We start from the raw sequence: 72,089 nt of genomic DNA, 5'->3' as shown, positions 1-72,089 counted from the left end.
CCTTTTTCCTTATTTAACTACCAAAAGATTTTCGAAAAATAATATACTCCCTGGTACATGTTCAGACTAACATCTAGCTTATATCATAAGTTTAACAGTTGGAAAGAATATCTTTTCTAGTGTATTATAAATATTGACTTGTTAAATAAAACTATTATGTTATTCTCATAAATATATCCAATGTTATCAAAATACCATAGAGGTATTTGATACCCAACCTGTCCATTTAAAAAATATGTGAAGACATTTTCTCCTTGAACTTGTGCCTCTTTTCTACTTACCCTACAGAATATTATAGCAATATACTTAAAAGCATTTTATTGATTACCCTCACATACTTATATTTCTGTATAATAATTTTTAAAAATTTTTTCTTACCATAGAGGGTAATAGCTATCTTTTTTTCTTTTGGAGTAATTATGAGTAATTATTACAATTATGAGTATTACATAATTGATAAAGCTATATGAACATATTACACATTTTTAAAAATTGCTAAAGATGAAAAAGGAAAATGTTATTGAAAACTATAGATCCAGGTACTTTAGCACGGATTCAATTTCTTTCTTTTAATTTTTGCTTTTTATAGAATAAGTATTAAGGAAGGCACGTGATGTAATGAGCATTGGGTGTTATATGCAACTAATGAATCATTGAACACTACATCAAAAACTAATGATGTTGGCTAACTGAATTTAAATAAGAAAAAAAAAGAAATTTTGTCCACCTAAATAAGTATATGGAAATGGAAGTTTTCTTATTACAATGTCACTTAATTTTTTTGAGCATCTTCTGCATTACATATAAAAAATTACAGGGTTCTCTCATCGACATTGTTTTTAATGATCAATCAGCTGATAATTCAAGTAGTCCCTCCATTTTGTTGAAAGTCAGTAATTTAAGCCATCTGTCTTGCAACAGGGTTTCTTTCCCAATTATTAAAGATACTAATTGTCAAAGCTGCAACAATTTGAGAAACAAAATAAATAACAACAGTACAGGATTATAGCCCATCAAGATACAAGAAATACCCATAATTCCATGCTGATATAATACATAATTGAATGAGTGAATGAATGAATGAATGAATGAATAAAGAGGGGGATAGTTATTCCATGAGAATTTCAATTAACAAATGTAGAAAAAATGAGGGAACTAGAACACCAGTGTTAGAACACCACAGTAACAATTGTAGTAGACGAGATCCAACAACAGATGCTAAAAATAGCAGGCAAAAGTTTATAGAGAACCAGGACATTCACATAGTCTCAAAGTATCTCCCCCAAGATATACATTAATTACAAGGGTAAAATCCAAAATTATTTCAAAATAAGATGTTACAAACAAACTAAAAAATTGAAAGTTGCGTATTTTAGAATTTGTTTCATGGGCTACAAACACAAACACATACATGTACACACATACACATATTTTATATGCTATATTTCAGTTTTCTAATCTAAATTTTCTAGAAGTGTCTTTAAAATTCAGGGTACACAGGAAGACACTGAGAATTATTATATATAGGTAAATTAGTAATTTAATTTTATTGCTGAAAATTGTTGCTTATAATTATTCATTTGGCCGGATTAGTGAAGTGTATCAGCTAAGGAGAAAGCTTTTTTTCCTAATTAAATGAAACTGGTTTCCTAAAGTTCTGGGCATCACATTCTAGATAGCATTTTAGAAACATTTTGTCCTACACTTATATGTAAGTACATGTTCTGCTTTTATGAGGGCATTTTTAATCTATGTGTGCAAATTAACAGCACACTGAAGAGAACCTACAGGACCATTAGGACATGAGAGGTTCATGTAAGTTATTTCTTACCAGTGCTCTCTTTGCTTTGCTCTCTTAGGACTCTCATATTCCTGAAGATGGGCTCCATCATAGAAAGAGGAACGATGAATGTTCTGCTTCTCATTTGTGTAGGGAGAGCTTTCATTGTGAAAAGAGAGATGGGAAAGAGAAACCTTGGTAGGACACCTTGACTGTAGGAATGTTCTCAGGCAGATCAATTTTACGAATTATACATATGGAAGTTGAGATGACACTGGAAATTGATTCCCTTAACTCTTTGCTTGCATAGCTCTTGAAATTTTTGTGTTCCTCTAGAAGACATACTACTGATTTATGGTGATTCCAGAGTTTCAAAAATATCTGTCAATTTTTGCTTCAGTCCTTCAATAGCTTCAATGTGAGCATTAGTTTTGATGGTTATAATTGGTATGAATACTGCTAACATTACATAAGTAATATTAATAGCTTATATTACATAGCATTTTTGGGTTTTCAATTTCTCTCATTTATGTTATTTCATGTCATTCTTTCTTGGCCTTAGTTATCCTGAAAGCAGAGTCCAAAGGAGAGGCTTGGGTGCAGGTAATATATTTGGGGAGTAATTCCAGGGAGAAAGATGGGGAAGTGAAACAGGGAAGGATGAAAAAGACAATACAAGGAGACATTCTTGAGTTGCGTATCTCTGTGGGTGGTTGAGAAGCTGAGATATCTAAAAGAGTATATGTCAAAACTATCAGACTAGAGGGAAAACGTGGAAAGCATTTATCCATTAACTCTAGCTCCCATTGGTCAAGGCTGGCCCCAAGGACATCCAAATCCTAGATGTCCTCAAAACCACAGGGTAGGGAGCAAGAGATAGCAGCAGTAGGTCCAAGATGAAGCAATATCAGGTTTGAAGTCTTCAGGGAAATAAACAATGCAGTAGTGGCTGGAGTGGGAGGTAAGGTTAAGATAGTTTGAAGTCACACAAGAGGCATCTTATCCACACCCTTATAGCAACAGTATGAGATAGGGCAGGCATTCTTATTAATCCTATTTTAAAAGACAAGTGTATTAACATCCTATTATGCTACTTTAATAAATGTCTTGGCCGCTCTGTGTCTCAGTTTCCATAGCTGGAAAAAAAGCAGGGAATAAAAACTCTTACCCCTTCCAATATGAAAATAGCTAACAGAACAGCTGCAAAATGCTATGAGCTTCCAGAAGAACACAGCTATGTGAATAAATTATTGTTATCATGCTTTATAGTCTATTTGAAAACAAGATGAGTCTTTTGTCATTTTGAAATATTGAATTCTACATCAGGCAAAATTGAAAAATACATAGGGGCCAATTTTATCTCTCATCCTTCATGCATATCTCCCACTGATTTTAAAGGGAATTTGGCTGTCTTTGTCTATATATAATTATACAAAGTAATCATAAAATTCCATACTTTAGTACTTGTATAATGAGCCTCAAAAGTCAATAATGAACTACAAATATTCATAGAAAATATTCCTTTTTAATTTTAGGATTGATAATTCACTGCTGCTTCTATTTGTGCATCAAGAACAACTATTGGTATGATTACTTCTCAGAATTTATGCCCTCATTCTGGAGCTGACTTCTTTTGACTGTACTGCATTTGTGGTATTCTTTGAAGGAAGCCATATTGAAGCTTCTCCTGGCTCCATGGCCATCTGTGACTCTGTGCTACACCAATACATTTCCACCTCAAAGTATGAGGAGGAGTTAGTATCAAGTGACCCACACGGATATTGGTGGCATAGAACTGCTGGACTAGTAAGCCATTGCTGGCCCATGGTCTGAGCCCTGGGACGTCTAATTTGTTTGAATGATTCTATTTTTTCCTGATGAATTGACTGGGTTTTGGTAGGGCCAGAGCCTTCAGATTATAATCCATGTGATCATGCCAGGCCATCAACAGGCACCTTCTTGAGAACCAAAGTCAAGGCAATCATAAAGACAGAATACTAAGACTGCATAAACTTGTGAGCGCTCATTTCTCCTTTTTCTCCTCCTCATTCTTATTCTTCTTGTTCTTCATTTGTTTGTATTATGTGCTAGGTTCTGTTCTATATTTTATCCTCATTAGTTCTTGCAATAATCCTATGCAGTAGGTGTATCATTGTAACCACTTTACTGATGAGAAAACTGATGATTAGGTAGGCTAAATAAATTGCCCAAAGTTACCCAGCTTGTCAGTGGCTAAGCTGGTATTCAAACCAAGGTCTTCCATATGCCAAGCATTTATTTTTTTCTTGTTAAGTAGTATTCTGCTTCTAATAAAAGAAAAGTTATGCATTCCCTGGACATTGGTTATCAGGGCCAACTTCATGCTAGACTTGAATTTATTATTTTGGTCTTTTTTCTTTGACCTAATACAGATGAAATTACTGATCTGGCTTCCATACCATGCACCCTGGCCATAGTAATCTCTGGCTCTGATCTTATGCTGAAAGTTTGTACCTAACCTGAACAGTCCTTGGTATGAAGGTCTGGGGCCTAGAAAACCCATAGTTTTAGTCTTTCCAGACCTTCATGATGCCTATATTCCAGAATCTTTCTTCACTCATTTGTTTGTTTAAAACATTTTTTACTGAGTTGGACATGGACACTAAATGGTCATTGCCCCAACATCCCTGGATCTTGCAGCCTCATGGGAGAGACATAAATGTGTGAGTGTGCATACACACACACACACACACACACATACACACACACACACACACACACACACGTGAAGTAATTTCAAGTTGCAGTAAGTATGATGAAAAAAACAAATAGGGTGCCATGCCAGAAAAATAGAGTTGGGTCTATTTTAGATAGCCAGGGAAGGTTGCTCTGAGGTGGTTATCTGGAAAGATAGGAAGGACCAAACCATGTGAAGATCCAGAAAAAGACAGCAACAGGCAGAGAGAGGGAAGATGAATGGCAAAGGGCAGGCAGAGGGCAAGCTGAGGGAAAGGGCTTGGGCTGGTTCAATCAATAGGGAGGAGACAAGTGTGCTTTGGGCTTAAGGAGCAGAAGAGAGAGAAAGGTTGATAGGAGATGAGATTGTAGAAATAAGCTAGGGCCAGATCTTGACCAGACTTTGTGGGAAGCCTTGAAAAAGTTTTCCCGTTTAATTCTTAAGGTCATGGGAAGTCATTAGTTTTTAAGTGGAAAAGTGATATGATCTAATTTGTAGTATGTAAGATAATTTTGACTGCTTTGTGGAAAATGGATTAGATGGTAAAAAAGTAGAGGCAGGGATACCAATTAGGAATTTTTTGCAGTTGTTCAGGTGAGAGATGATAACAGCTCAGATTGGGGTGATAGCCACGGAGGTGATGAGGATGGTCAGATCCAGCAGGTATTTTGATGGTAGAATTGACAAGATTTGCTGACAGATTGGAGGCAAGAGGGTGGAGAAAAGAGAGGAAACAAGGATGACTCTTAGGTCTTCATTTGAACAACTGGAGGAGTGGTGAGGCCATTTATCAAGATTTTGGGAGGAACAGATTTTGGGAAAAAATATCAAGAATTCTCTCTTCATCATTCTTTCTTTTTTTTAATGTTTTTTATTATATTATGTTAGTCACCATAGAGTACATCCCTGGTTTCTGATGTAAAGTTCGATGATTATTAGTTGCGTATAACACCCAGTGCACCATGCAATACGTGCCCTCCTTACTACGCATCACCAGCCTATCCCATTCCCCCACCCCCCACCCTCTGAAGCCCTCAGTTTGTTTATCAGAGTCCATAGTCTCTCATGCTTCATTCCCCCTTCTGATTAACCCCCCTTTCTTTATCCATTCTTTCTTGATTTTCAACTTGAGGGGCCCATAAGACCTAAGTGGAGACATTAAACTGGCAATTGGATAAATGAGTCTGGAGTCCTAGGGAGACATCAGGGCTAGATACTTAAATTTATGAGTTAGAATATAAATGGTAAACAGAGCCATGGAGCTGGACGAGATCATTCAGGGAAGAATCTGTTTCTATTGTTTCTTGCCTGTCTCCTGCTCCACCCTGGAATGTAAACTCCATAAGGGCAGATATTTCCACTCACTTGTAGTTCTTTAGTTCCTATAAGAGTTCGTTTATTTAAAAAATATATTGAATATGTAGAATTGAATATTTTAAGTTTCTTATTAAATACCTCTCAATGGATGGCCCTCACAGTGACATGTGGCCCCACCCTAGCCTCCTATCCCTGGTTTCTTTATACTTTCTTATCTGTCTCATATTCACTCATGATAATGAGAGCCATCATATCTCCAAGGTACAGAGAATGTTCTTAGCTGGTCACATAAACCTACCCTGATGCGTTTTTCTCTGTTCTTCTCTTTGAACTTCCTTTGCCTAGACCTTGTGACCCTGACCCCTTGATTTCCACCTCTCCCACTTCTTTGCCTAATATCCTAACATAGAGAGGACACCTAAAACTGGACCCCACATGGAGGTATTTGAATCATGGTCAGGTTGTGAATTGGCAAAGGCTGCCTGTAGCACTACAGGTATAAGAAGGAATATCTGCACTAACTTCAGATTTGATAACATTTCTTGAGGCAAATGCCTCACTGCTTGTGCAGACCAGGCTGCTAAAATTTCTTGTTTAGAGCTTATAACTCTAGCAAACGTTCCCAGGATCCGTATAATTCAATTGCACTGTATAGTTTTCTCCAGATACTTTAAAACAAATCCTCATTGTATATCCAATCTGAGTGCCACCAAACATGTCACACTAAGCTGATGCCTCCAAGCAGGTCTGTACTGGTTCAAGCCAGTACTCAGTTAGAACCTGCCTTCCCTGGGCTATTTGTCTTTATTGGAAATGCATTGGACTGCCTAGAATAGTCGATGGCTGGTGTTCCTGTAGACTAACGATGGAACTTGCTTTAAAAATGGATTGCAGTGGATCAGGCCATACAGCTTGCAAGAAAGTACAAATAGTAATTTTCCAGATTGGTTTGGCCCAGCCCAAATCAACAAGGACTGAGTCACATTAAGAAGTAGTTTCTTCCTTTCTTTCTTTCTTTCTTTCTTTCTTTCTTTCTTTCTTTCTTTCTTTTCTTTCTTTCTTCTTCTTTTTTTTTTTTACTGACATAATCCATTTGTTTTACTATAGCAACCTTAGAAGGCACATCACAGCAGCCTAATACACTGGGAAAAATATCCTTTCTTTTCATAAGAACAGTATTACTAGAGAGAAACATCAAGAATTACTTAATAATCTAATAGGAAATCTGAGATTTAATAAATCATAGTCTAAAAAGATACAGAGAAGTTTTATTATTCAAAATTCATACAACGATTTCCTCAAGTAGAGGAAAAAGTGAACCAATTGTCTAGAGAGGGAACATGTATTACCCAGTTTGTTTTGAAACTCATGATTGCTTCCCTAAGACAGAGAACTTAAGTTGAATGAAAAGTGCTATGGACCTGGAAAAGGATTTTTTTTCTCTCACTGAAGGTAAAATCACCCTGTAAGAAGGTGAGCTGAAACCCTGAAATTTCCATACCCCCCCCTGCCGGCAAAGGAAAACAGCAGAGGTAACTTCACATATATGATCCTGGAACTGGTATCGTCTGAGTTAATCCTTTCCATGTTCCTCGGTTTCTTCCCTTGCTTGACTTAGATTAATGCAGTAACTTCTTACTCAGACTTGTAGACTTTCATCCTTTCCATTTGTGTGTTCTCTAGGTCACAGCATATCAGCTCCTAAATTCTTCTGGCAGGCTTTCAAGACCACCATCATCTGACTCCAACTTGCTGCTCTGTAAATCCCACCTCTCCCAACATATGCACACACACACACACACACACACACACACACACACACCCTCTTCTACTTACATAGTCAGGCTACTCCACTACCACTCCCCTTCTTCCATGCTGGTGCCAACTGCTATGCTCATTTCCACTCCTGTGCTTTTGCTTACGCTGTAGCCTCAATCTGGAGCACTTTCCACTCTTTGCGTAAACTGAAATCTTGCATTTATTTTAAGACCTAGCTTAAAGCCAACCTTTCCTGTGGAATCCAGCCCATTGTGATATTTTCTTTCCTCATGGTTCCCTGGTTCTCTCATATATATTTAATGTATACATTTTATTTTCCATCTTAAACTCTGTCCTCTCCATGATAAAGCTTTCTACTCCTTTGAAACCCTTCAGAATCCTTATGGGGATGGGCAAACCATAGACACTTAATGAATCCTTGCTGAGGAAATCTTAACATTCTTGACTCTCCCATAGGATATAGAAGGAGAGCTGAGAGACATAGCTCTGCTACCCCCCACTCCCCTCAACACCAGTATAATCAGAATGGTTCTCCTTGTATCTATTTAGGGTAATATTATATTTGAAAGAAAGGGTTCTGATGATTTTTTAAAATATGAAAGCCACCAATATGGACCATTCATTCAACACTTAATGAATACTTACAATGTGGCCAGCACTGTGCTAAGCATTCCTATGGGAAGTTAGAAAAGGGTTAGAGTTATTAAGGAATTCTACACACCAAGGATTTGAAAGTGCAGAGACAATGGGGAAGGGCTTTCTGGGAATAGTTACCACAGTAACTATTCCTCTAGTGTGTGACCCACTAAAGGTGCGGGTGTTGGCTCTCCTTTGCTGTTCTCTAAGGGAGGGGCACAAAGAGTAAGGCATCCCTTCCCTAATGCATTTTACCAGCCCCTCTCCCATTGCCCAGTCCCTTGCCAGTCTTGCCACATCAGAATGATGGCGGCCTTAGTTTCTCAGAACTCTAAATCAGACCAGACATATTATGGTTTGGGGTTGATGGTTTTTTTGTTTTAAGTACCAGGCTCCCCTGTGGGCATTGGCATCTGTGCCTGCTTACATAGCAGGCTGCCTATATGAAATCTTCCTCCTGACCCTCCAGGTCTACTGGGAGACTGAGCTGGCATCAGGAAACTGCTTTCCCATAATTCATTTCTGCGATACTGAATGCTAAGCACCTGAAGCAAAGTGTCCTGCTGCTACCACCACCAGGCAAAACTGAATCATGTGCAGACACCAACGCCCCTGGCTGCTGGCTAAGAATAAGATAAGCTCAAAATAGGGGCGCCTGGGTGGCACAGCGGTTAAGCGTCTGCCTTCAGCTCAGGGTGTGATCCCGGCGTTATGGGATTGAGCCACATATCAGGCTCCTCCGCTATGAGCCTGCTTCTTCCTCTCCCACTCCCCCTGCTTGTGTTCCCTCTCTCGCTGGCTGTCTCTATCTCTGTCGAATAAAATAAAATAAAAAATCTTAAAAAAAAAAGATAAGCTCAAAATAACCCGCACTATCCCCAGTGGACCTTGTTGCCTGCCAGCCCTCTCTTTACCATTGCCTATGGTTGGCTGAAGAACCAGGTAGACAACTACTTCCTGAGCTCTAAAATAACATTGACAACAGAAATAAATCCCCTGCCTGGGTTAGAGGCTCATCAAAGCCAAAGGAAGAGATGCTCAATCATTCTGCCACTTACTCGGATGTACTCAGAATTTTGAGTATGGGCTTCGGGGGGTTCTTGGCCTCCCCAGTTCAGATGAGTGATGTGTGCATTTGCATAGTGGAAGTTGGGAACAGGTTGGGAGAAGTAACTAGACTTAGCATTGGGAGAGAACTAGGAAGTCTGTGTTCATGAGCTCAAAATTCCATTCTTGTACCCCCCGTTCTCTATGAGCAGACCTGTATTCAGGCTGTCTGAATGGACAATTATAGCCAAGATATGCCTACTTAATGAAAAGCAAAGGGAGCTAAAGATGGGCGCTCCTCTCTGACATCATACTACACACATCTTCTCCAGAGCTGGGGGCACATTCTTTTTCTTTCTTTTTTTAAATAATTTTTATTTTGTTATATTAGTCACCATACAGTACATCCCCAGTTTTTGATGCAATGTTCTATGATTCATTATTTGCATATAATACCCAGTGCACCATGCAATATGTGCCCTCCTTAATACCCATCACCGGCCTATCCTAATCCCCCACCCCCCCTCCCCTCTGAAGCCCTCAGTTTGTTTCCCAGAGTCCACAGTCTCTCATGGTTCACTCCCACTTCTGTTTACCCCCCCTTCTTTATCCCTTTCTTCTCCTACCGATCTTCCTACTTCTTATGTTCCATAAATGAGTGAAACCATATGATAATGGTCTTTCTCTGCTTGACTTATTTCACTTAGCATAATCTCCTCCAGTCCCATCCATGTTGCTGCAAATGTTGTGTAACCATTCTTTCTGATGGCTGAGTAATATTCCATTGTATATATGGACCACATTTTCTTAATTCAGTCATCTGTTGGAACTTCTCAAACTCAACACATGTGAAACAAATAATCAAATCAGAAAATGGGCAGAAGATATGAACAGATGCTTTTCCAATGAAGACACACAAATGGCTAACAGACACATGAAAAAATGTTCAAAATCATTAGCCATGGGGGCACCTTTTCTAAGAGTGAGCATGAAGCAGGAGGAGAAAGCATTAGTGTTTTAAATTGAGACTCACCTATTGAGCAATCTGATAGCTGAGAGATCCAGGAGCCTCTACTCACCACTCTTATGGTTTTCCTGAACTTTAACCTCAGAAGAGACATTTTCCTCTCACCTAGCACCTAATGGTGGTACCATAGGATGAAGTACGTTCTTGACTCTACCCAGCCAAAAGGCAGAAGGTGCTGATTCTTTAGGGACTAGAAGTCTGATCAAGAGAAAGAAGTGGGTTCATAAGACTGTAGACTTTACTGACCTGAAATGACCTGTAATATCAAAACTGGGGACTCTCAATAGGAAGAGGAAGCAAAGCAGTGGAGCATTAGTGTTTTGGAAAATATGCCAAGGTTATTATGATCCTCACCTTGAACTTTATATCCATGCATTAGTAAGTTATTCTTATTAATTTCCTAATTCACTGAAGAGACAAAAATGCCCCAGATAAGTAACATGACCTACAAAAGGTCATCTAGCTGAAAGTGATGCCAGAACCTGCCTGTATCCTCCAGTGCTGATACACCTACCACTGTCAGCCCACGTAAACTTTCACCATAAGAGTAAGTGATGTTAGGGTGATCCTCATCCAGCATTGAGAACCAGGGCTTGAGGCTTAAGAATAATCTTCCTTCACATGTGTGTTAATCTGCTAGGGTTATCATCACAAAATACCACAAATTAGGTGGCTTAAACAATAAAAAATTATTTTCTTATACTTCTGGAGGCGGAAGTCCAAGATCAAGGTGTCAGCAGAATTGTTTTCTCCTGACACCTCTCTCTTTAGCAGGCAGATTGTCACCATCTTTCCATGTCCTTACATGGCCTTTTCCTCTGTGCACAAACCTCCCTGGTGTCTCTTCTTGTTTTTATAAGGACACTAGTCCTTTTGGGTTAGCTCCCCACCCTATGACCTCATTTATCCTTAATTACCTCTCTAAAGGCCCTTCTCCAAATATAGTCACATTGGGAGTCAAGGCTTCAACAGATGAATTTTAGGGGGACACAATTCAGTTCATAACAATATGAAAACTGTGACAACTGGGCACAAGAATGTTCATCTGTACCTCACCCTGCATCCATGAAACTATATTTCAATCATCCTTCCTAACCACATGCTGCAAAGAACCTTTCTCTGCACCTCAAAAACCATTACTGTTGCTTTTACTAAGTCACATTCCTTCGACTCTTCTCCTCCAGCCCTGCAACACCTTGTGTCCTCAGTTCTTCTGCATGATCCTGGGACTGCCTGTCTTTTTCATATATGGGTTCTCTGCTCCATGGCAACCTTATTAGTTCTTAAGGGCAGGGACCAAATCTTCTGTTTCCTTTGGAGATGTAGAACAGACAGCAAATGTCTGGGCACACAGTGGGCACTTGTACTGAAACCACTTTGTACCCTATTTAGTGACATGACATGAAATGACAGTAAATGTCATTGCGCTCCAGAAATGTTGACTGAGTGACTGCTGAGGGACAGGAACAGGGTCACCTCATCCTCCTTTCTGCCCCCTATTTTAGTCTTTTCAAAACACCATGGAAAAGGTCTTGCTCTCTGCTTCTGTTAGACTGTTCTATTTTCTACCCTTACACTCTAGGCAGTGAGAAACTCAAATAAGAATAAAGGGCATTTATCTCACTCTGAGAAGCTGAGGTTTTTTCTGCCACTGCTCTGGGGCTCTCACTCTCCCTACCAAACAGCTCAATAGAAAGAAAATGAAATTAGAAATTGGGGGCAGGGGAAGGGAAGAAAGGAGGAAGAAAAGGAAGAGATGGAGGTGGAAGGGAAAGCAAGCCAACATTACAGTAGCCACTGCTGCCCTCCCTGCTGAGAACAGGAAGGGAGTTACATTTTGCAAAGCACCTGTAAATATAGCCTTTCTCTGGACAAAGACTCTAATGAGAACCGAAGGAGGAGTGAGCCCTCTTCCATTCTCATGATCATGTTAAAAGCACAACTTTATCATCTGGCTCATCAGCCCAAGAACGAGGGCAGCAAGTGCTTAGTGGTTTATTTTTATCCCTGATATCATCTCCCTGGTCCCAGAGGGAGCCCAGCCTGGCTTATTTAAGACCACACGATGTTGCTGTTAAACTCGTGTGTGCCTGAGGGACCTTTCCGATCTGTTGTACAGGAAGAGAGAACCTAAGCTGAACCCCTTGGCTCTCTTGCCCTTGTTTTCCAGCCAGCAGTTTAATAGTAGCAGTGAACCAGAGAAGCAGCTCAATGACACTCCAAGTGCAGTGAGCATATTGAGCAATTGCACCTGGCCCAGTGAGTTTACTTGTCACCAGCTAACAGTTCTGGAGTATGCACTGGACAGAAGACTGCATTAGGGATAGTGTGCCTTTTCCATAGAGATGACATGATCTATGCCTTCAGGAGTTCCACAGTCCTGGGACGAGATTAACTCAGTAATGTATTAGTTTTTTATTGCTGCCTAACAAATTACCATGAACTTTGTGGCTTAAAATAACACCCATTTATTAGTTTATAGTTCTGTAGGCCAAAAGTATGGCATGCTGTGACTGGAATCTCTATTTAGGGTCTTACAAGCCTGGAAATCAGTTGTCAGCTGAGCTGCATTCACATCTAGAAGCCTAAGACTCTTTTCCAAGCTCATGTGGTTGTGGCACAATTCAGCTCCTTGCAGCTATAGGACTAAGGTCTGGGGACCTCTTCTTGCTGACTATAGCCAAACACACGCTCTGCTTCCAGTGGCCACTTGCATTCTTTCGGACATGGTCCCCTCCATATTTTAATCTGCAATAGCATTTCACATACTTCTCATGCCTTGAATCTGACTTCCCCTTCTCTTTTCTGTCTTCTTTTTAAGCTCATGTCTTTAAGAGATTATGCCCACTGGGATAATCTCCTTCTCTAAAGGTCAGCTGTGCCATATAACATAATATAATTATAGCAGTGATCATCATATTAGGGAATGCAAACTGGTCAGGAAGGGGGGATGCATTTTTTAGAATTCTTCCTACCACCACAATAAAAAGACACTTGTATGTGTGTGTGTACCCACATACACTCTTTATCCCTCCTTCTTCCCCATTCACACGTTTGCAGAGCTGTGAGTCCACAAATCAATACACATCCAAGTGCTAGCAATACTCGGACTTTTCCCCAACCTCTCCTTTTCCTGTCATGATTCTGGAAATAAAACAGAACCTACCGTTCCCATCATTTCAGATACCAGTGTAATCTTTGGGTTTCTACCACAAAAAGTGACTGAATTTACAGTTGTGGTAGAACAGCACTTTGAGAAAGAATTTTCCGTCATGGTTGGCCTGAAGAATGGAAACCATTTTTTGTTGGTTTTACAAAAGTGCTCAATAGTGTATAGCAGGGGCGCCTGGGTGGCGCAGTCGTTAAGCGTCTGCCTTCGGCTCAGGGCGTGATCCCGGCGTTCTGGGATCGAGCCCCACATCAGGCTCCTCCGCTGGGAGCCTGCTTCTTCCTCTCCCACTCCCCCTGCTTGTGTTCCCTCTCTCGCTGGCTGTCTCTCTCTGTCAAATAAATGAAATCTTTAAAAAAAATAGTGTATAGCAGTGAAGGGTAGCCATTTACATTTCATAATGGAACCCTGAATGTCTTTGAGTTGCTGATTTTTAAAATACTTCAATTTATCTGAATATTCATGATTGTTTTATCATTTAGAAACAAAATGGGTTTCTGACTGCTGTCACATCTGATAGCCGAAAATATAAATTGAAAGAGAAGTTAGTGCATGAATGAAGACACAAAAGCAGGATACATTTCAGTTAGTGGTACAGCTGGGAATCAGGTTGGGTAGAGGTTAATGTCGATGCATTGCTGTGATTTACAGAAGAAAAGAGATGTGCATTATTCTTTAGAACCCAATAAGAATGAAAACTAGATATGATTATATTTGAATGGTAGTATGCCAGCCATACAAATAATAAAAGCCCTTGAAACTTAAGATGTATGAAGATTCTAGCTTTTTTCTTTCTAAAAGCAACCAGGAAAAGATGAGTTAAAAAGGATGGTCCCCATGTATACCTCCACCATGTATCTGAGTTTGCTCCATACCTACCATATAGATATATGCCATTTATATTTACATGGATTCCTTTGAGCTTCCCAACTACCTTGTAAACAGAATGGTTATGCAGAAAAGGGGGAAGGAAAACCCCTCCCTCTCTCAATTTGCTCATTGAAAACAACCTTAGTCTGGCAACAGTTTAGAGTAAGAAAAGACAGTTTTGCTGTTAATGAGTTAATGTCCTACACTACCCCTGACTCAGACCTAAAAGTATGGTGTGGAGATGGGCTGGTCCTGGCTGCTAGAGCAGAAGTATGAAAGAGCTTAGAGATTTGTGGGGAAGTGTAGTGTCAGAGAGAGGGAAAGCTTGCATAACAATGAGAAAGGTCATTTTTCCTAGGTTGGATGCCAAAGAATTTGGAGTTTGGTTCTGGATCCTGGAATGCTACTGAGTCAGAATTCTGTATAAATAATGAGAGCACGTCTGACCTAGAAAGGAGAGATGAAGTTTATAAAGTTCAGTCAAAAAGGACTTTGCATTTTGGGGGCGTGAGGGAGCTGAGACAGAAATGTGGCATTATACTGGGGGTATAGAAGTATAAGGAGATTTAATGAACCAACAAAAACTATAAAAACATAATTTATATTTCAATCTATAATAATTGGAGAGAAGCACCATAAAAATTGAGGAAGGGACTGGGACTCTAGGAGCAAGGCTCTCAGAGAAGAAGAAACCCATAGAATGCAAGCGGGGAGAATTAGCTAGCAACAGCTACTACAAGGCTGCTTTTTGGAGGTTACCCTCACCACTCATTTATCATTGGCAGATCTTATATAATTTTTTTTTCAGATAAGGAAGACAACTCAGAGAGGTTAAGAGACGCATCCAAAGTCATATAGTTAATTAGTAGCAGGAGTCAGGGCTAGATCCCTTGTCTCCTGGCCTTTTTGGCAGCTTTCATTTCTAGGCTCCTGACCTTGAGTATATCACTGTATGATGTTATTGAGTATGACAAGGATTGGAGAAACGGAAATTAGAAGATAGGGAAAGACACCTCTTCATGACATTTATCAAAAACAGTAAATAAGGATAATCAGTAACCAAAATCATTGGTGATTTATTGAGATGGTTAAGTAATGGATGCAATCTAAAGATTCTTAAATACGCACACACACACACACACACACACAATGGTAATAATGTGAAGTGATGGATGTGTTAATTAGCTTGATAGTGGTAATAATTTCATAATGTGTATATATATATATTAAATCATCACATTGTACACCTTAAAATGTTGTATTATCTAAACATATGCCATATTTATTTGTCAATCAAATATCAATAAAACTGGAAACAATGATTCATAAAAACATGGATATTTGTTGGTATAGATGTATGAATTTTACAAAGAATTAATCTTGCTGAATTGATGAAGTAAATCTGTTGTACAGAACTGACAATCTTAGTAGAGGCTTTTGCAGGCTGAAGACAGATGTGTTCACTTCTGTTACTTCTTGGTGAACATGATATTGCAATCTAGCTGGAACTGCACATTTTAAATGACCAAGAGTGAATCTAATTTCTAAAAGCAAAAAATGTGGAATCAGAAGATTGTGAAAATATTAGCCATTCTGAGGGCTTGAGCAAGGGTCAGAAGGAAGAAAAACAAAGCACCAAAGGCTTGGCTACTATAGCTTGATCACATAATTATCTAAGTGTTAACCTACTTTCCTAAACTCCCTTGCAGTCAGGTTGGGGCCATGTAGCTAATTCTGACCAATGACTCTAAACAGAAGTTATACGTACCACTTCTAGGTCCAAGGGATTAAGAGCTAGTGTTTCCTCTTCATCTTTCTCTTCTCCTCTTATGATCTTGGAAGCTATATGTTGAGATGTTGATGTCACAAAATGGGTGGAACCTGAATCCTGGAGTCACTGCTTGGAGGAAAATCCCCACCAACTTGCATTAAACCTGGTGAAATAAACTTTTGCTGTGTTGAGATACTAGAATTTTTATTTGTCTTTTGAGGCAGTTGGTGTTTACTAGTCCTAATTCAATCCTGCCCTCATAAGAATATCCAAATCAGTCAGTCTTTTGCATGATTTCCATATTTCTCCCACACATATCACTAAATACAATTTTATTTGTATGAGAAGTATAAAAGCTTTTGGTCATTTCAAATTGTATTAATTCTATAGAAATTTGTTTTATACCACTTTGTTGGAAGGCACCTATTCCATAAAACTATGTAGCTAAAGCTTAGATATTTTCTAGGATTTCCATCAAGAATACTAAGTAATGGTACAAGGAATACATTCAGAAGGCAACCATAAATGTTCTAAAACTAGATTATAGTGATGGTTTCAGAACTCTATAAATGTAATAAGAATAGATGAATTGTATACTTAAAAGAGGTGAATTTTGTGATGTTTAAATTATACTTTAATAAGGCTGTTTAATAAAAGAGGTCAACTAAGTATAGGTATTTGTACAAACCTTTGCACATATTTTCACACCAATTATAATCATTCCAGAATTCACTTCAAAGAGTCCTAAGCACATGCCCATGAAATAAATATGAGCAAAATAATGTAGCCTTATAATCAGAAGAGCTAAGGATAATATTCAGAGGCCCAGGAAGAAGTCAGGCCAATAGCACCTGTGTAGTGAGTTTGGGGTTGGTTTCTCTTGACAGGTCTATAGCAGTTAAAGAGATGATGGGACATAAAACAGGCTAGTAATAGTCTTCAGAACATGGAACACTTGGAAACCCTAACAGAAGAAACATGGCTCACAGATTTCCAAACTTTCACCCACATTATAAGTAACAGACGCTAGAGAGTTGGTTCCTGCTGAGAAAGAGAATGATGACTAGAAGCAATTTTGAACAAGACCATCCCTTAAAAGGAGGGGCAAGTAACCCAAGGTTGCCTTTGGAATTTGTCCCTCTACTTCTCTTCCCAGACTTGTACTCAAGGCCCTCATGTTCCCCATCTTCCCAGGAATGGAGGAAAACAAGATATCACATAAAATTAATGATGAAAAACTATTGGCAGCATATTTCCAATGAAGTTTATAAGAAGCAGCTGGAATGGACAAGACATACACCAAAAGAATAATTCTATATGGCAAAATTTAATATGTAAATGGCAGGCTGGTGTAGAAGATATTATTTTAGTAAAGAAACCTTCCAAACCTTCCTCTTGAACTTATACCACACAAGCAACTGCCTATTTCATAGTAGGGGTGGTGGTGGTGGTAGTAGTAGTAGTAAAACAGCTAATATTTACTGAACATTTACTATGTGTCATGTCCTGTGCTAAGTGCTTAATGTATCATTTAATACTCTCAAACAACCTACAAGGTGGGTATTACTGTCCCCAGTCTATAGATCAGGAAACGAAGACATGGAGTGGTTAACAACTTGAGATTGTACCACTAAGAAGACTTTCAACACTTTCAACAAGTGTTTGTTGAGTTCCTATTATGTGCTAGGCAATGTACTGGATGCTTGGATCACAGCAGTCAACAAGTTAAGAAAAGTTAGCTGCTTTTGTGGAATTTACATTTTATGGGAGGGAGAGGGAAACAATTAACAAACACATGCTATGAGGGAAAATGAAGCAGAATATAGGAAAATAAGGATTCCTTGTTCTTATCCTGAAAAATAACCACTCTCTTATATTTAGTACTTATTATTCCTGTTTTTATCACATATATACACATATTATATATATACATAAACTTGGTGATATGTATATGTGTATATATGTAGACACATATGTATTTATATAATGTATATATATGTTCATATATATGTTTATATATATATGTTTATATATATATATAACATTATACCTTTCAGTTTTTGCTGTATATCAAATCTAGTATCATACAACAACAAGCATGCTTCTCTTGCTCCCCTGATATGTGTACCAGCTGAGGCAACTTTTCTCCATGCATTTTCACTCTGAGGCTGATACTGAAGGGGTAGTCTCAGGGAACATGATGTGTTCTCACAAGATGGAGAGAGAGAGAGAGAGTAAACTCTCTGGTATCTCTTCTTATAAGGGCACTAATCCTATCATGAGGGTTCTACCCTTATTACCTCATCAAAACCTAATTACCTCCCAAAGGTCTATCTCCAAATACCGTCACATTGTCAGCTTCAGCTCCAGCATATGAATTTGGGGGGACAGGATTCAGTCTATAGCAATTCCTCTATTCTGTTCCATCAGTCTATTTGTTGATCCTTGTGTCAATATTATACTTATCAATCATTATAGCTTTGCATGAAGTCTTGATATCTGAATCCAAATATGAAAATCAGCAAGTAAAGTTACACTGAAAAAAACATGGAATATTTATTGGAAGAGCATGGAATTTACAGATTCATTTAGAAAGAACTGACACACTGAGATATCAAATTTTTTTAATTCATGAAATGTATTTATCTCTCCTTTTAGTCTTTTTCTGTGCCCTTCAGTAATGTTTTGTAATTTCCTCTACATCTTTTGTTAGATTTAGTCTTAAGTACATCATATTTTTGGTTGCTGTTGTGGACTGAAATATTTTTCATTGACTTTTTCCTGACTTAAATTAGAATGTTTCTAAAATTCACTATGTGGTATGATTTTTGTTGAAGGCTTGATATCTGTTATCAGGTTAGGATATCCTCTTTTACTCCCAGTTTGCCAATACTTTTTTTATCATTAATGTTTTAGGATGGTACCAGTAAAGATAGGAGAAGTAAACAGATACAGAATGTTGTTTGTAGGTATAGTTGATAGAACTTGCACATGGATTGGAGGTAGGGACCAGGGGAAGAAAAGGAATCAACGATTACTTCCAAATTTTTGGCAGGAGCCATGGTTAGAGAAGGGATAAAGAAAACTAGTAATTTTCTTTTGCATAGGTTAGTTTTGAGCAACCTAATCATGTTTAAATCATTATCATATAGATAAGATCATCTGAAGAGATTCTGCATCTTGAGAGGAGCAATGTGCTCTAGAGTATTTCTACATTAAAAGGTAGAACCTCTAGAGGCAGGAGAGCCAGAAAAGGATGAGACGTGCCACCAAAGGAGATGGGGGCGGGTAACCAAATAAGTATGGTGCCACTTACTTACTAAGATGGGGATAATTATAAAGAGCAGGTTTGGGGAGGAAGATTTGGATCTTGGTTGCAGATATGTAGAATTTGTAAAGCCTATTAGACATCCAAGTAGATATGTGGAGTATGTAGTTGGACTTATGAGCCTGGAATTCATGGGAGAAATTTGGCCTAGAAGATACTAATTTGGGAGCTGTCAATATTTAAGTCAGTGGTTTTCAATCATGGATCCACATTAAAATCATATAGTGACTTATAAAATTTATGCATGTACAGGCCCTACCCTAGACTACTTAAATTAGAACCTCTGAAAGTGGGCCTGGGCAATAGCAGAGATTTAACTCTCCACCTGATTCCAGTTTGCAATCAGATCTGAGAACCACTGATATAGATCATTGCCTTTCAAACTTTAATGCACTTGGGAATCTAGCTAAAATGCAGATTATGATTCAGTGGGTCTGGGGTGGGGCCTGAGATTTTAAATTTCTAATGCACTCCTATGTTTTTGAACTATAGCTCACACTTTGAGTAGCAAGGGTAGGGATATTTAAAGGCATGAGATTAAATGAACTCATCAAGGGAGTGGGTGTAGACAGAGAAAAGGTGCAAGGACAGTTATTGTTTTTCTGTCTCAATGGTTGGGAAATTGGTATAAGCACAGACCTGGCAGATTATCAAATGTAAACAGGATTAAGGTTTTGTGGGACAAATATATGACAGGGGCAAAAGAGTGGAACATTCATTCAAGAGGTGATTACATTGATGAACTATAGACTCTAGATTGGGTAAGTAAGATGGGATCAAAAAGTTGATAGAGTGGAGATATTAAGAGCATGAACTGAAAGGAAAGGAGGTGTTGGTCAGGAATGGGAGGCTTAAAATCAAGATTTTGGTGCTGGTGCATTTCTTGCTGATTTCAAGACTGGGAGAAGCAGAGATTAGGTAAAATAAAATATAACTGGAGGTAAGGAAGCCAAAGAACTTGGAGGCCAAGATGTTGGCACAGAAGTTCACATGAACGTTGAAATTTCCAAAAGGATGGCGGACAAGAAGGAAGCCATGGGCTGAAGTAGTCAATGAATGAAAGGTGAGTAGAAAGCAGCAGATGATATCAACAATGAAAATGGGAAGGGATGGTCTAGCGGCCCCCAGAGATTGTGACTCAGTTAAACTGGGGTGGGACCTAGGCATAAAACTTTTTTCAAAGCTTCTCAGAGGACCCTAATGTGAACCAGAATTGCAAATCACTGTTAGAATAATCAGTCTGAAGTGAAAGGTATGGAGCCACTGAATGGTAAATGCCTACCATAGCTCCTGAGAATGTGAAGGCCAACAGCAAATAGGAGATGCTGTTTTAGAAAGTTTAATAAACAAAGAGAAGTTAAGTAACTTGCCCAAAGGAGACACAGCTTGGAAACGTTTGGGCTGGGATTCAAACCTCGATCTGCCTGACTCCAAAGCCTAGACAGTCTTCACTCTACCATGTTGTCTAGGGGTCAGTATTTTAGCTCAGAAGACACAAAGAGATGTCTTGGAAAGAAGTGCAAAACTGCAAAATTCCCCAAATGAGATTTTTTTTAAGATTTTATTTATTTGACAGAGAGAGAGAGAGATCGAGTGCAAGTAGGGGGAGCAGCAGGCAGAGGGAGAGAGAGAAGCAGACTCCCTTGCTGAGCAGGGAGCCGCATGCGGGGCTTGATCCCAGTCATGACCTGAGCCCAAGGCAGACATTTAACTGACTGAGCCACCCAGGTGCCCCCACCTGATGAGATTCTAATATGTCACAGTGGGAAGAGGCAACATGTGTCTGGAATGATTCCAATATTTACCTATCTATCCCCCTTTTATTCTCTTGAACTTTTTACCAGCTTTGTTTCCTTTCTGTAGTTGTCACCATCTCTCCAGTAAGTAAAGGCACTACATGAAAAGGAGCCAACATTGTGGGCTACCCTTATGGATGACAGCTGTCCTCAATGCCCCCTTTCCCAAGTACTGTTCTCTGGGGCCTCCTTTCTAGAGAGGGAGGAAGGAACAGGATACAGTGCTGCAGTCAAAACCAAGCATTTTGTCTCCCTTTACTTCTGCCTCCTGACACATCAGCAGCTCTGTATAATGAAAATCTAAATCATTTGTGTGCACACATAGCAACTGTTTATTTTGCTGTTAGCTTTGAGGACTCAGTGGGGCTTCAATGCATTCAGAGAAGAGATCAACCCTGGGAGAGCCTAATCTCATAAGTAGACAAAATGAAAATTGAAGCTGAAAATACATATCTCTACATCTGAAAAAGAGGCCAGTAATAAATATCCTAAGCTCAGGAAATGCTTTTAAACCAAGGACATGGAGTAGAGATGACTCCTTGAAAGGGTCCTGCTTCCTGTCTGCTAAGAAAGCTTTACTGGGCCTGGTAAGAGATTGTACATTCTAGAAGTAGCACACCTTTCCCCTCAAACCACCAAGTGGGATGCCTTCCATCTTTTACAAAAATGAATTCACTCTTTTCTTGAAACTCCCTTCCCCCCACCCCCACAAACAGGCTGCCTTGGGACCAAATATCATCCTGAAGTTTCTCCACATTAGTACTTCTACCAAAAGTGAAAGCCAGACTGAAGACAATGTCTTCAGTGTCATTTGAAGGGGCCAGACCCTCCCTCTTACTGCTCCTTGTTTGACAGTTTATAAAGCCTGTGCTTCTCAGCAGCTTCCTCATCCCCTCATCTTCCCAGGGTTCCCCCTTATCCAGCAAAACCCCCATATTTCCACCAATTCTTGCAGAAACCAGAAACCCCTTACCCAGAGGTCAGAGCCTTTCCATCTTCGTTCCTTTCCATCTTGACAAGGGAGGGTATCAGTGCCTGGAAGTCATGAGCAGCTGCAAGTGAATGAAGGCAGGTACTCCCCTGGGAGCAGGGATAATTAGAGACAACATTAAGGAAAGGACATCACCTAAGACACACATGAGTGACTTAACACTTGCTGTATACCAAGGGCCACCCCAGGTGTAGAAACTATAACCCTATAGACATGAAGGCATGTGAATTGGGCAGTTACTGCCAATCTGGCATTCTTTCCTGAAAGAATGTCCTGCTACATGGGCTCTTATGAACTACTCAGTGGATTGTGAGTTTGTCCAAGTGAATAGCCTCCCTCCTGTCACCCCCCCCCCAAGAAGATCTATGTGTTTCCAGGAGTCATAAAGCAACCATGGTTTGCCACTCCATCTGGGTACACAGGTGGAAAGCATGACAGCCAGGCAGGCATGGGACAAACCAGTCTCTAAGGTCCTCACTTGACTCATTTTGGCCCTCCACCTGAGCCATGGGCTCTCCTTCCTGTCTGTTCAACAGCAGCAAGAGGAGGCAGGCTTAGCTTTCAGTGTAAGCCCCTGAAGGCCTGGTTTCCTCACAGGAAAAAAAAAACCCTTTTAAATCCCATCTCCTTTCCCTGGAAAAGGAGAGGAAACATTCCAACTAACTAGTACCTTATACAAGGTGACAGTCATTTTAAATGGTTCTTTGGAATTAACTCCTTCCTGCTCAGTCTCCTCTTTATGCTATAACTACTTTCCAGTGTGTTGGGGTGTCTGGGCCATGTAGGGCAGCAAAGCAAAGGCTTCCTGGAGAGCAACGTGTAAGGGAATGACAGTGTCAAGGGCCAAGTACACTCACTGAGCTGTTATTTTCCATTTACGCCTCACACCCCCCAAGGTTCATTCTCTGTCCTTCTTTGCCATGTTCTGTGCCAAAGCTGACCTCAATGGACTGTAGCAACAGGCTTCCTTACCAGCTGGTAAGAGAGTGAGATATATAGATCTTATGCCCCCATCTCCCTCCCAGCTGTGTTGTATTTAAGCAGAGCCCACATTGTGCTACCTAAAGCCATAGCTCTTACCAGGCAGCCCCCCTCTTGCACGTATAGCTCTTGTTGGGTTCCAATAACACAATTTCTTCCCCTTGCCCTTTCAGGCTTACAGGTGATAACAACTCCCCACTGTTCATGGTATCTGTATGTCTCACCAGCACTGGCAGTTTCCTTTAATCCTACACATACCACCATAAATGGTCCCTGCATTAAGCTCATCTCAGCTAAGTATACCTTACTGAGTGTGAGATCTGTTTCCTGCCAAGACCTTGGCTTAAAGACTTAATACCCCTTCCACAAATTCCATCCCACAGAATTCCAGGAGGTTCCCTATCCTGAGAAGAGAGATCACGTGATCTGTTTTTTCTAAAGAGAGTGGTTTGCCTCTTCTCAAATACTTGACATATTCTCCATTTCTTGCAGTTTCCTAAATTAAAGTTGCGTTATTTTGTCTACATAATAAAAATAAGGCTTGAGCTGGTTCCATTTTTGTTTTACCTGTTCTTATTCGTCTTCTTAGTCATCTTTCTTATAATTGCAATCCCAACTAAACTGTTTTCCTTCCAATGAGGTATGTTCAACTTGCCTTACCTTAAACACTTAATTCAGTTCCATGAGGAAGATAATTCCTGACACGAATTCAATCATCAGTTCCTTACTATGTTATTCCTCTAATATTCCGCATCTTGGTAATAAGAACCACTCATCTCCCAGAGTGGTCATCCCCAAACTTTCACTCACCCTCACCTACACATATCCATTAGACTAAGTGCTGTGGCACTTAACCTAATTCCTAAATAGCTTCTTTCAAATTCATCTATCTGCTCAAGCCTCACAGTTACTACCTTAGCCAGGACTGGACACTTGGGTTACTGAAATATCTCTAGTTTCTCCTTATTCTCTTTCATTCTCCTTACTGTTGTCAAACTCATCTTTGAAAAAACACAAATATGTTCATGTCACTTCCTTTTCAGTGGTGCTTCTTTAGGATAAAATCCAAACTCTTTATCCTGGTGTAGAAAGCCTCATGGATTCTGGGTAGTATCTCCCTTTTCAGCTTCATTTTTTGCCACCTCCCTTTTTACAACTTTATTCATTGCTTTCATGATGATGCCATATTCTTTCATGTCTTCATGCCCCTGCTCCTTTTTCTAGTACACTCTTGCCTTTGTTGACTAATTGCACCTACTCAGCTCTCAGACTTATCTTAGGAACCATCCTTTCTATGAAGTTTTCTCGTGAATCCCTTCACCCCAAGTTGGTTTAGTAGCTTTTCTGTGTGATCCTTTAGCCCCCTTTTCTTCACTTACTAGCACTTAACACACTGGCAATTATTTATCTACATGTCTGTCAATGCCCACCACTCTCTCTTTTAAGGTAACAAAGTGTTTCTTCTTCCATTTATCCACAGCAGTTAGCACAGAATGTGGCATATAGTAGGATACTCAAGAGATGTATGAATGAGTGACTAGACAAATGAATGAGCTCATGAATGAAGTATATGCTTGAATTCACTTACCTACATAAGTTCAATATCAGGAAACTGACCCTTCTTGAAATGGCATGTAACTACATCAAAAGCTAATGATGTATTGTATGGTGACTAACATATAATAATAATTTAAAAAAAGAAATGGCATGTAACTAATGAGGCCAGTTTTTGCCATTTCTCCTCTTCCAGGTAGGACTGTACCCAAACCACTCTGGAGTGAGTAAGAATAGAAACAGATGAGCTGGCCTTTTGAGTCACAGGCTCTCCCTAATCCCTGAAGCTATAGTTATGGAACAATAGAGCTGGACCGAATTAATTGGGGAGGGGGAGACAAATTCTGTCCCTGGGAGACACCAAGTTCTTCTACACCATCCATCACACTTGAACATAGATGGGATGGAGGCCAGCCCTAAAAATACATCAGCCCTAGGTGACACCAAAGCTGTGTTCTTTCATGTCTAATTCACCCCAGATGGAGGGGAAAGTATTTGATGAGCCGTCTTTGAAACAGGCAGAGAGACTTATATCATGCTAGGAATGACTATAGCAGCAAAAGGTCACTGTGAATTTCCTAGTCAATAAAAATGAACTGTAATAGAAATTTTAATAAGGAGCCAGCAGAAACATCCTTGTCATCATCGTTGTGAATTCATATTTATTGAATGTATAACAAACGCCCGTCTCTGCTCAGAACATCAGATGAACACCATTTCTGTATCTATAAGGAACTAGGGAATATTTGCTACTATTTTGATGCCACTCACCCAGCCAGAACACAAAATGAACTCTTATGAATATTCTAAAGCATAATGAGGAAGGGGTCTTAGACTATATGCAGTCACCCTTGATTAGTATTTTTCCCATTGGGAGTCACCCTCCCCACAAGCTTCTGCACAACTGGAAAGGAAGAAAAGCAGGAGAAAATAGGAAGAGTCAAGGTATAGTCCTAAGAAAGTCACAAAAATTTGAGCAGTGGCACTCCATAGATGTTTGGAAATGGCAATAAATACTAGGGGGAGGGCCATATGCATGGAGTGGTAGGAACCAGCCCTGTTCATCTCCTGGTCTTCCCTGCACATGTGTTCTTACACAACCTTTAAGTGATAGACAGGAACTGTAGGACTCCGAAGATCTGCTTGGTTGTGAAGTTACTTTTCAGGTGAGATCTTCTTATTTTGCACAAAGGAACACTTTGGGACTTCAGGGCTAGTGGGTACTCACCAGCTAGGTAAACATGTGAGAGAATCATTGTTCTTGATGAATTTTGTAAATAGCCACTGACCCACTGGCTTAAGGGAAAGGGAAAATGAATGATTGGTGACTTAAAAAGCATGCAAACATGAGGCTACACTAATAGCAGGTGGGTAGCAAGTGGCCTAGTCTTAGTTCCTCCTTTCAAGGCCCTTTTCCCTTCTCTTTCCCACCCTTTCCAATCTTCTGCCAGAACTCAAGGTTTGAGGCAGTGGTCAAGCTCCATGGCGTAAGAATTGGTGTTCCTCATGATGCTTTCCGCCAGCATGATAGGCTTGGGGTTTCTTCCAGCAAAGCAAGAGAGCCAGGTGCAGATCAACATGGCTGCAGCTGCTCCACCTCCAGCACAGTAATAGGCCCAGCCAAGCCGACAGGTACCTGTAGATATAGGGACAGAGACATGAGTCTTGGGTTGTCTTCTCATATATTCTCCTTGGAGTGTTAGGGTTAATGTGAGAATACGAAACAATGAGTGCAACTGGGCTTCCTGTTTCCTCCTTTCCTCTTTTGCTGATGGCTGGTATTTGCTTTAGCAAGAAGTTATAGAATTTTATTCTGTTACAGTAGGAACCTGGGGGTGGTGTGGGTGGTAGCAGTGGTGGTGCCATTAATGAAACTGATGACAAGAACAACTTGATCAAGTGTCAAGAACTATGCTAAACTCCTTAGACATACATCTCATTGATGATTACAGTAACTATATGAGATATGCACTCTTATTAGCCCCATTTTATGTAAGATGAGGTAACTGAGGCACAGGTTAAGTTAATTGTGAAAAATCACACAGCTAGACAGCAATAGAGTCAGGATAGAAACCCTGGCTAATCTTAACTCTAAAGCTCTACCTTTCTTCACCACACAGATGTACTGCAGTGCATGGACTATTTCCAAAGAACCGTATTTTGCATCATCAGGAGATTTGACAGGCACAAAACAAATAAAAATCCCTTGCCTCTTGCTACATGCCTTTATCTTAACCTACCCTTTCAGTATCCAGGGAAGAAATATGCATTGGAATCAAGGCTAAGCTTGTAAGGCAGTAGTTCAAATTTTAAGGGTAATAGGAAAGGTCACCTGCTCAAAAACATCCACTCCACCACCTGCCTTTCTATCAGAGGTAGATTCTGTCCTTTGTAGTATTTATGTTTTCTCGGAGAATTTTCCCTCAGAAAATGTCAATGCCCAAAGAAAGGAGAGCTATTAATTTATAAGGGAGCAGAGTAACAACTAATTGTTCAAATCAAGTGCCTAAGCAAACAAGACCCCAGAAATTGGAGTAGATGCCAGTGATAGAAAATTGTAGAGGGGCCCCAAGAAAAGAGGTAGGCAGTGACCTTCACCTACCTCACAGTCTTGCAGAAAGCTAGTCCTGACTATAGTCAGTCAGTTGGAGATCCCAAGACTGGTCCTCTTGACAATTTACTTTTTAATAACCAGCTGTTTCAGTTCACATGGTGCTCGGTGAACCTTAATTTTCCTTCTTTTAATTGACTATTTGGCATGTCATATAAAGAGTATAAGATGGCCCCAGGTTAGGCTGCTTTGCTCCTCCATTCAGGCCAACCTAATTTATCCCAAATTTCTCACCTCAGAAATAGTGTTTCTACCACCACCAAATTATTATTCATATTGTCTCTCCTGCCAGAAACAGCTTCTTTCCTCTTATTCACCAACTCATATCTTCCTCAGAACACTATCCAGGACTTCCAGGGAGCTTTTCCAGATTAACCCTAGTGGGCTCAAGTCACCTCAACCAAGTAGCCCTCCAGGAGTTTGTTTATACATCCCTTACATGGGTGTACCTGTTGGACAAAATGTTGGGAGGAAAATTTGCATATCAAATATTTTTCATCTGCCCTGTACCCCCTTCCAGACTGTTGGCTCAACAGTGCAGATGTATTTGTTTCTTTCTTGATAATACTTCCCATGGTCTATAAACAGTGGATGCTCACTATGCATGTTTTAGCCTAACAATACTCCAAATACGGGTACACTTGTATTTTTAATCCTCAACATACAAATCTATGTCTTTGATTTTTATTAAAGTTACAAAACCAGCAGTAGTATTATTCTATTTGTTTCTGGAATGTGCTACAATCCTTCCCACCATAAGGCCTATGCATATTCTGTTGCCTAAAATGCTTACTGCATACACACATGTACACAAATACTTCCTACTACTCTCTTTGCCTAGTCAATGTTCAGTCATTCTTCAAAGCTCAGCCCAATCATTAATTCCTTAGCAAAGCCTTCCCTGACCTCCTTAAGTCAAATTCCTTCCTCAAAGGCCCTTATTAGTACTGTGCATATTTCCTTCTGTACTTGAATGAATGAGTGAATCCCTTATCGCCTGCCATGACAAATGTCAAACTTTAGTTCTTCAGCAGAGATAGTACTTTACCAATAGATGGATGCAGTCATATAACTCCTTGCAATCCCATGGCCCCACACAAAATTATACTGAGAGCCAGACTACTGTAGATATGGAAACAATGCAATCCTTAGAGTGAATTTGAACAAGAACCCTTTTAGAGAAAATAATTCAATTATCTACAAAGTGGCCTCAACATGAATAATAATGGTGGGACTCTGAAGAGTAAACTGAAAAATACCATATTGAAGCAAGCAGCCAATAAATCTCTATCCTCCTCCCACCTTGTCACACCTCCTCTTAGACATACACACATACTTCCTCACTCACTAAAAGTAGGAGGCTTTATATAATGCTGTGGTTTTCACAAGGTGAAAACTCTAGAGATGGGCAAACCTTCAACTTTTGCCATCCTTAGGAGGAAGACTGAAGATTTTATTGTACCCAGTTCACAGACAGGAATGTGAGGCTTAGTTGATAGCCCTAGGAACTCTCTCAGAATCAGAGAGGTAGAGGCAGGGATCCAGACCAAGTCTCTTTACTCTCAATCTGGTACTCTGTCCTCTCTACTGGTTTCCTCATCCTCCCAAAAGGCATTTTTTCCCCCTTACAGGACACTTGACCTATAAACCCAAAAGAGGGGGCTCCTAAGTTAATTTGTAATAAATTCACCTGAGCTTCTCCCATAGCCCCTCTAACCAAAATCTGTGCTCACATGGTAGAGTAGACAGAACCACAGTCAGGCAACTTCCTCCTCTCTGGCATGCTCCCAATCTAGTCCAGGGAAAGCATCAGAAGTCTCATTCTGTTTCTTCAGTTGCTTGTCAGGTCATCCCCCCATTAGAGTAGCAGGGATATTTTTATTAGATACATGAACCCTGGGACCAGGGAAAGACTTGTTTCTGTAAATGAAGGGAATAAATGCATAGCATGCCATTACCCCAAAGCTCTAGGCAGGAAGAAAGCTGACGGAGTGGGCAGCTCCAGAGTGAAGAACTGGCTAGAAGGACTTCAATAAACCTTATTGAAGTCATGTCAGAACCAGGTATCACAGGGCTAGGAGCCAGCACCAAAGTGCTCCCATGGCCACACCAATGCAATCAGAGTTTTCGCTCTCAGAGACTCTTATTAGACCACTGAACAGCACCTAAGCTCCCAGCTACTGCCACACAGGGAGCCAAGGAGTAATAGAGGAAAAATATCTTCTATCCAACCCTTTCCCCACAACCCTACCTGTTATTTGCTTAAGGGAATAGAGAGGTTATATCAGTGACACTGCAAAAGGGGAGAAAAAAACAAACCTTTCAAGAACTACATCTTCAAGTTGAGAGCTGCTGTCAGTATTCACCTACTCCACAGAAAGCTTGGACACTGGTCCGATGGCCTACAGACAAATTTGTGTTTTCTATGGAAGGGTGCAATAGGGAGAAGTAATAATGAGATACCACCCTTTACCTCCAATCACCTTTTAGTGAAGTCCCATGGACCATCACCAATCTGTAAATTCTACTCCCTAAAGCACTGTTGATTCTTCTATTCATCTAATAAATATTTATTAAGTACCTACCATGTGCCACACATTTTGAATACACCATCCCATTTGATTCTTACAACAGCCATGATTATTTTCATTAACAGCTGAGAAAACAGAGTCTCAGAAAGATAAGTTACTCTGTCAACTTAGAAGTGTCAGAATTCATATGTGAGTGCCAAGACTGAAAGTCCATGGTCATCTATTTCAACCATACCAGGAGAGTGGAGCCAAGGATACAAGTTACTATGGTCAAAGACTTATGGGAAACTATGTCTTCAACCAATCACTTCAGCTTTCTGGGTCTCTGTTTCCTTTTCTTTAAGTGAAGGGAATTTTGCTGGACAGATTTTTTTTAAAGATTTTATTTATTTACTTGAGAGAGAGCAAGAAAGGGAGAGTGAGAGAGAGACAGAACACAGAGGGAGAGGGAGAAGCAGACTCCACATTGAGCAGGGAGCCCAACACAGGGCTAGATCCCAGGACCCTGAGATCACGACCTGAGCCAAAGGCAGATGCTTAACTGACTGAGCCAACCAGGTGCCCCGTCACTAGACAGATTTTTAAAAGCCCCTTCCAACTCAAAATTTCCATTCTACTATGAACATGATAAATGCTTTAAGAGACATATGATGGAAATACTACAAGAACATCTAGGAAAAGAATTATTTGTATCTGGGAGAATTCATGCTCAGGTAGTGTTTTATAGAGAAAATAGCATTTCAATTTTACTTAGCAGTGGGAAGTGGACATTCTAGGCAGTCGGAGTGGTTGGTGTGAGCAAAGTTATGTAAGTGAGAAAGCTGACCACAGGTTTCAGAAAAAGTACTCCATTCAGAGTTGCTTCAGAAAAGGAGCTGTAGTTGGCAAATAATAAATTGAACATAGACCAGGAGGACCCATGAAATCTGGCATCTTTCCCACAAGCAATGGGGAACAATAGAAATTTTCTGACCAGAGGATGACATGATAGAACAAGGTTTCTCAGCCTTGGCACTGTAGATACTTTGGGCCAAAAAAATCTTTGTTGTATGGTGGGGAGGCGAGGAGGAGTGGGAGGGCTGTCTTGTGCATTGTAGCACCCTGGCCTCTACCTACTACATGTCTGCACCTTATCTCTCCCCGCTGAGTTGTGGTAACTGAAAATACAAAAAGACATTGTCAAGTATCCCTGGGAGTGGGGGTGGAGTGGATTGCTTCCCATTAAGAATGGCTGAGTTAGAGGTATAGTTTGGGAAGATTAACCTAAAATCTCTGTATAAAAGGGACTAGAGGCAGTTGTATACTGTAGGAAGAGACCAGTTAACCAGAGGACAGGGACACTGGTACACACCCAACAATACATAAAATAGCCTCCCACAACAAAAAATGATCTGGCCAAAAATGTTAGTATTTTTGAGGTTAAGCAACCGTCATCTAGGCAAACACCAGATATTTACACTTTGAATTACCTCCAAAATGAATCTTGATAGCTGAACAATTATGCCAACAGAATGGAATCTTTTTCCTTAAGAACAGCTGTGCATGGTTTCCTATTGACCTGGGAAGCTGACTGGAACTGGGGCATGGTCAGCTTTGAGCCTTCTAGTATGCTAGCCCAGGGATGCTGGGGAAGGTCAAGGAGAGAGATCTCACAAGGTATTCAGGAGGAAGCACCGATTCCCTGCAAGTCAGGAGACAGGAGTCTTTGAAGAAATGTTTTAACTCCACAGGACTTCAGCTCTCTCATCCTTAAAATTGAAGAAAGTAGTTAAGAACCTGTCTAGAGACAGAGCAATAAAGACCAGATGAGTTCTTGAGGTTCCTTTCAAAAATAACCAGGTTCACTGCTGCCTCACCTTTCAGACTGACTGCACCAGTTCTGAGCCTCCATGCTAGAATTGTTCTCGTGTCCTCAGAAAACAGTGCAGTGAGCTGACATCACAGCTGGGGATTATGTCTACATACATGCATAGGTATCTGTGAAGAGAAAGATTGGGTAGTAGGATAGAGGGAGAAAAGAGGTCCTAACTGCAAATTAGCTTTACGCAAAAGTTTCTAGAGGAGCCCTAAGAGAAGCCTGTTCCTTTTTGTGCTCTTCTGTATAATTTCTAACACTCTATCTGTGAGTCATTCTGTTCCAGTGTTGAATTTGCTGTGACAAGATCCCTCATAAAAGTTATTAAATCATCACTCAGCAGTGGGCATGACATTTAAATCAAGACACGTTGCTTTTATTCCAAGTTGCAAATCAAATTGGTTTGGAGTTTGACTCTATTTTCTTTGATTCAGCATTAAGTTACATTATTACATCTCTGCTGTTTAGAGAACAAATTGTCACTGGCTGCTACTTAAACTGATCCCCCTCCATAGAGCCCCAGTCCTATGTCCTTAGGGACATGGTGTCTGGCCAACTATAAATGGATCATTATGAACTACTGGGAGGAGTAAGCCACAGGCTGATGCTTTTGGTAGGGTCTAGTATTGGTGGGGGCATCAGGATTGGGAATCAGAGTAGGAAAGAGTCTAACAGAGAGGGTCTCTTTGCAGAGGGCATGCTCAGAATGCCACCTTAGAAGCCAACAACGCTAGAGAACTAATCTAAAGAAAGGAGTCCTGCTTGGATAAAGAGGGAAAAGGCATAAAGAGAGTAAACAAACTTTGGAAGACAGTTTGATAATTTCTTATAAGACTAAAGATACTTATACCATTATGATCCAGCAATCATGCTTTTTAGTATTTCCGCAAAGGAGCTGAAAACTTACATCCACACAAAAACCTGCACAACGATGTTTATAGCAACTTTATTCATAATTGCCAAAACTTGGAATCAACCAAGATATCCTTCAATAGGTGAATGGATAAATTAACTATGGTACAACCAGACAATGGAATTATTAAACACTAAAAAGCAATTTTATTCATAATTGCCAAAACTTGGAATCAACCAAGATATCCTTCAATAGGTGAATGGATAAATTAACTATGGTACAACCAGACAATGGAATTATTAAACACTAAAAAGAAGTGAGCTATCAAGCCACGAAAAACATGGAGGAAACTTAAATATATATTACTAAGTGAAAAGCCAATCTGAAAAGGCTACATATTATAGGATTCCAACTGTATGACATCTGAAAAAGGAAAAAAACTATGGAGATGGTAAAAGGATCAATGGTTGCCATGAGTTGGTAGATTTGGGGAGGGATGAATAAGCAGGGCATGGAGGGTTGATAGAGCAGTGAAAATACTCTGCATAATAGTCTAATGGTGGATACATGTCAATATATATTTGTGCAAATGTATAGAAGGTACCACACCAAGAGTGAACCATAATGTAAACTATGAACTTTAGGTGACTATGGTATGTCAATATAGGTTCATCAATTGCAACAAGTGTACCATACTCTGGTGGAGGATGTTGATAATGGGAGAGGCTATGCAAGTGTGGGGGCAGGGGGCATATGGGAAATCTCTGCACCTTCCCCTCAATTTTGCTATGAATCTTAAATTGCTTTGTTAAAGTCTTCATTTAAAAAGAGTGAGTTAAGTCTGTCTTTTAGGTTTCTCAAGTCTTCCCTTTTAGAAAATCATCTGATGAAAATCTAAGCCCCTCAAAGTTTGGAGGAAGAGACAAGGGAGCAAGGACATAGCAAGTACATAATGACCACTAACACTTCCAACACTGACTAGCGTTAGATGAAATGGAACTTTCAGATATATGAAGTTTTGATTTGACACAAATTTTTGCAAAAGTCTAGTTCTGAGAGCTACTACTCCAGGAAAAGTTCTGCTTGTGACCCAGGATCAGAGGTAAGGAGCCCTGGATTTGTGGTAAGAAAGAGGCTGATGGAGGGGTTAAGAACTGTGAAGTAGCTTGGAGCTGTGGGGTAGAGCAAGAAGGGATAAAGCTGTTTAACAATGTAAACAGCTCTAGAGTGTGGACTGGGGACTTTATTCCTATACAAAGATGACATCCAAATTCTAGGAACTCATGGAGTCAGGATTTTGGGAGGTGGTTCAGGTAGAATGCGAAGAGAGCAATATCGACTTCTGTTTTATCATCTAATATACTCCAATAACCAGAGAACTTGAGAGACATTGCTCTAGCCTTATAGGCAAAATAAAGGAAAAAGTGACCCCAAGGATAGAGGAGGACCTGCAATGGGAACCAGCATATTGCCCTCAACCTCACCTTCCAGAGGAGACAGAACAGATATGCGGAGATGTCTGTCTAGGAGCCACCTGGAGGGCCTTCACAGCCTTCATCATATCAAAGCAGTCTGCCTGCACTGGCCCTGAGAGCAATCACCTCAGCTACAGAGAGATGCCTAAGATTCCTTTGGAATTCTATGGAGGGAAAGGGGGAAGAACTAGAGAGAGATCAAAGAAAAGAAAGAGTCTAAAGGATAGTCAATGGGGTAGGTGGAAGAGGAAGAAAAGAAAGGCAGGGGGAGTTTGTTTAAAAAACATTAGTGTAAGATTAGAACACTAGAGAACCTGGTACATAGGGAATGAGTGGACAGGCTGAGCTCTGCAACAGACCACTTCCTAATAAAGGTGGTGTTTTTCCAGAGCAGACCCAGCTCAGGAAAATTAGCTACTCCTCCGATCAGTGTAGCACCATCTGAGCTTATGAAACCAGGGCTGCAACCCACCTCCCAAACTGCTGTTTGGTGTGTGTGGTGGTGGGGGCGGGGAAGGATAGGGTTGCTATTTGCTTATTCAACATATTTTTGCCATGGGGACTTGCATTTTGTGTTAAACAGGCAGCAAGGGTTTGGAAGAAGCTGGTGGTCCCATCTGTTCAGAGAGATACTGCTAACTATAGGGTCTCCATAGGTAGCAGCATAAAAATATTTTCAATGCAGCTAAGCTAAATGAGGAGAGAACTTTCTCTGCTAGGTTCAGCACAGATGAATAATTATAAAAAATAAAGCAAAGCCAATGAATTCAAGGGAATTGCCAAACACCCTATCCATCCCTCACCCCACTATAGCTCCCAGTAAAAAGATAGCCAACACTCTGAGGACACCTTTCTTCTCACTCTCCAGGCAGGGCATGAGTTTCAACAGAAACCCAGACTGGAGGCCCAGAACCTATTGAATATTCCAGAAGTCTGTTAGGCTCCCTTGCCAGAGTTTGAAAAGGCAAAACAAAAAGTCCTTTGAAAACTTCAATAATTCAGGTAAACATGTTTTTTTAGTAGCCACTATTTCTAGTGTTAGAAAGTCAGGGTAGCACTTAGTGAAAAGTCAAATCTTCATGGTGACAGAGATGCCTTGGTATGGTTGATTTTTTTTCTTACACTTCTGCTGAAAAAACTGAGTCCTTCCATTGAAATCTTCAACGGCACTGTTAAACATTTGCTTCTGACCCATCCTTGTATGTTGCCAACCAGTCTTTCCTATTTATGTTATTTCCTGCATAACTATCCTGAGTTTTAGCTACTCTGATCATCTTTTTCTTCAATGGGGGATAAAGAGGAGGAATTAAGTCTCAGGTCAACTTAAATTGTGCTTCTGGGTCTTTCTCAGGATTGGCCCCCACCTACCCCTGAATAAACTTTCATGTCCCTCCGTATTGTTCTTTCCATAGTCCATCAAACTACACTTGAAGCAGCATTTCAGAAGAGCTTTGGAAATTGTTATAGACTGAATGTTTGCATCCCCCAAAACTCATATGTTAAATCCTAACACCCAATGTGATGGTATTTGGAGGTTGAGACTTTGGGAGGTGATTAGGTGATGAGGACGGAGACTTAATAAATGGGATTAGTGCCCTTATAAAAGAGGCCCCAGTGAGGTCCCTCACCCCTTTTTGCCATGTGAGGACACAGCAAGAAGCTTGCCACATATGAATCAGGAAGAAAGAATTCACCAGACACTAAATCTGCTGGCACCCTGATCTTGGACTTCTTAGCCTCCAGAATTGTGAGAAAAATATTTCTGTTGTTTATAAGCCATCCAGTCTTTGGCATCTCTCACAGCAGTCCAAATGGACTAAAATAGGTACTCTTCCCAAAGTACTAGTCAAAAACCAAGTACTGGACCTGCTTGACTCAACATGAGCTCTATAAGATACTTGGCCTCTAAGAAATTGGCCCCTCTCCTCTAGCATCTGCTCAGTAGATTTCTGATTGCATCCACTTGAACTTTTTCAGCTAATAAAGTCACTGCGGTAAGCTCTTTAAATATGTTGTTCTTGCATAGGTAAGATCAACAAACTAGATTGAGTGAAAGGGAGCCAGAGACAGAAGTGGAACAAGTAAACAGACTGTTAGTGTGATAAGTGCTATGACATAGAGCGATACAATGATATAGATGAGGGGCATCAAGTGCAGTTCAAAGAGGGGCAGGGAGTTTTCAAGAAAAAAGTAGGGAGTTACCTAGCTGAGGAAGGGGAGCAGGGTGTTCCTAACTATGGGAAGAACACATGCAAGGTTGCAAAGGTTTGGAAGAACATGGTATTTCAGGGTGGCTGGGCAGGAGGAGGAGCTTGAGTGTTGATGGAAGTGATGGCCAAGGTCCCTATAGGCCATGCTTAAGGAGTCTTTATCCTGCAGGCAATGGGGAATTATTGTTAAAGAATGGGAATGACATCAGATTTGCATTTTCGAAATATCACTGTAGCCACAGAATGTGAGAGAGATCAAAAGAGTGGTGTGTAGTATCTTCACAAATATGGAGAGAGTCACGGATTGTTTTCTATAATACAGATGCAAATTGATACTAAGAGAAAGAAGATAAGTTCTAGAGTTCTCACGTGCCTTAGCAGTATTTATTCCTTCTAATGATTGATATCATTATGGGTTGGGATTGATATTATTATGGTTGTATTTGATATATATATATATATATATATATATATATATATATATATGTATATAGAGAGACATATATAAAATGTCTCATCAAAGCTTATTGAAGACTATGTTCTTGAATTCTTAAAATTATGTACGGTGTCTCATTCAGGATCTCATATGCTTACTGAGTGACTGTTATATACTTTTCTTTCTGACTGGACTAAGTGACTTTACTGGGGAAAGCCAGGATTACAATGGATTTCAGAGCTGGCAAAGGTGGGCACAACATTGACAAAGTACCAGTTGTACTGCATCTACCACTTGGCTCGTCCTTTCTTCTTCCGTTTCTCCTGTTTGGCCACCTTGGGAGTCTGCCCTCTTACTTTCCCAGCACAGGCCAGGGAACCAGAGACTTTACTTCCAAGCATGCAGCCGGCTACCTTCGGGGTGATCACTGACCCAGGGTAGCCTCATCCTCAAGGGGGTGTGCCTGCCAGGATCCAGACTTGATCTTCTGGAGCGATGTCCTCTAGCAAGACTGAACGGCAGTCACTGCAGCCTCTACCACAAAGATGGAGTCCAGAAAGAGGAAGGAGCAATGGCGCACACGGCCTTACCACCTGCAGCATGCCACATCACTGCTCTACTGTTACATACTTTTGACAGAATCTTCAAATACTTACGAATGTAGAATGCCAGACCGGGAAAGCTGACAAAGCTCAGGACTCAGGAGCACATGCACCCTCATTCCAGCCATTGACTTAGCCCCATACCTGCAAGGCCAGGTTTGAACATCAGCTATTTCTATCCATGCTCCATTGGCCAATAGGTACAGACCCTACATCTCTCCTTGGGCCCGGTATATCTGGGTAACAACCAATGCCACAAATAATACCACCCAATATGTGTATAGCACTTTACAATTTACCAGGCACTTTTTCTATTCATTATTTCATTTAATCCTCTTGTATTTGTTTTATTCATTCGTCAGGTCCCAGCTAGAGGCAGATATGTCATTATAGAGAAAGCCATTGAGCAAACAGATAAGTATTTGATCAAGTTTGCCACATAGCCAGAGAGTAGAGATTGGGCCAAGCCCATGTGTTCTCAGGAAGTCATGTGGTGCACGAACAAGGTCCTGGATGAGGATGACAGAGAATGGTGTTTGCTACCATGAACTGCCATTTACGAACTGAACCTGTGGCCAAGTCATTTAACATTTCTGAGTTTCAGCTCTCCCATGGGCACAATGGAGGTGACACCACAGAGCAGCTGTGAAGGTCAAATGATATGATAACATATAAAGCATTCAGCACAGCACCTAGAGTGATCCATACTTCTGGGCCCCTTCTCCAAACAGCTAAACACTTTTCAACTAGTCCACTTGTTGACACAAATGTCTGGAGAAAGCTTTAACATACATATTTCTAGGCCCTGCTCCAAATCTATAGAATTATATCTCTGGGGAGAGGGCCCAGATGATTGCAATGCACAGTGCAGTGGGGAGCCACCTGTATAATACCATATCATTAGCTCAAACTGGTCCAACTTTTAGAGGAAAAGTCAAACTTGAATTAAGAACCTACGGTTGGGGGGCGCCTGGGTGGCACAGCGGTTAAGCGTCTGCCTTCGGCTCAGGGCATGATCCCGGCGTTATGGGATCGAGCCCCACATCAGGCTCCTCTGCTATGAGCCTGCTTCTTCCTCTCCCACTCCCCCTGCTTGTGTTCCCTCTCTCACTGGCTGTCTCTGTCTCTGTCGAATAAATAAATAAAAATCTTTAAAAAAAAAAAAAAGAACCTACGGTTGGGGGGGAGCACCTCGGTGGCTCAGTCGGTTCAGTGCCCAGCTGTTGGTTTCAGCTCAGGTCTCATCTCAGGGTCCTGAGATCCAACCCACATCACGGAGTCTGCTTAGGACTCTCTGTCCCTCTGCCCCTGCCTTCTATGCGCTCTCTCTTTCTCTTTCTCTCAAATAAAATAAATCTTAAAAAAAAAGAACATACAGTGTGCTTGATGCAATGCTACAGGCTTTCTCTTGAAAGATACATTTGTATGCAATTTCTCCCAATTCACCTGGGAGGGACTTGGTAAAGATGGTTTGAAAAAGTCATGCAACACAGCAGACGGACATATATGTCCACCCCTAATATGTAACTCTAACTTTGCCAGAGAACTGCCCCGAGGACATAAAAGAACTGTTTCCGGTTTTCCCTCTGGTTCCTGCTTTTGAAATCTATTTCAGTTATTAAGTAACCTGGGTCAGTCTAACCTGTAAGAATAACAATAAAAATAATGGCAGTTCTTGTTGACATTTATCGAGTTCAGGCCCTGTACTAAGTTTTAGGTACGTCACTTCATTCCATCCTCACAAGGTCCCGTGAAATGGGCACTACAGTACTAACATCCCTATTTAAAAAACTGGTTTCTGTTTTTAAACAAAAGGCTTAGAATACTGAATCATTCCTGAGTAGCCAGGGAAAGACACTCACTAAAAGTGAGGGGATCAAAGAAGACTGTTATTGAGGTTTATAGAAGGAAATTTTAGTGGAGGAAACGGAAGCAAGGAGAAGAAACATGAATCAGATTCTTTGACCTGAGGACCAGAGGGGGGGACTGAGAAAGCAGCCCAGAACAGAATGCATTCACCTGACTTTACCGCCACCTCGTGGTGGTCTGATGGACCGACACCGAGTTCACAATTCTGCATTCACTGTTTCAGTCAGGGAGCCTGCGAGACTCTCTACAAGGCGCTAAGTGGGGAAGTAAGGCCAAGTGAAACAGAGACCCTGCCCTTTGAGGTCTTTTCCTAAGTCCTCTGGAGTCACCAGACTTGAAGTTACCTTAGGGTTCAACTATTCCAGGAGTAAATACCCTTTTATCATGCAGGCTATTTTCAGGAAAGGCAGAAATGTTTTCGTAAAGCACATTTACGTGCACTTTGTCATTTCATGGGTAAAACAATCCCTAAAGGTAGATAAAATCATCCTCACTGTAGTTGGCAGGAGCTAGGTTTAAAGAACTGAAATGTATATGAGAAATCTAAAAAAGCCAAAGTGGTCCAAAACAGAATAAAATGGTGATTACCAGGGGCTGGTGGGGGGTCGGGAGATAGGACAGATGTTGTTTAAAGGTACAAGCTTGCAACAAGTAGTCAATAAGCCCTAGGGGTCTAATGCATGGTATAGTGAGTATAGACAATAACACTGTATTATAATCGTCAAACTTGGTAAGAGACTAGAACTTAATTATTCCAACCACTACAAAGAAATAATGATGTAATATGATAGAGGTGCTACTTGTCACTACAATGGCAATCGTATTACAATATAGAAATGTATCATTTTAACATGTTGGACACCTTCAATTTACACAATGTTAGAGGTCAAATATATCTCAGTAAAAAGCACAAAAATATAAGGAGCTGAAATGACTTGGCTAAGGTCACACAGTAAGATGGCAACAGTGCCACCTTGCAATTTGTTCATTCCACTCAGCGCAACATTCAGAGAGCGCCAAGCGTGTGCCAGGCACCAGGGATATGCTGTTGAATTATGCTGGTCCCTGACTCACTGTTTCCCTCCTGCCTGTTCCAGCTTAGCCCAGCTTCTCTGGATGGAAACCTTTTTTTGTGAGCCAGGAGGGCAACTGAAAAGCTTTAAGCAACACCTGAGCCATGAGTTTTCCAGAAGGACAGCCTCCCCAGGGCATTCTAGCTCTTGCTGCCCAGTGAGTGGGTTGCTTTCCCCAATCCTCTGGGTCAATCCCTGGCCCTCACTCCCATGGGTGAGTGATATAAAAGGCTCCTCTCCTCTAGGACGGCTGCCTTAAGTAGACTGGTTTATCCTTCTGAGTTTTTTAAAAAAATTTATATATTTACTTGAGAGAGAGTGAGTGAGAGAGATTGCACATGAGCAGGACAGGGAGGTGCAGAGGAAGAGGGAAAAGCAGACTCCCCGCGGAGCAGGGAGCCGATGACGCTGGGCTCGACCCCGGGACTCTGGGATCATGACCTGAGCCGAAGGCAGACACTTAACCAACTGAGCCACACAGGCGCCCTAACCTTCTGGTTTTTTAAGACCACAATAGATAAATATGAAATTTGATCAAAGGCTTCACCACAAAGGTAGGTCACAGCAGGGATCTAGGTGGGTGTCTGCGGCCTTCGGTTGCTCATCAGTCTATTTCAACACTCTGTCTACAAAAACAGGGAAACCAAGGCTCAGGGTAGGGAAGTGACATGCTGAAGCAAATTTCGGAAAATTAAAACACAGCTGTCCTGATCCCCAGGCCAGAACTGTTTCTACCACACTCTGCTGCCCCTCTGTGGACATGAGAATGTATGAAGCCGCCTCATTGTGCCCTCCTGAGCACAAGAAAACAGACCCTCTACAACGAAGGAAACTGATAGGGAGGAAAGGTAACAGGAAATGCCTGGAAACTAAACCCATAAAGTCCAAACCCCGAGTCACCGTAAAAGGCTTTGAACTGGCAAGAATGAGAGGAAATGATGAGAGAGCAAAGGAAATGGGCCTCTGAGAGAGGAAACACAGAGAGCACACACAAGGCCTTTGGGTAGCCTCTGTTGCAGGCCTTTGTCAAGAGGAGTGGGTCTCTCCCTCCCTCCCAGAAGCCAAGCCTGGGGCATCCTCTGTAAGGAGGCTCTTGAGAACTGGGCCGACTACCTACTAACACAAGTTACATTTAGTGCAGCCTATTGTGCTAAATGCTTTGTACGCATGTATTACTTGACTTAATCTTCTCAATAACCTTATGGGGAAAACTATTTTTATCAATCCCCACAGTGAGGTTAAATAGCATGCCCCAAAATGCACAGCCAGTAAGTGGCAGGGCTCAGATTTGAAAGCAGGGCTTTCTACTATTGACCTGTGTTTTTAAGCCATCTTGTGTTAAATAATGTCTTGTTGCTGTAGTGTGTCCTTTTTCTGAAAACTACTGAAAAGTACTGGGAACATTTCCATTTCAACAATTGGTATGATGATGATGATGATGATGATACTGGCCAACAACTGTTGACTGGTAACTGTATACCAAACACTGTACTAGGTGTTTTGCATGTGTGATCTCATTTAACCCTTACGATGACCCCAGGAGGTAGCAATAAGCTCCCACATGCTGAGAAACTGGCCCAAGGTCACAGAGCTAAGGATGCAGCTGTGCTAAAGCCCGCTCTTACCACTAGGCAACCTGCCCTTGGGTTTCTTCCCTGCCTCCCACTGATGCTGATGCCAATTAGAGGCTTGATGAAGGACAACTAGGAGGTGGAGTGAAATGCATTAATTTAATGTTGGGCTGAGGATTCATTTGTGTGGGATCAAGTTGTTGAAATTTCTATTTGATGGCCAGATTTAATTAACAACCATCAAAACACCTTTCTCAGCTTTAATCTTTCATTTATTTAATCAAATTAATGTGTGGGAAAGTTTAACAGGGCTGTTGCTAAGAGCCTTTGTCTGACTTTCCCCTTCTTACCGAATGAATGATTCATTCAACAAACAGGTATGGGACTGCCATTGAGGGGCACCTACAATATGCCTGAGAGTCAGGAAGCTAGTCCCAAATCCCTTGTTGCGGGCCTTGAAAGCCCTGCTTTCAAAGGCCCCTACCCCTACTGGGTCTCACTAACTGTAAATAAGCCACTGATTAACCTGCAAGGTCCCTCGCATTGTAGGTCTCAGTGTAAGCTCCTGATTAGTGTTTGGGGTTTTTTACTGCTTTAAATATTTGATTGTTAATTTCTTATTTATTTTTCATTGAGATATAATTGACATATAACATTATATTCATTTCAGGTATACAACATAATGATTCAATATTTGCATGTATTGTGAAAGAATCATCACAATAAGTCTAGTTAACACCCATCACCATACATAGTTATAATATTTTTCTTATGATAACTTTTAAAATCTACTCTTAGCAACTTTCAAATACACAATACAGTATTATTAACTATAGTCACCATGCTGTACATTATATCCCCAAGACTTACTAATTTTATAATTGGAAATTTGAACCTTTTGAGCCCCTTCACCCATTTCACCCACCCCCACCCCCACCTCTGGCAATAAACAATCAGTACTCTGTATCCGTGACTTTGGTTGGTTGGTTGGTTGGTTGGTTGGTTTGGTTGGCTTTATAGATCATACAGTATTTGTCTTTATCTGACTATTTCACAGAGCAGAATGCCCTCAAGGTCCATCCATGTTGTTGCAAATATCAAGATTTCCTTCTGTTTTTTATTCTTGAATAATATTCCATTGTATACATATTCCACATTTTCTTTATCCATTCATCCATTAATGGATACATAGTTTACTTCCATATCTTGGTTACTGTAAATAATGCTTCAATGTATCTTTCTGAGATAGTGTTTTCATTGCCTTCAGATAAATAGCAAGAAATGAAATTCCTGGATCATGTGGTAGTGCTAGTTTTTCATTTTTTGAGGGACTTCCACACTGTTTTCCACAGTGACTGTACCAATTTACACTCCCACCAACAATGCACAAGAGTTGCCTTTTTTCCACATCCTCACCAACACTTGTTATTTTTTGTCTTTGTGATAGTAGCCATTCTAACAAGTGTGAGGTGATATCTCATTGTGATTTTGATTTGCATTTCCCTGGTGATTAGGTTGAAAAGGTTGAAAACCTTTTCATGTACCTGTTGGCCATCTGTCTGTCTTCTTTGAAAAAATGCCTATTTAGATCCTCTGCCCATTTTTTAAATTGGATTGTTGGGGGGGGTTGCTATTGAGCTGTGTATGTTCTCTATACACTTTGGAGATTAACCCTTTATCAGATATATGACTTGCATTTATATTTTCCCATTTGGTAGGTTGCCTTTGCATTTTGTTGATGGTTTCCTTTGCTGTGCAGAAGCTTTTTAGTTTTACATAGAGCCACTTGTTTATTTTTGCTTGTGTTGCCTTTGCTTTTTGTGTCAAATCCAAAAAGTGATTGACAAGACCTATGTTTCAAAGGAGCTTACTTTCGTACTTCCCACATTTTCTTCTAGGAATTTTTTAGTTTCAGGTCTTATGTTTAAGTCTTTAATCCATTTTGAGCAAATTTTTATGTATGGTGTAAGATAGTGGTCTAGCTTCATTCCTTTGTATATGATTGTTCAGTTTTCCCAACACCACTTATTGAAGAGAATTTCCTTTTCCCATTGAATATTCTCAGTTCCTTTGTCATAAATTAATTGACATATTTGTGTGGGTTTATTTCTGAGCTCTCTAGTCTGTTCCATTAATCTATGTGTCTGCTTTTATGTCAATACCATACTGTTTTGACTACTATAGACTTGTATTATAGTTCGAAATCAGGAAACATGATACCTCCAGCTTTGTTCTTCTTTCTCAAGACTGTTTTGGCTATTTGGGGGGGTGTCTCTTATGGTTTCATGCAAGTTAATTTCTTCTTTAAATGGCAGAAAAGAAGAAAGGGAATCAATTCCTTAAACTGCTCAACTGATGACTCTGGTGGGTGAGAGCCAGGTAAGGTATGTTTCCAGGGTGTTAGAGCAGACACTGAGGGGGATAAGGACAGCAGGGGACCTGGAAGATAGACCAGGAGACATGAGAGAAAATCCGAGAAACAGGAGACGCAGTGGGAGGAAGGTGGTCATGTAACCGACCAACAGGAATTCACTCCTTGGTGAGTCAAACTGCACTAGGTTGAGTTGTTGCACAAAGTAAATTTTATTTGCAGCAAATAAGGAGGTCACAGGGAATAGCTTCCAAAGCCATGAGTCCCCAAGCAAGGGTGGATGGTTTTCTTTTATTTAGGGTGAGGATGAATATTTAGATAGGGAAGCCTTGTCATTGTATGTAGAGGCAGGCATAAGGTCACAAATGTGCCTTAAGGAACCATGCCTATACATACATTGTATGTTATATAAATGAGGCTAAGGCTCCACCTTAGGTGGAGATCTTAGCATTATAATAAAGGTAGTCATCGGTCATTCTAGAGGTCACTCCATGGTCCTCTGTGCAGACTCCAAGTCAGGGGTTAAGTTAAAACTGGTCTGGATGATCTGGGAGGGCTGGAGGTCTTGTCAGGGTAGTCACTATCACTCAAAGGGCACTTTCACTGTCCATTTGTCTGAGTTAAGAGAGAAGCTGGAAAGAAGAGCTCAAGGAAAAATGTGGGACAAAGGTCTGTGAGTGCAAGCAGGTGGGCAGTAAAGGCAAGGTCTTGGAGTCTAGCTGGTGATAATAAAACTTTTGGGGTGCCAGAGTTTGTGGATTCCTTATACAACTGTGTTTTTGTCTGAAGAGCTATGTCTTCACCAACACCCTCTGATCTTTTATTTCCCTTTCCTGCCCCACCCACTGTCTTTCTTTTAAGAAGACAGACTAAGATAAGTAGTACTATAAGGAGTAGATAACACTAGAAGACCAGAGAGTGGAAGATTGTGTATCATCTTAGAGCATATGAAACAAAAGCTTTTATATATCTTTTGCTTATGATCAAATTTAGCAAGACAATGTAGGTGTCTTTATTAATGCAAGTCAAATCTAGAGGCACATTAGAATTTTCTACACACATCCATTCCACTTACAACCTCTTCCAGAATCCTGTCAGGTTCAGCTGCCACCTTCTGTTTTTGTACCCTGATTATACTAAAAGATGGATGGGGGACGTAGGCTGAGGGTGGAAGTGAAGGAGACAAGATGCAATACTAGGTACTTTCCACGATGTTTCAGACATTTGTTTCTGAAAACAATAGAGCTAAAGTGTATCTTGAGGAGAAATTCTCAAATGACTCAATACCTACCCTCACCAATGCAGAGGGGAAAAGTCATTGTAGTCACACACAAAACCGTGAATTAGGAGATAAGCTCCATTCACAGTTCTGCCTTTCACTTGCTGTATGACCTTACACAAATCACTTTACCTATCCCTACCTCAGGGTTTCCTCATTATAAAATGGGCATATTACCATCTGCTATCCATGCACTTTTGAAAATCAGTTAGATAATATGCATGAGAACATGTTGCAGATGTGATCCATTGATGGCAGGTAGAGCCCTTACCTTAGAATAAAGTGCTACTGATAACATAGTAGTTTTACAAGGTACTTTGAAAACAGCTATGTCCCATTAGAAGTATTTAGCTTCTCGAAATTTTCAGTGGGGCTTGTTTGGGTGATAGGCCATTGGATATGAAGGAATTCCCTAGTAGTTTTGTGAATCAAAGAGGATTTTGAAAATCACAGTGAAGCTAAAATAAATGTATTTGGAAACCAGCTGAAATGAAGTCTCCATTCAAGGGTCCTCTTCATTGTACCTTCACATTCTCAAGGCCTTTGCTTTTGTGCATCAATCTCTCTCCACTATAGGATCATTATCATCATGACTCAAGTATTTGACCAATTTAGAGAAAGCCTCTCTTAATCCTTAATACATTCTCCTCCAGCTACTGCTCAGTTTCTCTGCTTTCCCTTGTAGCAAAACTTTTTGAAAGAATTGTTTATACATGCTGCTTTCATTTTCCTCACCTCACAATTTCTCTGCTTTCCCTTGTAGCAAAACTTTTTGAACTTTTGAAAGAATTGTTTATACAGGCTGCTTTCATTTTCCTCACCTCACAATTACTCCAGTATCTATAACTGCAAAACTGCTCCTCTAGGTCACCTTTTCTGGCTGACTCCATTGGTCACTTCTCTATCCTCATCTAGCAACTTGAACCAGTATTAAACACAATTGCCTACACCCTCTTCTTCGATGTACACTCTTTCTCTTGGCTGTTGTGACCCTGCATTCTTACTTTTCTTTATATGTCTCTCTGGCTATTCTTTCTGAGTCTCCTTAGTAGGCTCTTTCTTCTCTGTAGAGGAGCACAGCAGTTAAGAACAGATTCTCAAGCCCTGCTTTCCAATATGGTAGCCCCTAGTCACACTGTGGCTATTACATTTAAATCAATAAAATTAAATAAATTAAATTAAATTAATTAACAAGATTAAATGTTTATTAAATTAAATTAAACATTCAGTCCCATCAACCTAACATTCCAATCGTTCAACAACAGCATGTGGCTAAAGGCTAACACACTGGATAGCAAGACTCAGAACATGGCAAGTCAGTTAGAACCAGGCTTCTAGAATTTGAATCCCAGCTCTGCTGATTTATCGCTGAGTGACCTTAGGCAAGTTACTTAATCTCACAGAAAAAATCCCTGCCTTCATAGAGTTTATGCTCTCTCTACAATGGGAAAATATAGCATGCCTAAAATGTAAAAGGAACATCTATAAACATTGATAGCTCTCCAAGAGATATTGGTAAGTGAAAAATGCAAGGTTCAGAGTGGTATAGTTATATAGCTAGATAGATACATAATATGATCTTGGTTGAACAAAATAAAGATATACTCATATTTTTATATTTATTAAAAATTCTGTAGAGCTACAAAAAAATTTAATGGTCCTTTTGGGGAACGGAGTCGGGGTTAGGAAAAAGACTTTGAGTTTGCATTTTAAACATTTATGTACTGTTTTATCACATACATAAATTACTTTTGATTAAAAATAATAATCTTAAATTTATATGTATATGATTTGGCATTTTTCTCGTTAGTTTGTTATACAACCATTACTGTATAACCGACTAACCCCTGGACATAGTAGCTTAAAACAACATCCATTTTATTATATCTCATGAATCTGTTGGTCACAGTTTGGTCAGGGTTCAGCTGAGAGCTATCTCCACTGCAATTGGCTTTAGCTAGAGTCATTCAGTGGTATTCAGATGGTTTGAATAGAGGACCTAGAACTGATTTACTCACATGTCTGGTGCCTTGGAAGGAATGGTTGGAAGTTTGGACTCAGCTGGGCCTCTCTCTATTTCCAAGCATTCGGGGACTTTCCATTTGGTCCCTCCAGCAGAGTAGTCAAATATTTCATATGATTGCTCAGAGATCCAAGAAACCAACATGGAAATTACAAGTTCTTTAGAGGCTAGATCTAGAATGAGCTTTATGTCACTTATGCCACACTCTATTGGTTAAAGCAGTTATAGGCCAGCCCAGATTTAGGGGATAAGTAGTAGAGATAGACCCAGGCTTTCTACTGGAAGAGCATCAGAGAATTTGTGGCCATCTTTAATCCAATACAGACATAAAGATTGCTGCCTTAATACAAGTTGTATCTTTGATAATTCAGGTTAGGACTAAAAATCATAACTGTGGATGGTTGAGGATAACTTGAATGGAAAACCAGGTAAAGAGGAGCTAAAGACACAAGTGCAACCCCTTCTACTGGAAAATGAAGGAGGCCATTCAGAGTCTCAGAGTACAATTTCTATTTTACTTACTCTCAGAATCACGTTGGCAGACTAATAATGCCTACTTCCATTGTCCTCCACATTCCCTTCATCTCTCTCAAGCAAGTCAGGGTAAGAAGCTTTTTTCCTTGGGTAGGCCTCATGTCTTTCTTGACTCTGTGAAACTTCTTATCCAAAATACAGAGTGCATAGTAGAGTATAGAGCCTACAGCAGAATCAAAGTAATGCCACCGATTGATAGTCTACCCTCCAGCACATTCTGCTTTCCTATATATTAAAGGCCACCATCCACTTTAAGTCAAATGCTGTGCTAGGTACTTTAATATATTTTTTATTATTTCATTGTAACAACAGTGGGATGGGTATTTTTTTAATGGAAAAGATGTATTATTATGATTATTAAATTTTGTTCTTCAAAATACACAAGCAAGAGAGTAGAAAAACTCACTACTGGGTGAAGTGTGAAAATTCTCATTTGGAGAAGATTTTTTGGGACAGGTATTATTATTAGCCCCCATTTTACAGAGAAGGAAGGTGAGACACAAATGTTAAGTGACTTTACCTCCACAACAAATACATAGGTGACAGAGCCTGGATAGCAACTGAGATCTTTGACTCCAAAGCCTATGATCTTTCATTCTACTATGTTGCCTCTCAAGGGAAAAGAAACAAAAGTCTGTATACTGGATACCAAGGGTAGTTTTCTCCTATTTCATTCATCCATCCAAACAATATCTAAGGTGTGCCGAGGGTGCTTCCACACTACCAGGATCTCCAGAGTATTAAAGAAAGGTCTAAAGAGAAAGGCTGTACTTCTAGCATTGGTATTTCCAAACCTTGGTATTCATAACATATCATAAAATATATTTTTTAAATCTATTACATGTTTTGCTGCTGCTCCTGGCATCTCTATATTACAAGGGAACAGCTGCTGATACAGTTGGCACTGTCATGTATGTTTGGGCAGCTGACCAGGAAAGGATAAAGGATGGCACAGATTGTCTCTTCTTTTCAGCATTAACCAGAAAAGCACTAATACAGAGGCCTGTTATTGAAGAATATGGGCAGGAAATGTGGCTCATGGATAAGAGACACTTAGGCAGTTGGAAGAATTTGAAAGAGTGATTCAAAAAAGGAACTGGGAGAACTTGACTCAAGCAGGATTCAGCAATCCCTTCATCTCTAAGGATTCACAGAACAACAGTATTCAGTGCACTGAGGAGAGGGGAGCCAGAGCCCTTGGGAAGACATATGGTGCAGGGGAGAAAGGTAAATAAAGGAGAACGCAATGGAGAAAGAAACAATAAAAAATATTGAGTGAAAAGAGAAATATAATGATTCTGTGGTAAACACAATTGATGGCCATCAACTTAAAACAAAGACCGCCACACACAAAATTGCCCATTTGTGAACTCGCCCCTTGGGGGTGGTGATTAGTGCAGAACACTGCCAAATGACTATGTACAAATCATGTCTGCAATTTTTTACTTTGGCATCTTACATTAATCAAAGTAGCAACTCATTCTGTGAGGCCAATGTTACCTTCATGACAAAACCCAACAAACACATCACAAGGAAGAAATCTATAGACCAATATTTCTGATGAATATAGATACAAAAATCCTCAATAAAATGCTAACAAACCAAAGCAACATATAAAATGGATTATACACCATGGCTAGCTATGGTTTATCCCTGAAATGCAAGGTTGGTTTAACATATGAAGAGCAATCAATAAAATGCATGCGATCATCTCAGTAGTTGAAGAAAAAGTATTTGACAAAACTCATCACCCTTTCATGATGAATACACTTAACACACTAGAAGTAGATAAAGAGAACTTTCTCAACCTAATGAAAGCCACGTATAAAAAAAATGGTTAACATCAGTACTTAATGGTGAAAAACTGGATGCCTTACTCCTAAGATCAGGGATAAGATAAAGATGTTTGCTCTCACCAGTTCTATTCAATGTTGTTTTGGAGGTTCTAGCCAGGGCAATGAGATAATGAGGAGAAATAAAAGATATCTAGATTGGAAATGAAGAAGTAAAACTCTCTATTCTCAGATGACATAATCTTGTATATAGAAAATCTTAAGAAATCTACCCAAAAATATCATTAGAATTAATAAAGGAGTTCAGCAAGCTTGCAGGATACAAGGTCAATATAGAAAAATCATTTGTATTTCTATACACTAACAATGAACAATCAAAATATAAAATTAAGAAAACAACTCCATTTATAATAATATCAAAAACAATACAGGGGCCTGGGTGGCTCAGTTTTAAGCATCTGACTCTTGATTTCGGCTCAAGCCATGATCTCATGGGTTGTGGTATCAAGCCCTACACTGGGCTCCGTACTCAGTGGGGAGTCTGCTTGAAGATTCTCTCCCTCTGCCCCTCCCCCACTCTCTCTCTCTCATAAATATATAAATCTTAAAAAAAAACAATACTTAGGAATATATTTCACAAAAGAAGTGTGAGACTTGTATACTAAAACCACAAAATATCATTGAAAGAAATTAAAGACGATCTAACTCAGTGGAATGTCATCTTGTGTTCTTGGATTGGAAAACTTAATATTGTGAAAGTAGCAATACTTTCCAAATTTATTTACAGATTCAACACAATCTCTATCAAAATCCCACCTGGTTTTCGTGCAAAAATTGACAAGCTGAACCTAAAATTTACATGGAAATGCAAGAGATCCAGAATAGCCAAAACAGCCTTCATGGCCTTGGGTTTGGCAATATATTCTTAGATATGACACCAAAAACACAAGAAGCAAAGGCAAAATAGACAAAATTGGATTTCATCAAAATGAAATAACTTTGTACTTCAAAGGATATCATCAAGAAAGTGAAATATGACCCACAGAATGGGAAAAAAACTACCTGCAAATCATATATCTGAAAAGGGTCTAGTTTCCAGAATACATAAAGAACTCTTACAACTCAACAACAATAACAAAAAGGGCAAATAACCCAGTTAAAAACAGGTAAAGAATTTGAATAGACATTTCTCCAAGGAAGTTTAAGAGGGATATGTCCAATAAGTAAGTGAAAAGAAGCTCAACATCATTAGTTATCAGAGAAATGCAAATTAAAATCACACAGAGATACCACTTCATACCCACAGGGATGGCTATATAATTTTTAAAAACAAAAAGTAAGTATTGGTGAAGATGTTGGGAAATTGGAACCCTTGCACGTTGCTGGTTGAAATGTAAAATGATGCAGTCACTTTGGAAGACAGCCTGGCAGTTCCTCAAAAGACTTAAACATAGATTCACACTTGACCTAGCAATCCTTCTTCTAGAAATATACACAAGAGAAGTGAAAATATATGTCCATACAAGAATGTGCACACTAATATTCATAGCAGTATTATTCATAATAGCCTGAACGTGGAAAAACCCAAGTATCCATCAACTGGTGAGTAGAGAAACAAAATTTGTTATAGCCATACAATGGAATATTATTCAGCCATGAAAAGCAGAAGTACTGATACATGCTACAAATGGATGAACTTTGAAAACAATATGCTAAGTAAAAGAAGCAGACCTAAAAACCACATATTATTTGATTCCATTTATGTGAAATTTCTAGAATAGCCAAATCTATATTGACAGTGGCTGCTGGGGCCTGGACGCAGGGGGAATGGGGAGTGACTGCTTATGGGTAAGGGGTTTCTTTTGGAATATTCTGGAATTGCATAGTAATGATGATTGCACAACTTTATGAATGTACTGAAAACCACTAATTGTAAACTTTAAAAGGGCAGATTTTATGGTTTGTGAATTGTATATCAATAAAGTTGTTATTCTAAAAAGGAGAATTATATGTCTAACAACCAAGTAGGAGAAATGTGCTAAATCTTCAATTTTCTCTGTCCTGACTGGCTGGACCAGTGGCCTCCTTCCTTTTTCTTCAGAACCTGCCCCCAAATATTTACTCATTCCTTCACCTATGGCAGAAGGTGCCAGTCAGCTATGCCCTGAGCCAGTAACACTGGACATTCCTGTGTCCACATTTGTCACATCTTCTATATAACCCTTCCTTCATGTTATATTTGTATAGTGAACAACTCCTTTCTGCAAAAATGAGTCAAATGGGACTCAAAAAACAGTCTTGAGGCAACAGAGAGAAAGGGAAATATTGGAGCATAAGCTATAGGGAATAGGTGGCCTCATTGTTCCAAAATCCTCCCCTATAATTGAGAATACTCAAGGAAACCTAGACATTTCGCCTTTTACTCCCTTCCAGCATAGTATGTTGGGAAAATATTTTGAAGTCTTTCAGTTGGAGACTAATTTATTCCCAGTTCACATTAGTGAACTTAAGCCATTCTCAGTGAGGATGGGCAACCATAGAAGAGTCCAGAGCTACTTCTGTCACCCATTCTAATATTTGACAGTTCTTGCCATTAACATACCAGTAACAATGTAACAATTCCCCATATTTAATCTAGGTTCCTAATGCTTGGTATAAACCAAATTACCTCTTGTTATATCCTTGGTAGAGAGTGAAAAGAGATACCGTTGATTTATAGCTGGAAAACAGTGCCTCGGAAAGAAATAGTAATAGGAACTAGGAGTTTTTTCAGAGAATGACAGATCATCGGTCTTTAACAATTTAAAATCCCCCTGTAGATACGGTTTCCCCATACAGGTCACAGGACTCTGGGTAAAAGTGCATAAAGGATGTAGAGAAATATAATTTAAAAAGAGGAGTTTAAGTCCTTTGTGAGTTAGCAAGGCCAAATGAATCTGGCCAAGCCACCACTTCCCACAAGCCAACATAATGACAGAGACTCAGACAAGCACCACTAGCAAGCAGAGTCCCCTCCAAGAGGTAAAGCACTTTGAATACTAGATTCCCAAATGAACCATCACTGCCATCCTGCCCAGGCCACCTTACCTAACCGAAATTGATTGGAGACATTCCCACATGTTTGCATTATCTCCGGGCTATTCCATCCTAAGGGGTATAATGCACAGCCTGAGCTTATCAGCAGCCCTGGAAAGAAAAGCATACATATAAGTAGAAAACATACCACAGGTCTTCTGTCACCCAAAATTTCTCTCTGGACTAGCTCAGCTCAACTTCTACCTCTTCTGTTCACTGTTTACCATTCCCCTTTAACCCTAAATATCTATGACACTACCAACTCAACAAGATTTCTTTGCCATGCCATAGGCAGTGAGTTGCTGTAGATAGTAGAGGGAACAACTTATAAAGAAAGGGCAGTTTTAGGAATTGAGACAAGCCAGTGTACTTTTTACAGCCCAGATGTTTTTGACAATGACTTATAAAGCCAAGTGGCCTCCCCAGTCAGACTCCTCTTCTACCTTGGTCTGATTTTCAAAGAATAATAATGTAGAGACTGCTACTCTTTCCTAAAATGTAGCCTTTTCTAAGAGTCAAATAGGTCCCTGCTAGTTGAAGGTAGGTCATAATTTCTATCACTTGGACTCAGCTGCCAGACTGAGATCTATAGAAAGCATACACGTTGGGTAGGCTTCTCCTGGTGAGGAGGGCACCACAATCCCTCTTCCAGAATACTTTCTTATTCTGAGAAATCATTCCAGCTTCATGCTAAGCATTTCTCCTTTATTTGGCTTCCAATACCTTCCACTGTGCCCCTTGTCTTCATGTCCATTTTGTTTAGGTTATCTGGTCACTAGAGAGAAACTGTGGGATCTTAGTGATAACCTTGCTCTTCCAATGAGAGGTACAAATCTGGGTCTGCTTGCTGACACTGCCTTCTAAGGGCAACTGCCTCATCCCCAGCTCTGGCTTACTGCCTAGGTTTATCTTTTATAACCTAAGACCCCCCCCCACCCCGTGCCTTTGGTGACAGTGGATTGGACTAAGCATTGACACCTGACACAAAAGCAATAAAATTCATTGGCTGATCAGTGATGGGTGACATCATAACCTGGCACGAAGAGATGATGAAGAGATGAACTGGGCCAGATTCTTCTTTCTGGAAATTTTAATCAAGAAACAGAGATGCTGAGCTAGTTAGCAGATAGAGCAGAAGTTACGGAAAAAACACCAAGAAGTAGAATCAAGTCTGTGTCAAGCTGAAACCAAATTCAATCCAAAGTTATGAGCAGACATCAATTCTGGGGAAGCTGAGTGAACTGATTGCTAGAGGAAGAGGATACAGTGGCATGAAGCAGACACACCATGGTGAAAAACTCCATTCTCACCCTGAAAAGAGGTAGCGAAAATCCAGTCCTTCCCAATGGCTTTCCAGTTCCACTTTCCTTGTGTTATAATAAACTCCCTTTTAGTGAGAGAACTCAAGTGAGTCTCTGCTACTTGCAACAAAGAGAGCCTAATAACAAGAACACTATACTCGGGTGCCACACCAAAGGTTATGGGAAGGTCATGTGCCACGAATATAAATGCAGAAACTAGTACATAACACAGAACCTCCGCAGAGAAGGTGTTCGATCGATGATGAATGAATGGTATATTTAGAGGTTCCAGAGCTCCCAGGCTCAGCTGGACAGTGAAAAGCAGACTACTCCCGGGACTACTGGTTTCACCTACACCTCTCTTTCTCCACTGAGGAAGATTCCAGATACACTCTGAGAAGCTAATAAGCCCACTTTGTCTTAAGATGAATCCTTTCGGAAGAAGGTCACAAAGTACTCTAAGCTTGTCTGCAACATGCAACCAGCTTTTCTCAATATTCAGTGAGTCCAGAGAAAAAGATGAGGGCCTTAAGAAATAGCAAGAAAGGTTTAAATAGGGGCACCTGGGTGGCTCAGTCAGTTAAGTGTCTGCCTTCAGCTCAGGTCATGATCGTGGGGTCCTGGGATCTAGCCCACCATCTGAGCAGGGAACCCACTTCTCTCTCTCCCTCTGCCCCTCCCCCTGCTTGTGCTCTCTTCCTCTCTCTCTCAAATAAATAAATAAAAATCTTTTTAAAAAAGAGAAAGGTTTAAATAAGAAAACAGTGATAACTTTCTGACAGTGAGAGAGTGTTTAGAAACTAAAAGAATGACCAATTAAGGCTAGAAATTCCCTTCAGTGGAATGCTTAAAATTAGAAGACATTCTTATCTGTCTCATAGTCTTAAAGGAAATGAAACTGGTCACTCAAAGACTTTTCTAGGCTCTGGAATTTATCCAATGGCAATGGAACAAGACTCCTATTTGTTTAGGGGTTCTTCTGTTTTGTTCGTTTGTTTGTACCACAGATAAACTGAAATCCTAAGAGATGAGGAGGTATGAGTCAGAAAATGGAGCCCAGAGTATGCACAATGGGTTAAGGACAAAATTGGAAATGAAATCTAAGCCTTTTCCTGCTTCTAGTATATATATCCTTTGAGGGAAGAGTTACTAAAAAGTGAGCTTTTCCACACAAACTAGGAAGAAAAGAACATAAGTTTATAAAAGAACAGCAGTTCTGCTTTCCAACCTCCACATTCAGAACCCTGAGACTGGCATGAACTCTGATTTCTCAAGAAGGTATTAGTGCTGGCCAAGTGTCTGTCTCAACATGGCAAGGGGAACCTTCTACTTTCCTCAGCCCCCTCTTGTTTCTCAGACCGTACCATGTTGAGCAGCTCAGGTCAGGAATTACCTCCTCCAGGAAGCCTTTCTCAATATCCCCAAGGTGCCACCCCCAGGCTAAGTTACATATTCCTTCTCTCTGTTCCCACAGCACCCTGTGCTTACTCCTGTGATTAAAATATCCTGTGACAATATATGCTTCACAACTGATTGAGGTCTGCTTCCCTCACTAAAGTGTGTGTTCCTGGAAAGGAGGAACCCTTGGTACCTGGTACATAATAAGTGCCCAATAAATGCATCTGTTTCAGAGTATGCTCTGGTTACCTGACAGACATCTTCCTTTGCCCACGCTACCCAAGGGGGAAGCCTTCTGAAGGGATCTTCATAGCTGGGATGGGAGATCATCCTAGACACCTGATACAGCCATAGAATCTTAGAGAGGGAAAGGCTTCTGGAGATTACCTACTCCAATCCGTCCCCATTACAAATGTGGATATTGAGACTCAGAGAGGGAAAGCGATTAGCTATGGTCACATAGCCAGTTACTGGCAACACTTTTCCCCACTAATCAGAGCGATCAGCAATCCTTAGAAGCTCTGCTGTTCTAGAGACAGGCATCCAGAAATGACCACCTTTTGACAAGAATATCTCTAGCAAGTACTAGGAATCTTATAGGCATTAGATCCAGAGAGCACAACACAATGGCTTCAGAGAACAACACTGTATTATATATTTGAAAGTTATTAAGAGAGTAGATCTTAAATGTTCTCACCACACACAAAAAAAACCATAATGACGTGAGGTGATGGATGTGTTATCCAACTTTATTATGGTAATCATTTCACAATATATATGTGTATCCAATCATCACGTTGTACACCTTAAACTCCCACAGTGTTATGTGTCAATTATATTTTAATAAGATGGGAAAAAAGAACGGGTTCTGTAGTCAGTCTAGATCAAAGTTCAAATTCCAACTCTGCCACCTAGAGTCTGTGTGACTTTAGGCAAGTCACTTAATCTCTCTGTGCCTCAGTTATTTTGCCTTTAAAATGAGAATAATAGTACTCCATCTTAGAGGGCTGTTTCAAGAAATAATACTTAGAAAGTGCCTAGCATATAAGAAGGTTTCACAAAAACTGATTTTTATTAAACAGCAGCCTCTCCCTATGACTCCTCTCTCACTTTCCACCTGTATTCTCCATGCTAATTTCTTCCTCACCTCTTTGTGCTCATAAAAAATACAGCTGAAAAGTCAAATGCTCAACAGGGCTCGATTCAAAAGCTTCCTGGTTGGAGTTGTTATCTTGCAATGTTTTGTAGGCACCAAGCCAGAGACTAGAAATCTTGGCCAAGCATGTGTTCTGCCCCAGTGCGTGTGGCTCCACACTCTACCCAACCAGCCCTCCTACTCCTCCCATCCCCTATCCTCCCTCCTGCCTTTTAGACAGATGAGCGCAGTAGGTTGTACACATGCTTCGTGGAGATGTTTGACTTGTAACTGACAGCTGATTCCATCACATTTGCTCATAGCTAGAGAAAGACGTGTCCTGGGAGACATATTTTAAAAATTAAGTCACAGGGTAATTTATTCTCAATTATGTTTGTTTCCAACAGTTCTCATCAATTTGGGATTTTGAAGATGAGCTTCAAATAGAAATGCAGAAGTCATTTGCCAGTGCCAGGACTTGCCACCTTCTGGAAGAGTGGGGCTTATTTAAAAAAAATGTAGAATCTTGGGCCTTCACCACAGATATTTGATTCGTTCACTGTAGCCTAGGAATATGCATTTCAAAAGCATCCTAGTGATGCTGGTGCATCTGGTTCTAGTACCAACACTCAAGAAAAACACCACTAAAAATATGAAGAACAGCAGCTCTGATGGCAGAGAAAACTAGTTTAAATCCCAGCCCTGCCACATACGAGCTGTAGCCCCAGCTCCCACTTCTCTAGGTACTATTGCTAGTTTTATTAGCCCTCTAAACACATATGTCCCTTGGTTCAGCTGGGTACCTTCTCATTTTCATCTGCCTCTAGAAAGGGGAACAAAAGCTCTTTAGAGTATGTTACTATCCTTACTTCCCTACTATACAGTGACCACTGGGGCTGCCATCTTGTTTCCCTTCCTCAGCTTTTCCTTCCACAAGAATCCCCTATTGCAAAATGTATGAAATGTCCTCCCCAGGGGTGCCTGGGTGGCACAGCGGTTAAGCGTCTGCCTGCGGCTCAGGGCGTGATCCCGGCGTTATGGGATCGAGCCCCACATCAGGCTCCTCTGCTATGAGCCTGCTTCTTCCTCTCCCACTCCTCCTGCTTGTGTTCCCTCTCTCGCTGGCTGTCTCGATCTCTGTCAAATAAATAAATAATATCTTAAAAAAAAAAAAAAAGAAATGTCCTCCCCAAACATGGTTGCTATGGTTTGAATTCACTTCTCTGACCAAGCGGAGACCCGGAGTTAAACACTCTACTCTGTTTCAGCCCTTATGGCAGGCAACCTCAACTCCCATACAAACCCTCAGACTCACCTTCTTGGACAGAACCTGGAACCCTCCTTGCAGCTACTTCCCAGCTACAGCGAACCTTCCCCTGATGCCAGAATTACTACTTCCCCATATCCCAACAGTTGTATAACCTCCTCCTAACTGCACATGCTCCATTAGGCAAATGCCAAAATCTTTGTCTCTGGGCAGAGAAAGCCCCCTCCCTGGGTGTTACCAACCCCCTGCATTCCCCCCACAGCCATTCACAAGTACAAATACTGAGTGTGCAATCATTTTGTTACACTCCCCACCCGATCCCCAAATATGTGTCCAAATATGGTTATTAGGTAGTTTGAATTTACTACGGGAGCAGAAGTCTAGTATGGGTTAATTTGTTATTAATTTGCTCAATTTATTCCTTCTAGAGCAACTTCAACTCAAACACAGCAGAAAATGTGTAAGTCTGCCCTCCAGCTATAATCTCAGCTTCCCCTTCCCAGGGAGCTCCCCACTCAACTCTCCCATTCATTTGACCCCATATTCTCTCTCAGAGTTATAAGACAATTTACTTCTGTGAGAGATATTTAAAGTAGATCAGCGGAGGCTTCACACAGAGGCTGTCATTTGACATGAACTTTGAGAGATAAGCAGATGTTTATAGACAGAGATGGAAGAAAAGGGAGTTCTAGGAAAAAGCAACATTATGAATGAAACTGAGCAGAGGTTCTCAAATTTTAGCCTGTACTGGAATCATGCTGGAGAATGATAAATAACAAATCAAAGACAGTAGTTATCTTTGCTGTAGGAACAAGGGAATATGATCAGGATATGAAGGAGACTCTAACTGTATTGGTAATATTCTATTTCTTAAGCTGAGTGGTGCATACATCTGAACTATTTTATACTATATTTTAAAAAATAAATCAGTCTGAGAAGCTGTGTAAAACACAGAGAAGAAGGCATCAGTCCTGATTGGGTAGGCTTAGAATGGCGCTAACAAGCACCCCAGGTAATAATTCTTCTACAAAGTGGTTCATGGACCACTCTGAAAAACATTGTGATAGCATTTCATCTTCAAGGGGAAAAGGAAAAATCAATAGCACCAGTGCATAAAGCCCAGGGCTGAGAGTCAGGAGCCCTGACCCATATTCTCACTTTGCTCCAATTTGCTACATTTAAGTATTTGCTAGTAGCTTAACTCCTTTAAATACTATTTTCCCAAACAGAAAGCCACTTTTATCCTTGTTCAGCACGGTAAGTATAAATTAAATGATGCCAGTGAAACTCTGAAGGATTTTTCAGGAAATGCATGGTTTCCAGAGAAGATAATGGTTTTTAGAAAAATAGCTCCCTTGCCTTGATTCAGGTTCTCAGTGATCTGTCTCCAGTAGCAGCTTTCATTGAGTTTGAAGCATGTAGCATTAGGACCTTACATGGAAAAAAACCACTGGTGCCTGTCTGGGCATGTTGAATTATATCTCCTTAAAGAAAAAAAAAATGTCCAGGGTGATGGTTCTCACTTGGGTTGGGGAAAGGGAACACAGCATACACATCAGAGTCACTGGAGAGATTTTTCAAAACACCAGACTTCCACCTGTTGCTATGTATATCAGAATGGGAAAGAGGATGGGAGAGATGGGGAGTCCACATTTTTTTAAGCACTCCAGGTGATCCTGATACATTCCCTACTCTAGAAAGATTCTTGGCCTCCCTCAAGTAACCCGATCCAAGATCTTACACTTTTTCCTGCCAAGAAGTTCCTTATATTTACTTCTCAACTATTTCTTCTTTGTTTAGCTCTCACTGAAGATAGAGAACAATTCACAAGCATCTTGCATATGTATACACAGGGGAATGTGAATAATGACCTTGTTCTCAGGGACCAGGGGCCAGCTGGTTGGAAACCTCAGGAGCCCCAGGGTTGAAATAATCTCCTGGCCAGATGTTTCCTTCACCGGTTGGAGCAGGGCATGAAGGTCCCTGTGGAAGGCTCTCTGGACCCTAGGCTTGTCCAGCTGGATCAGCTGCAGGTGGAACAAATGGGACCCAAGGGCCCCATCAGGTCACCTTGCTAAGTCTGACTCAGGCCAGCAGCTCTTTATTTCTTCCTGTCTCTCCCACTTCCCACCGTTCATCTCTGTGGGCTGCTGCCAAACTGGGGAACAAGAGTCAGGAGGGGGAGGGGGTAGTTCTTAATGGATACTCCATCTCTTCAGTGGTTTGGGGTCTGGCAGAGATAAACCAGACCTAAAACAAATTGGCTCCACCCCCTGATGTATTTCAGTTAATGCGCTAGCTGCCGAGAAGCCGCCAGGCCTGGAGCAACAAAATCAATTCCCCTCAGCTGAACAACAAGCTTAAACTTAACCCTCACAGCTCTTTCTCTTGTGTCTTTTATCCGTGGTGCTAAACATGCTGTTAAGGTTTGGCTTCCTGACACTGGCAGAGGGTATCTCCAAGACGTCAGATCCAAGGTCTATAAAGACCCCTGGGTAATGCTCGTGTGCCAGGGGGCTCCTAGAAAATATGATACATCCAGTCTTCACCATTCCTTCACATCTGATGTAACGTTCACAGGCACCAGTTTCTAAAAAGGCAGTAGGAATGACCCTTATTTGGCTGGTGTTACAGATGAGGAAGCTGTTGGAATTTAGCAACCTGCCCAATATCATTCACATATCCAGGGATAAACCTTGTATTACCATGCGTTGGGTCTTGACTCCTTCCATGACTGCTGCCAAATTTTATTCTTTAACTTTAAAATCCTTCCTCTAAGTATAAATATTGTGACCATGTTCCTCTGAGCACAGGTCAGAGGGGAATCATTCTATATGGGGAATCATATGAGATGAAAAGGGTACTGATGTTCTGACTTCCTCTGTATGACACTCGCCACTCAGCCAAAGTTCTTCCCCACTCAGTCTATGAGTGTCTAAAGCTCCATGACCTACCCACATATCTCCTCAAGAATTTCCTTTGATTTTCTCGACCAAGGAAGTGGGATCAACTAAAATGTATCATATGGAGAACCACAAGGTTTTCGTAAAAGTCTCAGCCAAGCCCAAGCAAACTGGGAACGGGAGCCACTGTTAATGGTTGGAGCCTGATGGAAGCTGTTGCTACTGGCCTTCTGATTCCTACCAGTTAGCCCTTCCTCACTCTCTGCTGGCAACTCTTAGAGATCCACGTGAAGCTAAGTTGCCACTCTCAGATCAGAAGAGAAAAGGACTCAGGGTGCTAACCCGCCTGAATGGAAGCCCAGAAAAAAAAGGATGGGATGTGAATGAACCCAGCTCTCACATGTCCAACTTATCCCAACATACACTAAACATTGTCTTAGCTGTGTATTCATTCTTTTATAGTTACTGAACACCTGCTCTGTGCCAAGCAATGAACTGGGCCCTCAGACTATGAATATGAGTTGAAAAGACCACTCCTTTCTTCTGCCAGTTAAGTGTCATCTCCTGAAATAACGTGTCCATAAAAGTGCTGAGCTATGTATAGCATGCCCAAGAATTCAGATGAAAAGTGAGCCTTTTTAAGGTTCATTTGTAATATCCGTAGAGGCCCTGAAGGGAGACAAAGTCATTGGCTTAGACCAGCCTTAGTAATTGGTTCTGTACCATGGTTTTCAAGAGGGAAGAAAGAAGCTAATCTAATGATTTTCCAATATGGCCAGGAAACCATTAGTAGCTAAAGAGTGGAAAAATTCAGAGATAAGGGAGGCTAGAGTGTCCATTCATATTTAAAACTTTTACAGTGAGTCTGAGGAAAGAGGGAACCAGAAAAAAATATCACCTTAACTGGCACAACCAAAAGATTCTGGCACTTTTTTATAAGCAGGTCAGGAAACCATGATATCTTAGCTCAGGGTTTCTTGACCTTGGCACTATTGACATTTTGCGCTGGATACTTCTTTGTCATTAGAAGTGGAAAGCTGTCGTGTTCTTGTTCCCTCACCTTTACCCACTGGATGTCAATAGCACACCCCCCGAGTTGTGGTAATCAAAATTGTCACAAAGAGATTACCAAATGTCCAGGGTGGGGTGAGAATCAGCCCCTGTTGAGAACCACTGTTTTTGTTCACCACTATCACCTCACTCTGTGGCCACCTAAATACAGTCATTAGAGAGAAGAAAGAAAATTAGGATCTGCGCTATCTTGCCAATGAACAAATTCAAAGAAGGAAGGGAGATGAACACAGGAAAGGCCACTGTCATTTGCCCATGGCCAGAGGGCAACCCAGGGCAAGAGCCAGAAGTGGGATCCAAGTTTCCTGGCTCCAGTCACCACACTATACTGCTAATGGAGATGATAATGATCATAAATTGAGTAATGATTCTAAAACTTCCTGAGCAACGACCACCACTTCAGCAGTAGGTTCTACTAGCACGTTTTCCCAGTGCACCATCCCGGTATAAAATATCATTCACATATTCACACACAGATTTGCCTGTCTGTCTAAACTTGCTTTTTCTTCTTATAAAGTTCAAATTAAACTGCCCCTGGTGCCTTCCTGCAGTTGCCATTTTTGCATTTGGCCCTTTCCTGGCCCATCTGTGCATTACCAGCATCCCACGTCTTCTGCACTAAATTTAGAGGGAGACTGAATGAGGGAAAAATAAGTAGGGTGGTCAGGGCCCTAAGAAATTGGGATAGACTGCTAATGGCTACCAGACAGGGCTAACCTTAGATGTAGGCCAAATTAGCAGTCACCTACAGTCTGTCTGGTACCTAGCATTTCACTTTTAGAGCTATATTTCTTCGGCGAGGACTGTACATCAAACTTGCTAGTAATTAGCACTTGCATCTATATCTATCACTGTCCTCTAACTATCAGAGATCAAGGCTCTTAGAGATCAAGTGTATTTAGAGTATATGTTGCTGTCCCTGGCAAGTGGACCTGGATAATATCATTAAATGGGCACTGTTCATGCAGAAGAAGGTGATGAAAATGGAGGGCTAACAAACCAGATGTCAACGTTGCTGCTAGCCAATTTTGCTGTGAATAAAGTCCTGGTATAGATGGCCCCTTGGGGACGCCTAGGCTAGGTGTTTCAAATGAGTCCCCATTCATAGCCTTTGGGTTGGATAAAGGGGAGGGGCTGAGAGTGGGTTTCTCCATAAAGAAACACGTCCCACCGCCACTCCCACCACCAAACTCCACAACCTACCCAACCCCAGCAACAGTCTTACCTCCCACGAACTGTGCTGCTCCCATGCAACGTCCCATCATTCTGGAGATGAGCTCCTCCATGCAGCAGCCCAGGACAGCAGCCAGTGCCACGAGGAGCAGCAGAGCACAGCCGGCTCCTGTCACCACCGTGCACATCTGCCAGGCCAGGCTTGGGATGGCACTGAAGCTGGCATAGCGCCCACACTCTTCCACCATGATCAGACTGTGCCCCTCTCCCCGCACAGGGTAGTTGCACCTCCGGAATGTGCTGAATGACACTGGCTTCCCCAGCTGGGATCCAAAGAGCCAGTAAGGCAGGAAGTAACTGGTAGAACTGGCCACAGCAGTAACAAGGGACAGGAAGGCCCAGAGGGTCCCCACCAGGGTCAGGCTGCTCCTCATGGTCCCAGGTTTCTCTGCAGGGATGGGGAGATGAGTGGGGTCACAGCACCGAATGCAGAAAGTTAGCATGTAGGCTCCATTGACCTATTTTTCCTCTGGCTGGCCAGTCCTAGGGCTCATTTATGGACCACCTGGCCATTGCTTTTGGATAAGATTATTCTCTCGAGGCCCATTTAGGTCCTTCTAGGATTCCACTTTCCAGCACTTTTCCCATCTTCCCTTCCTCCCACCTGATTCAGAGTTCTAGGCTCTCTAGGCTGCAATGGAAGAACCATAGAACTGAATTAGTGACTGTTCTGCCAACTCAAATGCAGCCTAATTGGACAGCTTTCAACTCTTGACATCTAGCATGAAACGAGTGGCAGGAGCTGAAGCCGGAATGAAACCAAGGCAGCCCAGAGAATCCTCAGCTTCCAGTGGAATGGCCTTGCTAGCCTGGGGGCCTGGAAGGAGATGATCTCTCAAGAGGGTCAGAAACCAAGTTGCTTTCAGAGAATGAAGGAAGAAGGAAGACAACTCATGGGGCTGCCTCTCCTTGAAGGGAGACATGGGAAGCAGAACTCACTATGGAGTTACAGGATGTGCCCATGTGACCTATGTAGTGCATCAATATGAGCTGTTCATGGGGTTGAAATGTGTAGAATAAAACTAGGGGTGCCTGTCTTACACCCGACGCTTGTCACGGAGTGAGCACTGTTCCGTCACTTTTCCCAAAAAACAATATGGGAGGCAACTTTCCAACCAGGGAGAGCTGTTTAACTCTAAACAGGCTACTAAGAAAACCTGCCTCATCCCTTGCTCAGTATAGTCAGGAAAGCTTCTCCTTTCTCTGAAATGGATTAGGTAGCCCCTGCCTGGCAGTAGGAACATACGTATATAGATGTAAGGACCTTTCAAGGTGCTTTCTGAAATAAGTAATCTCAGATTCAAGACACTGAGAGTTTTTTCAGATCTAATCTCCACAGCCCAGCTCACAAATGGCTTTCACAGACCCCTCTGTCGAAAATCAACCACTTCCCTCCCAACTCCATTAATCTGCCATTGCTTTCTGGCCTCAATTAGGGCAAAGACCACACTGCAGCTTGATGACAGCACTGTGAATGTCTCCAGCAGGCAGATGGTGGAGTATATTTCGGAACCATCTCCATGATTCATCACCGTTTCTTAAAGCTACAGGTGGTGGGAGTGGGGTTCAGCAGTGGGGGACACAAGGTAAGGGGGGTACAGGCACTGGCTATACGGGGCTACAATACTGCCAGTCTGGGACATTGTCAGGAACAAGCAGCAGTTGTACTCAGGGTCTCGAGGACTATGCCCAGCTGTAGGCCTTTTCCCAAGCACCATTAAACAGTGCCTCACACAGAGTAGAAACTCCAACTCATGTTTGTCTAATGAAACCCATTTCATAGAAGCAGCCAATTTCCAGGCTGGCAGGGACCTTAATGAATCACCTAATTCAACCTTCTTGTTTTACATATGGGGGAGCATGGCCCAGTAAGGGAGGAAATCATTTCCCCCAAGTCACAGAATAAGTTAGCAAGCAGCAAAGCCGGAATAAGAAACCCGATCTGCAGATTCCTGGGCCAGTACGCTTCTACCATGTAGTACTAACACCCCTCCCCCCATCACTTTGCAGACTGGAATCCGAAGAGGAAGTGATTTACCCAAGGGTAAAGGGCTAGTGAGGTACACTGGCCAGACCAGAGCCCAGTTATTTGATTCTTAGCATAACTCTCTGTTTTCAGTCCACCACAATTCCCCTCCTGAAACACATGTATTGTGTGCTATGTGTTTTGTGCAGGAAGGGAGAAGAGATCATACATTGCAGGTGCTTACTTTGGAATGCTAGGGCTTGGGAAGAAAGTGCCCTGAGCTGGGCCCCTGGGAATGAGGCTTTGTGCCTGAGGGGGGCGGGGTAAGAAGAAGATGTGATGAGGGATTGAAAGCCAATGGGAGGAGAAGTGGAACTAGTTTTAAGTAATTGCTGTTAGAAAACAGGTATGCTTGGCCGCAATGAGGTCATGCCTCTGCTTGTTATATTAGAGTTTGTAAGATTATGAAAAGTGCAAGCAACCTTCTGTTATGGTCTCACTTGCCGGTGAAGAAGCCAGGCGGCAGGATGAGAGGAAACCAGCTGACAAACGCTTAGGGCTGCATCATCCTATTCCCTTCCCAAGCCATTATTTCATGAACTCTGCCCAACGACCTTCCCTGTTGGGTAAGGTGTCACCCTCAATGTACAAATGAGCACGGTGAGGGTCAGAAAACTGAGTGACTTGCCCAAGGTTGCATAGTACTTTAATGGCACAGCCATGACTTCCCACCTCTCATTCACCCACCGCCTTCCCCCCATGTTCTCCTTTATCACCCCAATGGTATTACGATGAAAGGTCTCCATGGTTTCCCAGCCAGGATTCCAAAAAATGTTTAGTAATGGAGAAAGAGTTAGAGAGACAGACTGGGAAGGTAGGAGGAAGGCCACTTTCTCTAAGCAGTGTGGAAACCAGCGGAACAAGAGAATTAGCTGTTTCAAGCTTAGCAACTCTAGTCAGAACCAACCCCATATGTTGCCCATAAATGTCATCACCTTGAGATCAAAAGTCCCAGTATGACAACCAGTAGAAGGGCAGAGAATTTCAGGTGGAGAAAAAAACTGTATCAGTGAGTGTTACCTAGACTATATTAGAAATAAGAGGTGGGGTTCTGACATAAGATTATGATCATCTGGGGGCACCTGGGTGGCTCAGTCGGTTAAGTGTCAGACTCTTGTTTTTGGCTCATGTCATGATCTCAGGGTGGTGAGATCAAGCCCCATACCGAGCTCCATGCTCAGTGCACAGTGGCTAGAAATTCTCTCTCTCTCCCTCTCTCTGCCCCTCCCCCACTGGTGTGTGTACATGCGTGCGTGCGCACTCACTCTCTCAAATACATAAATAAATACAATCTTTATTTTGAGAGAGAGTGTGTGTGTGTGCAGGCATTGCAGGGGGTTGGGGAGGGGCAGAGGAACAGGGAGAGAAAGAATCTCAAGCAGACTCCATGCTGAGTGTGGAGCTAGATGCAGGGCTCGATCTCACGACCCTGAGATCATGACCTGAGCTGAAACCAAGAGTCAGAGGTTTAACCGACTGAGTCACCCAGGTGCCCCAATAAATAAAATCTTTTATTTATTTTTAAAAAATTGTTAAAAAAAGATTATCATCATCTGTGACAAATCAGGCTGTTTATAAAACTACAATACTACTAACCACTGTCACCATAATTTTATTTTTAAAATGGAATTTTGAAGCCAAGATGTAAGAAGGCAGAATCACAAAATCCAGTTTAAATTTCATATGCTCAGCTTTAGAGAAACTCATTGGCTTTCAGAATTTAAATACATTTAACTTCAGGAAAACTCACTGTCCTTATTTCACTGAGGACTAGGATGACCAATCATGCCAGCTCTCCTGGGACTGAAGGATTTCCTGGGATGTGGGACTTACAGTGACAGAACTAGGAAAGTTAGTCACCCTATGCAGGCCTAGAGGTGTGGTGAGCCAGCACTGTCTGTGGACAGCAAGCTGAACATCACTGCCACAGATAATTCTTTAACGTTCTCTCTCCAGGACTCCAACAATATGAAGTTAAAAGGGACCATGGCATTAAACGATGGAGAGATGAAGCCTATGTATTTTGAATGTAAACCTTTCTGAATCATAGATGTTACCTCATGCAGTCAAGGAAGAGAGCTCAGAGATCCAATTGCTCAATGTTTTCTGAGCACAGAATCAGTCCCACTTCAGCTTCGCCTGTGGCTGGACAGGGAGGCATTGGGCCATGTGGAGTCTAGGCAGGCACACTGCTACATGTTCACAGGTGCCGGACAGGGAAGTGCATTCAGGCAAATGCTTTTAGTTCCTGTATGGCCTGCAGTGGACGTCCCTCCATGACAGTCCTCCAAAGCAATCCAAGTTCATTCCCAGGAACTAGCCAAGTCTCTTTGCATGCACATAAATAAAAATCATATGCAGTGCTATACTTCATTCCATCTTTATTCTTCCCGTGTATGTCATGTATGCAATGGTTCTGTTTCCCTGTCCTGGAATTCTAGCCACACAGCTACACTGGATTTCAGAAACCAAGAACTCAACCCTGGCGCTCCTGCTAGTTGGTCCAGTAACAAGACATTGATAGGATTCTTCTAATGCAGACTGAAGGGTAGGAAGCACTTCAACCTTTTGAAGCAGGAAACCCACCTAAGCCATATACGTCAAATGGTTATCTATATTGCTCTTAAAGAACTCTAGAAAAGGGGACTGTCCGATTTTTCTCAGTAGCTTAACAGCTCTCACTGTCAATAAATCATTCATTACATCTCATTTGAAACCTTTTCTGCTGTAACATAAGGCCAATTCCTTTGGTCGCATCCTCAGAGGGAATGGAGAAGAGCTTGGCTAGTCTTCCAGATGAGAGCCCTTAATCAACTCAGATTGCTGGGAGCTTACCTTTAGCCTCTTTCCCCCCAAAATGAGCACTCTATCTCTCTCTGTGGCGTCTCATTGCCAAGTCTTTAGTTTGTTCTCACCTTTTCACTCTCATGTGTACATACTCATACATAGGCACTTAGTATCAGTGAAACTGGAAAAACTGCTCTTACTTTTTCTGGGTGGAGGAAAAGAAACCAATCTTTCCTTTACCTCACTTTCTCCCCAGTCCTCACAGACAAAGACTCAAATATTTTTTCTCCACTTGAGCTTGTCATACAACTTTTGAGTTAAGGAAAGCACTACCTTATCAAATGTAACAGGGTCCAGGCAAAGCAGCCAGTGAGTTCATAACCAGAATACGAAGTGGTCAGAAAGAGCGTCTCTGACTTGCAGTTGCTAAGGAAAGCATGGCTGCAAGACGACTGGTTTCAGACTGGTCTGTGAGGAGCAGCTTTGTTGGCACTGGTGTTGGCAAAGGAATAGGAACAGGCCTTTCTCCTCATGCCCCCCAGATGGTGTGCATTGCCTACCTGCCAACCCTGTTACAAATACATCATACTCAGTGTTGAGACTTTTGTAGGAAATGAGCAAGATCCACAGGCATATGTTTCCAGTGGTAAATAGAGCCACACTCCAGGGAAATGTCTTTGCCCAATGTGATTCCTTGTATCAAGTTGAGTATATAAGCAGCCTGAACCTGAATATTCTAGATCTTTCTGCTTCAGACACAGCCTCAAAAAGAATGTACTACCTCTTCCCAAGTACTTCTCTCCTCATTTTCTGCCACTTGAGTCCTTCAGGAGTTATTCCTCCTCTGTATATCTCCGCAATGGGAGTTACTCTGAGTTCTCCTATGCCTGAAATCATCTCATGATGTAGTTACTCCAAGGGCTTTATCTCCCATTTGTATCTTGGCGACTCAAAGAAAAACTCACTTTTTTAAGCTTTATCAATGTGTAATTGGTATACAAAACATTGTACACATTTGGCGCATACATCTCAATGAGTTTGGACATATGCTTATATTTGTACCACCATCACCACAAAGTACTAAAACATTCATAACCTTCAAAAAGTTCCATGTATTGGTTTTGTGTGTGTGTGTGTGTGCGTGTGTGTGTGTGTGTGTGTGTGTGTGTGTGCGTGTTAAGAATACAATGTGAGATCTATCCTCTTAATTTATTTTAAAGTGCACAACACCGTACTGTTAATTTTAGGCACAAAGTTATATGGAAGATCTCTAGAATTTACTTATCTAGCATGACTGAAACTTTATACCCATTGAACAACAAGTTCCTATTCCCCCCTCCCCACCAGTCCCAGGCACCACTATTCTACTCTGCTTTATATTTCACTTTTGACCTAAGCCTTGTCCCTCAAATTCCTCAGCTGTCATGCTTGCTGATCTCTTTCTAAGCCTTTTCTTTTCTTCCCTCCTCTTTTATTCTGGAGTAGAAAGATTAGCAAAACTAGTTGTGTTGGCTTTATTTATTTATTTGCCTCTGAGATGTTCACCTGCAGGTGAGGAAGTTGAAGGCAGGAAGTTAGAGAGTATGTGGAGCTGGAACACCAGCTGAGTCACTGACAACCTAATAATAATAATCAAGTTGGCTGTGCAGACAGAGAGAGCCCTTACAAAGAACCTCCATGGGCTATTCCCTGTCTCCAGAGTTTGAGGTTGGAAAGGTGAGAATTAGAATGATTTCCCTAAATTTCATATGAACTTCTCCCTTCCCTGAAAAAAGAGTGGTGCTCACTGAGCTCCCCACTTGTCTTCTGCTTTGGAAACTGAGGTGCCAATTTGAGCTCTTCATCCCAGTTCTTATTCTGGCTGGACAGATGCCACCACCTTCAGTGATCACTTGGTCAGCTAGGAGTCCCATCCACCAGTTAGAAACCATTCCTACCAGCCTGCTCTGGCAAGACACTGTTAAGCCCCAGCAACAGTGGGCTAACTGGTACTGCATCTCCCCACACCCTTAGGTTCATGGTCCCAGCCCTGCTACTATTGCCCTGTAGACCCTTTACCTGTGGCCTCAGAGGGGAATAGAATGCCACCTCAGCTGACTACCTCCATTCAGTGAACCTGGCCAGTATACGAAGAAGGTGGGATGGATGCTTCTCCAACCACTTCGGCAGACATGAGAGGCGGTGTGGCATATTAAGAGCATTTCTCAAAATGGTGGCCCCAACCCCTCTGCATTAGAATCACCCTCAGTGCTTGTTTAAAATGCAGACTGTGTAACACTCCTTCTGAGAGTCACTGAATTACAATTTACGAGATTTGCAGTTTTGAAAAATTCTCAATTGATTCTTATGGAAACTAAAGATTGAGAAATACTATTTTAGTGGAAAAGGGTCCAGATTTTGGAATCAGATCTGAGATAGGGTTGTGATGTCTTCCCCTTACAGGTTACGCGAACTTGAGAGGATCACTCAAAACCTCACGGTTTCAGTTTTATCTATAAAATGGAGATGATTAAACATAGTTCAAGTAAAATGACATCTGTGAAACACCTAACACCCGGGTAGGTGCCCATTATTCTCCCCTCTACTGGAAAAGATTCCATTCCACCATAAGTAATAGAGAAGACTTGAAGTCTCCCAAGAAGTGGAACATCCCTCCTCTCCCCTCTCTCTCCCCTCCCCCCACTCTTCCAGTGACTTCTTACCTCTCAGCTTCTTTCTGTGTTCAGTTTCCCACCACAAAATGGAACCACTGGGCCCAGTGGTCTTTTCAAGAATGGATTTATAGTCAAACTATTTCAGGTTTTTCTGTAAATCATTATGCTTGGCACATAGTAGGAACTCATAAATATTTACGGAGTGAATACAATCTTTTGTTTCCAGCCCCACTGACTGACTTCAACATCTGCATTTCAGCTTAACCCCATCACCCCATTTTGGTCCCGTAATCCCAATTTAGGCAATTCTAAGAGATCAACCAAGCACACCAGCAAACCGGATCCACTCTTCCTTCTATAGACAGGTTCCAGCAAAATCCCTCCCTCCACTCCCAGAAATATGCACTTCCTCTCCTCAAGTTACCAACTCTCCTGGGAAAACCAGCTGACAGTTAACCCTTAGGTCCTCAAACCCTGTCAATATGAAATAGGAATCCACCCGGATTCCTCTTACCCTCTGTGCAAACAACAGGCTATGAGGGAGTAAAAATGCACCAGGCCCTCTTAGGAAAGAAAACAGCTTCTCTGAGCTGTGAGATGAAAGTACAGGAAGCCTGAGAAAGGAAAGCGAGAAAAGGGGCTGAGCAGGGGGAGAGCAAAAGCAGTTTCTTATCCAGCTATTCCATTGCATTTGGCCCAAGTTGCAAATTTACCTTCTGACCACGAAAGCTGATTGACTTGTTCCTCTCTTCAGACTCAGATCTGAGAAACAACTTCTCCTCACAGCTTGTCAGAAGGGGATGGGAATCCCAGCTGCTCTTTGCAGTGATGCCTGAAAACCTTGCTTTACCTTTGGGAGAGAGGGGCGGAGTCCAACCTAATGGGAATTAACTCCAAACACGCTGGAGGCTTCAAATCCAGCCTCAGACGTGCAGGCTCTTGAAGGGGCTTAGCTGGCACAGAGTTCCCCACCTCCATCCTCACAGCTGCCAAGTCAGCTGTGTGTGTGTGTGTGTGTGTGTGTGTGTGTGTGTGTGTGTGCACACGCGCGCGCGTGCGCAAGCGCTGCAACTGCGTATCTGTCTCACTTCCTCATCTGCTGCTCACATGTCTGCCGAGGAATAGAGGTTCTTTCTAACTTTCCACAAAAGCCCTAAATAATCTCCACCATAGATATTAGGTAGCAGACCTAAGTGGCTGGAAACGGCAGAAAACACATGCGTGCATGAAGTAAGACAGAATAACATTTTTTTCCCCAAACTGATTTCCATTGTCTGATGCTCCAACCGTACAACGTATGGCTCCAAGATGTAATGACTTTACATTTAAGAAACTTGAAATCACACATTGAAAAAGCTTAATAATGCCTTTTTAAAAATAACGGTACTACC

General features: G+C 41.2%; 1 protein-coding gene across 2 annotated transcripts; it reads right to left on the bottom strand.

Annotated features, from left to right (window-relative positions):
• Window positions 1–25,414: 25,414 nt before the first annotated feature.
• LHFPL1 (LHFPL tetraspan subfamily member 1) lies at window positions 25,415–71,683 on the bottom strand. 2 transcript variants are annotated; one of them, XM_045776540.2, is made up of 4 exons: window positions 71,412–71,683; window positions 63,224–63,619; window positions 52,936–53,034; window positions 25,415–26,398 (listed from the first exon to the last, which is right to left on the bottom strand). In XM_045776540.2, the coding sequence occupies exons 2-4, from the start codon at window positions 63,603–63,605 to the stop codon at window positions 26,217–26,219; spliced, it is 663 nt and encodes a 220-aa protein (XP_045632496.1). In that variant the 5' UTR covers window positions 63,606–63,619; window positions 71,412–71,683; the 3' UTR covers window positions 25,415–26,216. The 2 variants fall into 2 exon arrangements, with proteins under 2 accessions (XP_045632496.1, XP_087715812.1); XM_087859686.1 differs by lacking the exon at window positions 71,412–71,683 and having other exon boundaries at window positions 63,224–63,674.
• Window positions 71,684–72,089: the final 406 nt, after the last annotated feature.

The sequence above is a fragment of the Ursus americanus genome, chromosome X, assembly GCF_024610735.1.
Source record: "Ursus americanus isolate L20-20 chromosome X, mUrsAme1.1.p, whole genome shotgun sequence".
Classification (NCBI taxonomy): domain Eukaryota; kingdom Metazoa; phylum Chordata; class Mammalia; order Carnivora; family Ursidae; genus Ursus; species Ursus americanus.
The sequence above is the reverse complement of the archived record's forward strand: the minus strand, read 5'-3'. Positions and strand labels throughout refer to the sequence as shown.

Excerpts from the sequence above, each read along its gene's own strand:
- LHFPL1 (XM_087859686.1), bottom strand. The coding sequence starts at position 63,674 with ATGCTAACTTTCTGCATTCGGTGCTGTGACCCCACTCATCTCCCCATC. Across the intron at positions 53,035-63,223 it reads AGCAGCACAGTTCGTGGGAG|GGCTGCTGATAAGCTCAGGC; the intron begins GTAAGACTGTTG and ends TTTTCTTTCCAG. Across the intron at positions 26,399-52,935 it reads CTCCAATCAATTTCGGTTAG|GTACCTGTCGGCTTGGCTGG; the intron begins GTAAGGTGGCCT and ends CTATATCTACAG.